At 40.0% G+C, this 72,089-nt stretch overlaps 1 protein-coding gene and 1 long non-coding RNA gene across 2 annotated transcripts; one reads left to right on the forward strand and one right to left on the reverse strand.

Annotated features, from left to right (window-relative positions):
- Positions 1 to 22,861: 22,861 nt before the first annotated feature.
- Positions 22,862 to 47,135, forward strand: STEAP4 (STEAP4 metalloreductase). Its single transcript, XM_073238877.1, has 5 exons — positions 22,862 to 22,993; positions 39,795 to 40,252; positions 40,869 to 41,396; positions 42,643 to 42,807; positions 44,171 to 47,135. Exons 2-5 carry the CDS (start codon positions 39,797 to 39,799, stop codon positions 44,423 to 44,425), a joined length of 1,404 nt encoding a protein of 467 aa, XP_073094978.1. The 5' UTR covers positions 22,862 to 22,993; positions 39,795 to 39,796; the 3' UTR covers positions 44,426 to 47,135.
- On the reverse strand, positions 25,611 to 39,926 carry LOC140849922 (uncharacterized). The gene is made up of 3 exons (XR_012132323.1): positions 39,788 to 39,926; positions 34,860 to 34,924; positions 25,611 to 30,017 (listed from the first exon to the last, which is right to left on the reverse strand). It is a non-coding gene; the product is annotated as an uncharacterized lncRNA (long non-coding RNA).
- Positions 47,136 to 72,089: the final 24,954 nt, after the last annotated feature.

Here is a 72,089-nt window from a genome sequence, read left to right on the forward strand (position 1 = left end):
AAGACATGTAGGAGTTTCCAGAATAGGGAAGGTGGGAGGAGTAAGTACATATCCACATTTTCGATAATATGAAGATTCATTTATTATAAAATAAAATATTTCTGGTGCATATACACAAAAGGTTTGTGCTAGATCCATGAAAGTCATAAAAAATAATCTAATTCCTTGTTTTAATAAATTTATAACATAGGAGAGGAAATAGCCACAACTGAATATTGCAAGTCTATGTGTTTTTTAAAATGCTCTGAGACTTGTAGCATATGCCCGTTAGATGATCTAAAACCTTCTTAGAATAAATCCAAAGAATTCTGGGGAACTGATGCCTATTCTGCTTCTATAACCCTGAGCTCAGGAATGTGGTTAGATCAGCTAAACCAACCTCAAGAGTCTGAGGGCAATGGATGAGAACCAAATGTACTGGCCTCGATCATATTTTGCACCATATAATACTGAAATTGATGACTTTTTACCAGACCAAGTGAGGGAGTATCAGCACACATGCAGACTAGACAATTTTCAGCCCTTATGCAAAACACCGGGCATGAAAGGGGATGACTCGTGCTTCCAGAAAGACTTGCAATCTGCACCCACAATCATGTAAGCCCTGGTTAGATGAGGGCCCAGGAAGCTCACCTCTTTGCATGTCTGCTGCTACTGATCTTACCACCCACACCTATCCTAACTGCACTTTGCACCACATCTTCATATAGGAAAACATGTTTGATTATCTCAAAGTGATCTGTGTCTTGTCTTTCTGTCAATCCAAGTCTGCTAATGAAGTTTTCCAATATGACAATTAGGCAAGAGCTGAAAAATTATATATGAGTTCAGAAAGAGGCTACTTTTGATTGGAAAGTCAGAGAGTTCTTGGAGGAAGTGGCATTGAAATTATGATTAATTAAATCTACCATCAAGCAATCAAGAATTCAGTCAGACTCACCCCCTTACTGATTGATACATTCACTCATTAGAGAAGTTAATATAATCAAAAATATTAGTCTAGTCTTGCTGGCCTTGAGACTTCCTGCCTTTTCCAAGGACTAACTTTACAATTACGCTTATAAAGAGAAAAATCTTAATTCCTCCACTCCAGTTTCTTTCAGCTCTCTTAATGACACTAACCAAGCATGTCAACAATAACAATCAACAACTATTGCATAGTTCTTTACCATTTTTATAGTGTTTTTTAAGATTATTGTCTCATTTGATTCCTCCAGTAACCCTGTGAAATATTAGTTAAATTTAGTGACTTTCCCCAGGACACATGGCTAGTAAGTAGACAAGCCAACTTTTCTCTGTTATCTCACCATTGAGTCCCAGTTCTAACTGAACCCACTTGGGGAACTCCTCAGCCCATGAATTACTAACCTCCTCTCCCTTCTCTGAAGATTGCCTTCCCCTTATCGTTGTAAGTATACCCAGCCACAGTAGCCCTGTTAAGCCACATACATCTCCACGAAGGGTCCAATTAATGGGGCCTCAAGTATTCACTGAACCAAGTCAGGAAGTCATATCTATAAAGGAACACTTTGGGAATTGATACCAATATAAGGAGGATTTGTCTCTCCATGTGCCAGGAAATAAAGCATACAAATATAAGAGCTTTGAGGGGCCACATTCCACTCTGAGAACAAATGTGAGAGAAGAGTCTGCAAAGAGAGGGAAGAAATAGAAACATAAAGAGAATCAGGGAACAGGCACAAAAACAGCACCCAGTGGCTTTGCCATCCTATCCCAATCCTTCTGTGCGCTACCTATACTCTTAGCCCTCTATCCACTTCCTTTAATCGAGCTTGAATTGTTTTCCATTACTTAAAACCAGGGTCTTCATAGTGATATTGCATAATCTGTGTGAGCCCAGTTAATATTATTTCATCCAGTAGGATACAGCTGCCAAAAGAAAGAAAGAGAAGGAAGAGAAAGAAAGAGGATGGAAAGAAGGCAGAAAGGAAGGAGAAAGAGAGAAGGGAGGAAGAGGAAGGAAACAAAAGGGGAGGAAAGGGAAAGGAAGCAGGGAGGGAGGAGGGAAAAAAGGAAGGAGGTTGCTTTCCAACTGCTCTGCCTACCGATCTGCTCCACCTACCGTTCCACTCCGCCTACTGATCTGCTCCACCAGAGGAAAGGGAGCAAATTCATGGCCTGGGTTTCAAAGATGTGGGTATATGTTTAGTACAGCAACAATGGATTTGGGAGGAAACAAATTTTTTTTCAGACTTAACAGCACTTTGGGAAAATGAACCAGGTAAGTGGGTTTTGGAGTGGGGAATGGGGACAGAGGGGAGTAGAAAAGAACTGAGAGTGAGCCTTAACAAAGAAAAGACCATACAGATAGAAAGGAAACAATGGTATGAAAAGTGTTGAGAGGCAGACTGGATGCCACACAGCGACCAGCTGGCTGTGTAGGATCACCGGCGAGAGGAGGAGTCAAAGACAGCCATCCCTGGGCTAGGGCCCGGCGCACGCAGGAGCGGGTGACTGGGAACAGCTCCGTATCAGCAGGAGCACTGGCATAAGGCGACGGAGCTCCTGCAAACCTGAGGCACCTGCCCGGCTTTGGCGGAAATGTCTACCAGCCCAGGAGGAAAATTAGAATGTTACTTATTGCCATTTATCTATGCCTTTGAGAGGAAAGGTGCTAAATAATCCAGTTTTCTGAAGAAGCAAATGATTTAGTGCTCTTAGTCCTTATGGAAGGGTTCTTAAAATTGTCTGTGCCATAGACTTCCAAGACCTCTTTGGCAGTCCATGGGCTCCTTCACAGAGTAAAATTTGTAAATGCATAACATAAAATAGGTCCACAAAAGCAAGGAGACTTAATTGTAATTGAAAAGCAGTTATAATATAGCTATCAAAATATTGAAAAAATTGTTGTGATATGGCAGTGTGCAACTTCTTTATTAATATTTTAAATAACAACACTGATAATGGAGCTGATAACCACTAAATTCCAAAATAGTAATTAACATGAGCAACATTTCAAAAAACTATAATGTGTCTGGAACTACAAAAATATCAATAATTTCTACTATGACAGAATCACAGGTACATATTGTTAGGCTGGAGGAAGGAAAAACAACAGAGAGATGCCGTAGGGAGAGAACAGACCAGACCCCAAGGTCTGTGCCTTATATGGAAAGGGAACAGCTCTTTCTGAATTCCATCCTTCTGATGTGCCAACTAAGACCCGGATGTCAGCCTCCTTCCCTCTTGGAAGGTAAAAAGTTTCTAGTTGTCTATTATGTCACCTTTAGCTAATCATACCTCTCCATGCCCCCTAGGATAGCTTGCCCACTCCTCCCCCTCCTAACCCCTTATAAGCCCCCACCTCCCTGACCAGGTGTGACTTCCCTGGCCTGTAATACCCAGACCGCGGAACATCACCTGGGAGTGGCACTCAAATAAAGTACCTGGCCCTTTGTTGCCTCTCTTCACCTGCTTATTTCGGCTAAAATTTATCTTACATTTGGTACTGCAATCCTGGGAAGGAGCATGAGCGTGGGACCCTGACTGGCCACTGGAGGCCCTGCCCCCTCCTTCCCCGACCCAGGACCTCAGCCTGCTCTCTGCTGCATGGACTATTTTCCAGTGAGTCCCTCAGTTTCCCCCAGTCTGTTTCCCTCCCTAACTCCATTTCACCTGGTCCATTAGAAATCATATGTATGTCCAGGTGGGACATTCGGGCCACCCTCTGCAGGCATCCGGCCTGCCCCTGGCCCTGCGGTATGGGAGACATCCCTACCCCAGGCCCCAGGACATCTGCGGGCATCCAGCCCTCCCCTGGCCTGCGGTATGGGAGACGCCCCTACCCCAGGCACCAGGATGTCTGTGGGCATCAAGCCCACCCCTGGCCCTGCGGTGGGGGAGACGTCCCTCACCCAGCCTCCCAGGATGTCTCCCCTGACTTGGCACGCTTGGGACACTGGGCGCTCCTCTCAGCGGGATTAGTTGGGATATGGCGCAGACATGGAGAACCAGCCCTCAAAAGCAGAGGCTCAGACCCCACTGTGGTGTCTCATTTCTAATTTGGCTACCCTATATTTGTCCTGGAAATTTCACAAATAGAAGTTAGTCATTCTTTGCTCTGAGGCCGGGCCTCAGTGTCCCTTGGGCAATCAATCTCACTGGCCCCCTGAGGGAACTTTCAATTTTAGCCTCCTCACCACCTTGATTAATTATTGCCACTGGAGCAGAGAGTAGAGTGAATCCCATATGTGTAGGCTTTTTGGACTTTGCACTCCCATCCAGACCTTTATGTTAAATGTTCAATGACTCAGGTTCTCCTGGCCCGATCTCCAGTTAAAGATTGTCAGCCTCTTACTCTGCTCAGTCCTTCTTCCTTTTCAGATCCACCCGAAGACCTCAGTCACCCACCTCCCTCAGCTCGCAATCCCCTCCCCCTCTCTCCACCACCATCTTTAAGTCCTTTGTCCTCCCCCGTGTCACCGCCATCTTAAAGTCCTACATTCTCAGCCATGCCATTGTCCTGCTCTCCCGGTGGCTGCACCACCCCCTCCCCCTCTCCTTCCACCTTCACCGCCCTCTTCCCCCCACCAGAACATGCTCCTCCCACCCTCTGGTTCCAGAAGCCACAGACAGGAAGCTGAGGAGAGGGAAGGCAATTGGATATCAGTGACTCAAGTCTTTATATCGGTTTGTCTGTCTGTGTATATGTTTTTGTGTGGGGGGTGTTGCTGACTGTAGTCACTGTATCTCAGTTTGTATGTTTGTGTGTCTAGGTGTATGGATGAAAAATATTTTCCTACCTCCGGACGGTATTAATAAAAATTGACTTAATATCATAGATAAGTTTTCACAAATGCCTAAGGTGCCTAACTGGTTTTCTTGGTTTCACTGGAGATGGCTGGTTAAATAAATAAGTATGCTTTGGTTATGTAACTGTATTCCTATTATGTTAATGTGTGTGCACAATTTAATTAGTAGTTTAAAACCTATACATGCTGAAGTTACTATACAAGAAGATATGTCAAAGAAATAATCAATATTCCCATGTTTCCTTCCGCCTGCTACTTCTATAGCTTTTCTTCTTCCTTCCTAATTACAACCCTTAAATAGAATTCATGCCTCATATCGAATTTACCGTGTATCACAATTCTTCCAAGTGGTAAAGATACCTCAAGACAAATGCTGGGCATAGAAACCACAGGGCATAAATATGCAAAGAAGTAAAAAACTAACCTTTTCAAACATAAGGCTTCTCTCTCACTTACCAACTTTACATTTCCCTGTATGGCCCCGGAAGATGACTGGTTAGCCAGAGATGGGTAAGATTCCTCAAGGGAGGAACAACCTAAGACAGGCACAGTCACAGGGGGGCCATCAGGTGAGGAATTGGGGATCAACAGAGGTGAGGCTTAGAACCTCCCCCTCCCCCATTCTGAGAGAAATCTTCTGCATCCGTGGATGTTTTATTGCCCTTGTCTAGCTTGGATTAACACATAGTCTACAGGCACACACCTGATCATCTACATTTGCTCTCTTCCAACACTAAACTATGTTTTCTACCTTTATCTTGCATCTACCTACCACTTCAGCATTTTATTAAAAATAATAATAATAAAGAGAGAAATGTGGTATCCACATATAAATCAAGTATAAAAATCAAACGAATATTCATATTTGAACTGACTGTTTATAGTTCATAATGCATGATCAAAACTGAAAGTTTCTGTGATGACTGACTGCCCTTGTACTATTCACCATGTAACTTATTCACTATGTAAGAATTTGTTCTCCATGTAAGAACTTGTTCGTTATGCTTCAGAAGATTGGAGACTGATGAAAATTAGGCTTGAGGTGGATTAATGATTATACATTGAGCATTGAGTCCCCTATACAGAATTTTATTGTTGTTAACAACCATTTGATCAAAAAAAATAGGAGAGATGCCCTCACAAAAAAAAAAAGAAATAAATTAAAAAATTTATTTAAAAACATGCGCTTGTGAAAATTGGGCACTCTAAAACTTCCAGAAAATCTGATAACAAATGTTAAGCATTAATGCTAATTTGGGTTTGGCTGAGACCCGCATGTTCTTGTGGTTATCAGCTGCCTAAGCTTACCTAAGGTCATTTAAGATGATGTTATCTGCTAAATCTTTTAAGAATAAACTGCTTAAAGGCTTGGCTTTATCTATATTCAGTAAAGGTCTTGTAAGTAATCTAGCATAGTTGTTACAAATGAGTGAACTAAATAAGTGTGGCAAGTGAACACCTTTTAATTGTGTGTTACAGTGTGTATACCTATCTACAGCCTAGAAATCTTTGTGGTAACCTAAAACCTTAAAGTTTTGCTAAGTTAAAAAGATATACTTTGTGCTTAGTGAGAGATTGTGTTGTAAAGCTCATAGTTAACAGAAATTATAAAATGTTCATAAATTTGTCAATCCAAAGAATGCTAGTGTAACATGCTAGTGTAACAGTTTATAATAGCCTATTTTTCAGTGTTCACTAAAAATTAAGGTACCTAATGGTTTTAAGTTCTAATTAAAACTACTTAAAGTAATACAGAAAACATTTCTGCATGCTAAAGAATGTGTCTTTTGATAAAAGAAAGTAACTTTATTCCAAAGTACAGCTGTTTATTTAGAAAGAGAAATCTAAATGTAAAAAAGTTGTAGAAAGTTTGTAGAAGAATTTAATATGGTCATGCTATATAAAATTAATGCAAATGAGTCTCGGTATAAAGTACTCAGCAAAATTAGAATTTTGTTTTCAGTTAAAAAGACAAAGTTTTCTTAACTGTTAGTCTGCTCTTAATATTGAAAAATTGCAAAAAGTTCTCTAATTGTTTTATCAAAGCAGTTTTTCATGCTTAAAGTCTCAGTGAGTTGTCAAAGTATTTAAGAAAATAACATCTTAATATTAAAAAGACTAAAAGCTAAGGTTCGCTAACAACTGTGTAACCTTCTTTATTTGCCTTTGAGGTATTTTGTTATCATTCTGGTTAAATAAATAAGTATTGCTTCATAGCAACCTATAATCCTATTTAAGCAAGTGCCTTAAAACTTTTAACAGCTTCCCAAAATCAAATTCAAAAAGGTGCTTTTACCTCTAGTTAACTCTGATATTTTCCAGAGGGCCCCTGGAACATGTCAGAAGAACTTTTTCTCATTGGAGAAAGTATTTGGCTAATTTAAGTTATTTATCTGGTATATAATTACCTGCTTAATTACCTAAAAAGCACTGTCAAAAAGAATAATGCTAAACTTTGTTACTAAATGTTTTGTGTTACAGAAATATCAGAATTTCCTTATGTCAACTGTCTTACAGTAAGCTCTCATCAAATCTTTAACCATTGTCATTTGTAAGTCTTTTATTATTTATAGCCACTGTTTTATTATTCTTAAGCTAGTAAAGAACTAGATTTCAGCAGAACAGGTATTAGTTACATAGGATTAAGTAAACTAAGGAAGATGATTTGGTGGCTTTTTGTTTCAAATGTTGATAAAGTGTTTTAAGCTTTTTCTCTTAAGCTGACAACAGTTTAGTAAATGACTGCCTTTATAAGCAGAATTGAAACTTTATCTTTCTCTCTACCTGATCCCTCCAGAATTTAAAAACTCTCTGTGACTATTTTTTTATTTCATGGCAGTATGTTTATTTGCACAAGTTCAATAAGAATCTGATTTCCTTGTAAGAGGACCAATTAAAAACACTGGTTATATTACCAAGGCTTTGACTGGAATGTCATACCTGAGAGAAACATGTGTAAACTCAGATATGAACAGACAGCTTTAAGGAACTAAGATTGACTTTATAAAGCCAACAAAACCCCTTAAAAGAACTGGCCTAGTACCTTGCTTACAGAGTTCCCAGCAGCCTTACCAGGTGAGTAAGGAAGGTTACTGCCTGGCAGGTACAGGAACCTCAAGAATGTCTTGGGAACCTCAGAGAAGAGAGGAATTCACCCAAATCTACAGGTACTGCAGGCACAACCTGATGGCAAGTCTGGCTTGGCTTTCTAGCCTCAAGAAGCTTTTAAAAGTCCAATCTGAAATTCCTTATAAAAAAGTTCCAGCAAAGCATATTTAAAAGAGCCTATGTAATCAATTGCTCTTCTTACAGCATTTATGCAAATAATCAAGCCAACTGTTGTCCCGGCCCGCGGGACGAACGTAGAGTGTAGCCGGGGACGCCTGCAGAAATGAAACAAGCAAGGTACACAAAGAACGACCAGCAAGACAGGATGTCTGATCAAGCTGGCACAGTTTATTGTTTGCAGGCTCAATTTATACAGGTTAGCATGTAAGGGGTGGGTCAGGAGATAATTGGACCTTAGGTGGCGCCGGCGGGAACGTGTAGAGGGGTGATTGGGCCTTGGTTGGCGCCGGCGGGAGCAGAGGACCCAGAAGAGAAGCAGGGAGTTTGCCATTTTGTGGGTGGGGGACCTTTGGTCTCCAGCAAACTGTTAATTATTTTCTTAATCTGGCTACTTCTAATAAAAATGAGGGTGATTTTAGAGAAAAGTATTGTTTCAATAATGCAGTCTTATCTATACTAAATCCCAATACTAGCCACTGAGATGTAAACTCGATCCAGAACTCCAGTTCCCCAAAATAGCCTGGCTAATGCCCCTACTGGGCCCCTTAATAACAGTTTGTAGTTTACTCTTAGTTGCCCCTTGTGTCCCCAGGTTCCTCCAACAGTGGCTAACCCAGATGACCCAGGTTGCCACCAACCAGATGTTACTTCAGCGTTACACACCTCTTCCCACTGAACCCCCTCCTTCAGTCTAATACCAATCTCAAACCCCCACAACACCCCTTGTCATCCAAAAGTAGCCAGATCGAGTCATCGCCCATTATGACCAAAAGGCTGGAATGTTAGGCTGGAGGAAGGAAAAACAAGGACATGCAAACAGAACAGAGAGATGCCATAGGGGGAGAACAGACCAGACCCCAAGGTCTGTGCCTTACATGGAAAGGAGACAGCTCTTCCTGAATTCCATCCTTCTGATGTGCCAACTAAGACCTGGATGTCAGTCTCCTCCCTCTTGGAAGGAAAAAAGTTTCTAGTTGTCTATTATGTCACCTTTAGCTAATCATACCTCTCCATGCCCCCTAGGATAGCTTGCCCACTCCTCCCCCTCCTAATCCCTTATAAGCCCCCACCTCCCTGACCGGGTGTGACTTCCCTGGCCTGTAATAGTGGCACTCAAATAAACTACCTGGCCCTTTGTTGCTTCTCTTTGCCTGCTTATTTTGGCTAAAATTTATCTTACACATATTAATACAATGTAGACTCTCATTCCACAGTTTGGAGCCTATGTTTATAACTGAAAGAAGTTCTAGGTATCAGTTTAAGCTTAATAAAAATAAAGAATTTTTGCTGTAAACCTCAATTCACAGACACCAGGCTAAGAATCCCTGGTTGTCCCTTTTATAAACAGTACAAACGTAATTGGCGCTCACCAACTGTGATTATTAACTATATAAAAGCACAAGCTTTTACCTTGTGGAACTTTCAAGACTTCTCTGAGTGATCAGAGAGCACAGACCTAGAACTGCGACTGCAGCTGGCATGGGAAAGATTAAAACCCATGGTTACAGAGAATCTCTGAACACTCTGAGAAGCAACACCCTAGAAATTCCATTTACAACTAAACTGGTTCCCAGAAAGGCCCTGAAGGATGAATGTAGAGGGGTTCATTCATTTATTCCAGTCCAACATGATTTTCTCTCTGTGTCCTGAAAACCCTTAATGCACAAATGACAATCTTAAGTGTCTATAATCATGTTGCTCAATCTGTTTCCTCTGCAACATTTTAACTAAATTCCACCAGAAGAAAGGTCTTGATTCACCAAAATTCTAAGTTGGGCATTGTTCATTAAAATATTAATAAAAACATGATAATTGGAATTTCATAACATGCATGAAATACTTAAAAAGCAAAACTACAGAAGTACAGATTTCTTTTAGTTTAGTTGTTTGGTTGATTCTTGTTGGTATCAGTTGTCTTTGTTGTAGAGGCTGGGAGAAATAGCCCTAAACCAGGTATGACAGCCAAAGTGGGGATTTGATGAGCTAACCATAGAGGAAACAATGCTCAGTAATAGATGAGGTTCTTTGTGCCATTACTCAAGCCTGAGTTTATAATATGCCCACCTAAAACCAAGTGCATTTGTTCCCTAGGGATGCCATAACCAATGACCACAAACTAAGGGCTTAAACAACAGAAATTAATCTCTCACAGTCCTGGAGGCCACAAGTCCAAAGTCAAGATATCAGCAGGCTTGGTTACTTCTGGAGGCTCTGAAGGAGAATCTGTTCCATGCCTTTCTCCTAGCTTCTGACAGCTGCCAGTAACTATGGCATTCCTTCACCTGGGACTGCCTGACTCCAACATCTGTTTCTGTCTGTGCTGTCTCCCTGTGCCTCTGTGTCTCCAATCTCTTTCTCTTTTCTCTTATAAAGAAGCTGGCTATTGGATTTAGAGCCCACACTATATCCAGGATGATCCCGTCTCAAGATCCTTCACTAACTACATCTGCAAACACCCTATTTCCAAATACAGCCACATTCACAGGCACTGGGGGTGGGGACTGGGATATATCTTTTGGCGGGACACAATTCAACCTACTACACCAAAAAACTCTAGCTATGGTGACTTTTGGTAAAAGATGATCAGAGGTAACTCAAAGTACAAAGCACTTTTTTTTTACAGAAAGTGTTAGTTGATGCTTCCATATTTGAAACAATTGCACATGATAAATTCCCAAAACGGCAGATCTGTGCAATAAACGCAGGTAGCTACAGAACTGAAATATAGTTGGTGTAGACTGTCCAGTTGAAACAGAAAATTAAGATACTTTAGGGACTTACCTTTGGGAAATTATTCACACAAACCAGAACTCACAGCAATTATCTGTGAAATGAGCTGTACCCAGTTCAGCCCTGGAGGGTGTGGGCTGGTGTAGGACACAAAAACCGGATGAAGACAAGTGTCCCCTTAGTCACTGCAGCTTAAGGGCATTCCCAGTCCTTCAGTGCAACAGGCTAAGTATCACCCAACCCATGCTGGAACTATGATTGGATTGTTTTAAGACATGCTGTACATAAACTACCTCTTTGTGGGTTTTAAAAAATTTATACTTTATCTAGTCATATGTAGCCAACTCCACTAAACTAATGTTTACATCAAGTCTTAAAATAGTGGGAAAAAAAGACCCTTAGTGTAGTATGAAGAAAAATTGGGATCTGAGCTGGGTACATGAACTGACACTTGCAGTCATATTGTTCAGAGTGGAAACTGCCTGATCCCAAATATGGATACTCTTATTTGAATCCAACACCCTCTACATAGCCAAAGATTTTGAAAGCCAAGTGCCAATGTACGGAAATTTGACCTTAAGCCACATATCCAACTTCATAAACATTTTCCGTGTCTTCAAAATATAAATCTAAAAAGTTAGAAGTATGCAGGCAAAGGAGTAAATATTTTATCAATTTGTTCACTTTATTTTATGATATTATAGAGTTTTTTATAGATGGGTAGTCCTTCTTAGACTAAATATATCAATCCTGTCTTTCCAGAAAGTACGCTGTCTTGTTCTTCTGCAGTATCTCCCACAATGCCTAGCACAGTTCCTGGGGCATAGAGAATCCATGAGTAATGGTAACTACAAGATGTCCTAATAGTTCATACTAAATGGCTGTTCCTTTTTATGGAAATGACCACCTTCAAATGTGATGATCTCAAGGGATTCATGTTGGATAAGCACTGCTCACTATTTTTCCCAATGAAGCAACAAGGAAACCTGATATTGGGAAGCATCTAATTTTGTAGGTACACTCTGTGCTTCAGTTTCCTCATTTCTAGAATGAAAATCATAACTGCACCTGCTTCACAGGATTGTTGTGAAGTTTAAATAAGTTAATAATTTAGAAAGGGGCTAGAAGAGTGTCTGACACATAGAAAATTCTATATAAACACGTTAGTTACTAGTGATGTTTGTATTATTATTCACCAGCCTTCCAAAAATAGGTTTGTTTGAAGAAATAAATACTGTAACACATTTTTGATTCAGCACTGCTGGGAAACAGTGTCTTCCAAACTACTGAAGTTACTACCTTTAATTAGTCAATCAGTCAATCCATCAGTCTTTGTTGAGCACTTATGTTTGCCAGGCACTGTCCTCTGGTAATACAGCAATACAGTACTGAAAAGACAGTCCCTGCCTTCAATAAGCTTACACTCCGGTGGGAAAGGAAATATGTAATCACATCAATAAAAAATTTGATACTTGTAGATAACATGTACCATGAAGAAAATAAATCATGTAGTATGGCATACAGTGCCTGCCTGGAAGGTGGTGGATAGGAGAGCTAAATTGAGCTAAGAAGGTCATTAAAGGTGACATGAAGGGAAGTTGGGCTGAGACCCGAATAATGAGGCAGTCTCTTGAGGACCTGAAAATGGACCTTTCCTAGCAGAAGCAATAGCAACTACAATGTACAAACATCCTGCAATTGGAACAAATGTTCAAGGCCAGTGCATTAGGTGATTTCATGAATGCTGTCAGATTCGATCCAGTGGAGAGAAGTAAACTGATGACTGGGAAAAAGTAAGAGCATAGGAAAAGGGAAGTCTATGAAGGCAGCACAGGTTGGGATCCCAAGTATAACTGGAGAGAATGTTGGGGCAGACACTTGGCAGAGCATGTGAGTATGAATAGGGTGGGCTTTTAGAATCAGTGGAAAGAAAATTCCATAGTGGTGAGATCATAACATGTGAGTGGGCAAAGAGAGCAGAAGTTTAGGGAGTCATTTCAGAGTATTCAAAATTAAATATGCTTGGCAGGTATAAGTGTAGCGTGCATTTGTCATGTGCACTCATGGTTTTGAAATTACTCTGACCAGCACAATTGTTTGATTTTCTCCAGCAACATTTAGCTGCTTTGAGTAACGGTACAAAGTAAGCAGTTGGTTGGGTAAAACCCGGGTTGAGCTCGCGCTAGACAAGGAAAACAGACAAAGAAATGGCCAAGTTAATCAGGCCATTGCAAGAAAATGGCCGTAGTAAGGTAGGAAATCTCAGTTGGGAAAGAATGGAGGCGAGAGCTGTAATGATCATAAAATTCAACTGACAAGGGCAAGGGTTTGGAGGTTCTTGATGAAGTTGGAAACCAGCAAGAATGGGATAAACAGGAATAAATAGGGTTAAGTGGGCTGAGGGATAAGAGATACTGAACAGAAAACAAGATATTTGAAATGAAAATGTGGCATTTGTCAGTTATGAAAAGGTAGATGTGGGTATTTAAGGAGGAGGGTGGGTATCAAAAACTGACTTGGTTACAACCATTTTGAATAGAAATGTCATTAAACTGGTTTTTACATCATTCATTGTATCATTGAAGTACATTAACCATAATTTTTTCTTATCAAAATAAGATTATCAATAAAGGATTATATTATGGCATCTATGCTAATTCCTTCAGCATTTCCTGATTGGTTTGCTCCTACAATAAATTATCCTAGATGATTGTATTTAGAGTCCTAAAGTCTGCTTTGTAGAGTTTCCTTGTCTCTTTCTTTTTGCTTTTTCAGGTATAGTAGCCTGAAAAACAGACTTAGAATTAATTAAAATGTTCCTGGGTGAGGGTCTTAAAGGCACTAAAGTTGAAGTCCATGAACTTGACTGAATCAGGTTGGGTTTATTAGGTGTCCTTTATGTGGCTTCCTTCCCTCTAGTCAAATGAGGCTTTATACTTTGAAGAAGAAGAAGGACACCAGGACTGACAGATGTCAATCCCTGCCAAGAATAATACTAAAAGGCTTTTATTTCTAGCAAGGGATTTTTATGAATTTGATAAATTTCTTTCTTCTACTTAAATTTCTTGTGTCTGATTTAAATATTGTCTTGCTTATGAATGCTTTTCTTGGGGGATAGCCATTAACTTATGAATGGCCCTGGATTTAAGTTCATAGTGAAAATAGTTCTGATCTAGGCTTTTAAGTAATTCATATTTGAATGACATAAAAAAATTATAACCTTTCTCCCATTGCCTCCACATATTCTTCCCCTCAAGGCCTTTCTTATATTTAAGATCTATTATGTAATCACTGCTTTAAATTTTAAAAATGCAAGAAAGCACAGATTACAAATATTCCCAAATAGTCACTAGCCCAACCAAATCAGATATTTATCTGAAGGGGACCAGTAGAAAACCATTTATTTTGTTTTTCTCCACTTCTTTTTAACAATTAAAATATTTTTTACTAACACCCATCGAAAGCATATGACCACATCTCTTTTTCCTGCAATTATTATCTAAAAACATAGCTGACAGTTTGGAGGAATCAACCACTCTGAGTTGCTCCTCGGCAGTCTCATAGCATGAAAAGGGAAGTCTCCACTCCCTTTTGATAATGAATGCTGGACATCCTTCCCCAGCCTGTTCACAGCTGCTAACTGCTGGGGCTTGGTAAGCAATCTCTCACTACAGAGACACTTTCAGAGAAAAGGCTCAGGAACTCTATAATATTTTCACAAAATACTATTACAGACATAGGAGATACAGAGTTGGGAAAGAAGTAATTAAATGGAAAGGTTATAGATGAAAAAGGAGTCTGAAAAAAAGCAGAGTCCTGGGAATAGCAAGAGATAAAGTAGCCAGAGGCATTTGGCCTTTTCTGAACAATTTTAACACAAAAATGTTTGGCAATAAGCAGAGGTGATTACTTGAGCATTCTGCTTTAGCTGGAGAAGCACAGGTTTAATCTCACCAATACATTTTTTATGTGAATGGTTGCAAAGATCTTCAATTTTTATGAATCTCTTTTATGGATTTCTATCATTTTCCCTTTAAAGCATTCATTTGCTCATTCATTCGACAATATCGACTGAAACCCTGTTGTGTATCAATCAACATTCTAGGTGTTACATATGTAACAGAGCACAAATTACACAAACATTCTTTGTCCTCATAGCGCTGGCATTCCAGGGAAAAGACAAGCAATAAACATAATAAATTATTCAATTACAGTGTGTTAGAAAGTAATGAGGCCTATGGAAATAAAGCCTAGCAAGGGAAGCAAGTGAAGGGAACCAGGTGCGTATGTGTATAATTTTAAATGGGACTGCCTTGATTGCTCTATCTGAATGATCTCTAAATTACATTGTTAAGTGAAAAAAGCAAGATGTAGAAGAATGTGCCTAGTTGGCTGCTACTTGTATTTTTTTAAGAATAAGTATATATGCTTTTATATGCATACCCTGTCTATGAAAAAAACCAAATAAATTATCAACATGGAACTCAAAGTCTGGGGGGAAACACTTTTTAATGTACCCCTTTTGTATTACACCTGGACATCGATATCTCAAATATTTGAATTAATTCTTTAAAATGGAGCTTTACAAAGCCTAAAATAATCTATATTGGTGAAACCAATTGTTTAGCAAATAACTTGTGAATATAAATCATCTATACTTGGTATTTCCCTAATAGCATGACAGAGAAAGTTTTATAGTTATCTTTAAGGTAATCCCAAGGAAGAAAAAAAAATGCTTAGCAAATAATTGATCTTTACAGTCAAAAATACGAAAAATCAGAAAATAGTAGCCTACTATTTTCATCATTTTTCCTTTTCTTTCTATGATCTTCTTTATATTCACCTCATTGCTAATTCTCTTTGAAGGTGAATAGGACAATCGATTAAGCTAAATTCACCTTCTTTTTCTACCCTTTAGTATGTGAGTATATGAGAATCCAACTAACCTTCCTTTATTGGCAGTGTGCACACATTAGCTGTATTGTAATTGCCTTTCCCAATACTTCCAGTACTAACAGTAAACACCACCCGCTGTTGAACCATAGCCTCCCAGCAGCCTGATAATCAATGTATCTACCAGGAGGTTAGGTGAAGCCAAGAAGGCTTCTCTTCAGTTTTTGAACTACCAAAGTGACATATCTGTTAATTTACTTAAAAATTTACTATTTGTCAAAACAGATGTATCAAAAAATTAGCTTGACCTAAATGTTTCTCTATTTCTTCAAACTATTTTGAACATTGTGTTCTTTGACAAAATCATAGCTTACTGACCTCCTCCCAGGTTGGCAGATGTAGGTGGCTTGGACCACGTCCAGATGTCTCTTGGGGATGGTCAGTTCATAGCCTGGCCAAAATTAACATAGACTTTGTGACCCAGAGAGTCAGAGGCCCAGATAAAAAGGACAGGGATTCCTTGCCCATTTCCAGTTCCCAGAAATAGTTGCCCCTTATCTCCAGTCAGTGGCTCTTGAAAATATTAATAACACATCTCACACATTCAGTTCTTCCACTTCTCTTGAATTTCTAGATATAGTCAGGTTCTTTAGAGCATATCTTTTTTTTAAATTGAAGTATAGCTGATATACAATATTACATTAGTTTCAGGTGTACAACATAGTGATTCAACAGTAATATATATACAAAATAGTCACCATGTGAAGTGTAGTTACTGTCTGTCACCATACAAAGTTACTACATATTATTGACTATATTCCCTATGCCATATTTTCATTCCCATGACTTATCATATTACTGAAGTTTGTACCTCTCTATGGCACAAAGTTTGTGCCTCTCTGTGGGTAAATCTGGTAAATCACTTTGATTAGGCCAAACTGCCCTGATGGCAGCTGTCAGCCATTCCAGAAGTGTCTGATTCCCTGAGGCATGCCAGGCACTTTGCAACAGCTACTGGAGGGAAGGGTGAGTCATTAGGGAACCCAGCCTACTCATCTCAGTACCCGACATAACAATGCTTTCCACCCCCAAATCCCAGAGACATAAGCCATGTAGGCAGAGGTTCCGATGGCTTCTGCCTATACCAAAAATACCTAGCTGAAACCAAAATCAGCCAAAGGGAGAAATAAAGTTTAAAACACATTTATTGCCTACAAACAGCGGTCTGGGGTTATCGGCATCTCTCTCTCTCTCTCCTGTTATAGCAGAAACTAGAGAGCCTCCCCTCAGCCTCTCAGGTCCAGATAAGTCCTCGGTAGCCCAGTTAATTACCCATTGATATGGAGATGGACTATTTCTCTCCACCCCTTAGAAATGCCTGTTGATATGGAGCTGTACTAAAGCCAGGTGAGAGATTCTGGAAATACTGCAATTTTACCCACACTTCCCTATGACAACCATGAGTTTGTTCCCTGTATTTATGATTCTATTTCTGTTTTGTTTATTTGTTCATTTTATTTTCTTAGATTCCACATATAAGTGAAATCATATGGTATTTGTCTTTCTTTGTCTGACTTACTGGGTATGTCTCATCTTCAAATTCTCTGTTGTTTTTTCTGACATCATCACCTAGCCCAGGATCCAGTACAGTCAGTGTCTGGCATATTTTCCCATCAGTACTTTTTTTGGGCACAGGTGGGTGGTGAACTCCTGTTTGGTTTTGCTTCTTCCTGCTCTGTGTTGGCAGGAATCCTAGACATTGGTTAAAACCAGGGCAATGTCATGAGTTTCTTTATTATATCCTTTGCAGTTTCATAGTTCAGGGGGGTGGGGGTGGTTCCATTAGCCCCCTTCCCAGTAGAGTAGGAAAGAAGTAGACGAAGAAGTTTGCTAGGATAAGAAATTGAATTTCCAAGTCTACCAAGAAGTAGCTGAGAAACTTCAGCCACAGAGATCAACTTTTTTAACCAAGCCCCAAATCCACTACAAGAAAACTTAGAAGTTTTTCTCCAAACAACAAATGTCATCCTCATTCTGACTGCAGTGTGATGAAGTCACCTTTGGAGTATGATCAGAGACGGAGGACCAAGAGGTGCCCTTCTTATCCTAACCAATTCCATTTTATCAGGCAAGACCACATAAATAACAGACACCCAGTTATTGACTCATGTAACTAAAAAGCCCATGGGACAGAGCCTTCTTCCAGAATAGAGTTCCAACAATTTGGAAATCTGCCTCTTCCCACCTCTTTTCTCTCCTTTCCCTTGAGGTAGCTTCTTGCTCTTGCTTCACAATGACCCAGGTTTACCTTCTAGCAGCTCAGAAACCCTCTGTAAAGAGTATGCTTCTTTCTGGGTTGTTCCAGGAAAGATTTCTATTGGCCCAGCTTAGGTCACATGTTATCATGGAACCAAAGACTGCGGACAAGGCTATGAACTCTGATTGGTCTGGCCTAATGGGTCTATTCCTGAGGCCCCAGCAGAGCTGTCAATTCCACTGAGACCACAAGGACTGAGATTGGGCAAGGGTATTTTCCAAAAAAAATGGAGATACGACTAGCAGAAAGGAAGATGGATTCAGCAAGACTATGACAAGAGGTGATCAGTGAAACAAGGGGGCAAATTTTGGGGAGACACTCATTTTCTGGTCCAAGCATGGTTGGTTTTGAAAGTGAGCCCTTTCTCACATTTTGTGAAAAGGAAAATTGATGAAGGCTCCTTACCCACCTAACCCTACTCTGGCCCCAGATTCTGGGCAAGCAAAAGACAAAATATTCATCATTCCCATATTCAAAAATATCTCCCAGAGTGCCCGAAATCCCCACCATTAGACATTCATTTCTTTGGGTTAGGTAGACATTTCCTGGAGTCCTTCAGTTTGGTGTGACTTGATTTGGTTTTTTCAAAAAGAGCTGGATGGCAAATCTTTAAGTCATTAAGAGTTCCCCATATACACGCTAATAATACACCATCAAGTCAGTCACCTTCAAGGCTGACACATGTTGAAAACCGCACCTGACTGGGTGTGATGCATTTTAAGAAGAAGCCTCAGGGTAAAAGGGAGGAGCAGCCAGGACCTGAGACTGTCCAGAAGAGGGCTTCTGAGAAGATAAATGACATAGAAAAGGAGATATAAGATGTTAAAGGCACATTTTTATTCAGTCATTTAAAAACATTTTATGAACAATTTAATGAACACTGGCTCCAAGCCCACTTCATCAATTTCCCTAAGTTCTGCCATGTGGAGAAATTGATGAAGCAAGCTGTCAACTGAGGCAGTTGCAGGTAAGACTCAGGGTCCATAAATATGGAAATCTCTGAGCAGAAATCTTGGGTGGTATACAACAGCTGGGAAGGCTTACCTGGAGTTCTAATAAAAGGCTCTGGGGAGAGGGATGAATCCTGCCAATGGCAAATTATTGGATACCTGGATTGCTGGCAACTTCACAAGCTTGATTTTTCCCTTACAGCAAGGGTTTAAGGAAAGACTAGGAGAGTTATGAATTGTGTGTCCCTCCTAGGACCAAGGGAAAAAGCAATCTTTAAACCACAAGATAAATAAGTCAAGTACCTCTTAGGTTTAATACTAATAAAGATATTCTTTTTCTATTCTTCATATTCCAATAATTTAATCTTCCCTTTCTGGGACTCTAGTTGCCTTTGGCAAAGAAAAGAGGTTACATTACTGAAAAATAACTGCCTCTCATAAAAATTTTTGTCTAACCAATAATGATAAGTATATAAAGTAATTATTCTGTTATTGATTGGACACTACATCTAGGAATATAATTGTCCATATGTCAACTCATAATGGATCCAAACACTACCCAGAAACCAAAGTGATTAGTCCATAGACCTCAGCTGTCTGCTTCTGGCCGCAGATATGTCACCATAGTGTAAATTGTGGATGGCTAGATGCCAGCAATCTGGGAATCTTAATAACTCTCTCCCCTATTTAAGGAGCAGCCTTCTGCATAAAATGGCTTCTTATAGGATGTGCAGAGAGAGAGAGAAAGTGTAATGGCTAGAAAGTCAGGTGCCCTCAGAATCTATATTTTTACAGCAATATTTGCTTTATATTCATCCTATTGACAGCTAACAAATCAGCAAGCTGGTTAAAAATATTAGTTTCAATGTGCTAAGAATCAAGTTTCTTTGCCCACAAGGCTTAAAACCAGATGTTAGATCAGGGTAAGTCACCAAATCTGTGCTGACCAACCATGAGGTCTCCTAGGGACACAGCAAGAAGGAAGCCTTCTTTCATAGTTACACAGTTTTCTCTCACCCTGTCAGTCTTCAAACTGGGGCAACTGGAGCAATAAAATCAGTGAATGCCTTTTTAAGTTCTTCCATGCCCAAAGAATACTATCAGATGAACTTTCTGCAAAAGGCAATATGGTAAGTGGCAGATTTATTAATGAGTGTAACAAATATTGAGTACCTGTTATATGCAAAGCACTATATTGGTGTGGTGAAGTTCAGGCTGAAAAGAATAGAGTGTCAAACCTCAGAACTTGCAGTCCAGGACAGGAGATAGATACACAATAATAATTCTCTTAGAGGCAGATTGTCCCAACTGCTGTAATAGAGGCATAAACTACACTGTATGGAGGAAGAAAAAAATTAATTGCAACTAGCAGGTCAGTGATGACTTCTTGCAATACATGGTAAAGTAAGGCAAGGACATGGGACAAGCATCATGATTAACTTTTCCTGCCTATGATGAAAAATGCCAAAATAAAAATAGTATAGTAAGAACAGGAGGGACTCCATCTTAAGGCTAAGATTCTGTTTTAAAAAATCAGGAAGTTTGGAGGTAAGATTCCTAACATATTCTTTGATAATCAGACAATAACCCACCCTATCTTAGGGAAGGACAAGCAGTCCTAAATAATATGTCCCCACTACTTGAGGGAAACGATTATCCTAGACAAGAACAGGATCAATAAATTCCTTGTGTTAAGTTTATCTTACAGAATTATCTAGAGGACTGACAGTGGGTAATGACATAATGTCTAACTAGAGAGAGACATCATAAGACCACTACTCAAACCTATGCCAAACCACCCCCTCCACCCTTTGCCCCATTCTTGAAAGCCTTAAAAGACAGAATCCTAAACCCTTAAATGCATCTCCTCTCTGAGGTTGCCTGCACTTGCCTTTCTTCAAGTGTGTACTTTTTAAATGAAGCCTTCTCACTACTAAACTTACTGTGTTTTATCTCTGCACTCTTCCAGCGGTATATGTCTTTGTTACTTTGTTATTTCATTCTATTTTCCAGACATAAGCACAAGTCTTCACTTTGTCTCTGGTCTACTCCAGATAAATAGAGAGGGGCTACTGAGAGCTCTGATTAGGGCTTTTAAGTTCCGTCACCTGGGTGACCTGGGCAGAACTGCAGCTGTATGATCATGCTCTTTAGTTGCCTGCCCACAAATCTCCTTTGCTCTTGGGAAGTTCTCAGAACATAATCTCACTCCATCCAATGCTCCACAGCTCCCCCAAATCCCGGGGTGGTAGGGGCTTAGTCCCAAAGCTGAGCAGATTCAGGCAGAGTTGGATATTTAGGAGTTGACAAGGGATTTGCCCTATGCTAAGCAGTTCAATGCCCTTCCCCTTCCTTTCCCAGTGCCCCTTCCTGCAAGGCACTGCCAATCCCTGCTATTCTCACTTCAGTGAATTCCTTCCTTACCTACTATACTCATCTGACTTGTTTGAGAATTCTTTCTCATTCAGAGTCAAGAACCCTCTGCCATCCCAGTTAAAGTTTCTCCTAGTGCTTCACCTAGTGCACAGCGAGAGACTTCCCTAGACACAACCGCCCAGCAACAGTGGGGTCTGAGCTGACTCCACAAGATGCTGTGGGCAGAGCTGCAATCCAGGCAAAGTGGTGTTGGCTTAAAAGTCTGGGAACAGGCCTTCTTTGTGGCTGAAATGTGGACCCTGGCAAGCATGCCATGGAACGTAAGACCAGATGGCTGAGTGAGAGACAGATAGGGAGGACTCTGGACTCTATAGACTATGGAATCTGAGAGTGCAGGGGTGCTTTGCCTCCACCCCTCGAGGTTCCTCTAGTTGGCCCAAGAATCAAATCAACATGAGGCAGATTAATAGGAGAAAATAAAATGGGGAAGCCATAGACCTGGATTCCCAAGACAGTCAGGGACAATGAGGTATATATGTCATCCTGAACCAAGTAGGAGGGAGCAGGAGTCTGAGACTTCAAATGAAAAGGGGAGCAATTCCCAGGAACATGCAAAGAGTAAATGTTTGGTAAGCGAATGATTGATGGGCCACATATTAACAATGGATGGGAGGGGTACTGGCACAGAGAGGAATTTTAAGACAGCCTCCCTGTCTACCATACCTAGTTTACATTGTAATACTGTTATCTAAATATTCCTGGACCAGGTTCTCTATCTAAATTCTTTTTATGCAGGTAGAGGGTGGGAGGTCAGAGTTTCTTTCTGAGTCTTTTGGGCCTTGATTTTTCTCAATTCCGAAATAATCTGCATGTCAAAGTGGCACCTCTATGGGCAGCCTGCCCTTGGTCCCTATACCCTATGTAAGTCATTGTGATTAGTTTTATTTTACACCACCGTAGTTGTGGCTTTTAGGCTCCTCCTATAAAGACGTATCAGTCCAATTGATAGATATTATTATGCAGTTATGTAGGCACAGATATATATCAACAATCAAGGATCTTCCTCCTCATCCCTTTCATTTGGCTTGTGTCCATTGAACGGTTTAGCCTACCTAAATTAAAACCCCTGTACTCAAGATTATCCAAGGTATGAGTCCCATAAGCACCCAAGGTTTCCCAGCAGAGGGGAAAGACGCCACCTTTTATATCAGACGGCAACAGGAAACATGCCTAGAAGGCTACACCTGTTGGGGTTTTCTCAGCTACTCAGAAAGGCCCCTCTGGGTCCTTCAGAAAAGGGGTCCTCCTCAGCCCCTCGAGCCTCAATCTGCCTGGGATGCACAGATCCCTACAGCTCCGGGGAAATCCCTTAAAAACCCCCGGAGGCCGGAGATGAGCGGCAGCAGCGGCACAGCAGCCAGGAAGTTCTGGTTCTTCCAGCTGCCCCGGGTTCCCTGCTTGAACTCTTCCTGGAAGCGCTTTCCTCACCGCTTCTCTTGCGAAATCTAGCGGTCCCTCCCTCCGCTCTCGGGCTTCTTATACCCGGGAGAGCAGTGGCCCGCAGCCCAGAGCCGGAGCGCGAAGAAGCCTCGCCGCCCCTGCCCGGCCCGCGCGCCCCGCTGCAGCTGCGCTAGACCGTAGCCGCCTGGGAGGCACCTCGCCGGCAGGTGGGTCACGCTGCTGGCTTTTGCCTCGTCCCTTCCGCCACGCGGCCCCCGTCCCCTACCTGCTTCAACCCGCCTGGAGCCCCTGCTCCCAGGACCTCATCGCCCAACTCCGCTCGCCCTCGGAAGGGACTCCCTGGCAAAGTCCCCACGGTCCCCGTGGCCTCCTCCGGAGCCACCTAGAGGTGGCGCGCGATTACTTGAGCAGTTCAGCACGCTTCTAGCTTCCCGTTTTATAGCTCATCTCTGCCCCAGGATGCAAAGAAGCCTAAAGGAGGACTTGAGGGTTTGAACTCTTCTCTGAATTTTCTGGATAATAGCAATCTGGCGGCGCCCAACAGAAGGGAACCTGATAAAACGTGATTTTGGCAGTCTCCTTAGTGTCAGGTCTTGACCACAAGCTGAAATTTGCCCTGAGATGCGCAACCATCACTGATCTCGATTTAAATTTCCTTGACTAGTTTACTGATTGCTTTTACAGAGAAATATTGTTTGAAATGTAATGTATAGTGAAGAGTAAATAAAGTCTCGGTTCCCTGTGTGTCCAGAAGCAGCTAGAAGGTAGTTTATTCTCTGGATGGTAATTTGGGAACTTTCTTTAAAAGATGCCTGGTGTACTGGAAAGTGAACTGGTTTTCACTCTAGGGAGGGTGGTGTTGGAGAATTCTGTTCCTACTTCTAACTAGAAGCTCAACACCTTGGTCTCAGTCTCCACATATGTAAATAAAATGCTACTGGACCAGATAATCCACAGAGTCCAAATCTAACAGGTGAAAATCCATGCTTGCAGAAATATATTGGAAATCTCATTAATGTTATAAGTATAGCCAAGTAATTACTTTCTTCCTGATAATGCAGGTTTCATTTTTATATGGAAACTACCCAGCTGTGGAGAGAGTCTTCCCACAAGAGTATATGAGACTCTACCACATGTATCATTCAGAGAATACTCTCGGCTTTCAAAACTGTTCTTCAGCCTTGCTATGTGAGAATGTCCTAGTCCCTATAAATATCAATCATATAAATGTCACTCACATGAAAGAACATTTTTTCTGATACAGTAGGTGTAATTTTATAAAATGGCACATTTATTTGAGGCAGTAACTTTTTTGAGATATGGCCTTTCACAAGGCCCTGAGTTTTTCAGAATGCTGTGATTTACTATGGTATGAAACTCACCTGCATGTATGCTACCTGCATGGCAAACACTGTCAACCCAGAAAACAGGATGAAGCACTCCCTATTTATCAGGCTTCAAGGTTTTAAAGTAAATGGTACATGTGTATAGAGAAATTGGGTCATAGTACTTTCTCCCTTCAGCAAAGTTTATAGTTCTGCTGAAGTTTACATTGCAACTTGAGGTTCGGAAGTCAGTGTATAACAAGGCCTGACCCCTACCTTGAGAACAGTTTTCAGACTTCTTCTTGCTTCAGTTTGCTAACTATTGTTAGAAGTAACCAAATGAATGTTTATAAGACGGTTAATAAGCCAAACACCCTGGGCCTTGAGCCTTGTTCTGAACACTTTTAAGAAAAATAGATTCATTTGTCATGGAGTCTCAAAATAGAAGAAACCCTGAGAAGTCACTCTGAATTTCTCTGTCTCCTGAAGGATCACTACTACATCTATCATTACAGTATTAAAAGGATATAGATTCTCCTTGTAAAGTCTCTGGTGTAGTTGTTGATTCTGCTGGCATGCTCAGAAACACCATGCAGTTTCATGATCCTCAGCAACCAGTTCTCTTTATAAGCCATTTGGATCTTTTGTCTATTGCTATTTAAAAACAATTTCCTTTTAAAATCTTAAGAAGGCTAATAAGCCTCTGGCAAAAAAAAAAAAAAAAAAAAAAAGCACAATTGCCCTTCAGTCTTGAAAACTTGCCAGGGTAACCATGTAGCTAGTTTTCTCTGGATTGTCCTCCAAGGAAAAAGTCATTTTTTAAGTGTCAGCATCCACATCCTACCTACAATCCCTACTTTAAGAATCTAGGACAGGCTGCAGATAATGGAATTTCCTGGGTAGGATTTTTTTATTTTTAAGTTGTAGGTAGGCCAGAAATAATAGAAATAAGATTGACAAAGACAAGGCCTCTGAAGTCACCTGTTCTTTGTACATCCAAAGAGAATGGGTCACTAATTAGGAAAACTTTCTGAGCAGTTCCACATTATATGGAACTCAGGACAGTTTGAATGGCTTTTAGGTCAAATCTAAAATGATTTGAATTTACACTTATTCTTTTGTTGAGAAGAAGTCAGTCCTGGAAGGAATAAAACTAAATAAATAACTACAGGATAATTAAAACATACTTGGTCTATAATACATAAACAATTTGTTCTCCCAAAATCATCAAGGAAAAAAGAACAAAGAATACTTGCCCTGTTTGAAGATGATCTTTGAGAAATATGTCATCACAAAAAGAATGCAATATTTACTAAAAGAAGTATTTTCACCCTGATTAACTAAGCAGGACATCTAATCTAAGTGCTTTCCACAATGTTCTAGAAGAGTTCATTCAGCCACACGTGGAGAGGTCTTACCATATGGTACTTTGTCAATTGCATGTTTCCAAAAACTTATTTTGAAAGAAATATGTTTCTTTTAAATATAGATTATTGATCAGTCCTAATATCGGGCTGAAGTAAAGTTCAACTGTCATTCTTAAAAGGAAGGAAAACACTTGCAAGAGGCGATTTTGAAAAACTACAAACAATAATTCTGAATGAAAAGAAAGCTAAGAGGTAACTTAATAGAACTATACTGCACATCTCTCAGAGTGTTATTAGAATACAATCGACAGAGTCTTTTTTGCCTCAGCTCCAGACAGTAAAAGGAAAAAATGGCATTACCAGCAGAGGCAGGGGCTCCTTTCAGGTCTTCAGGGGAGATGGCACCAACACCAGGAGGGTGGGAGTCGGAGGGGTGGACAACTAATAATTCATGCTGATCACGCACGTTTCTTCCGTACCTGCTGTTTTCACAGAGTGTGGACATAGCGTTGAGCCCAAGTTAAATGGTGGCTGAAGCAATTTTTCACTGACTTTGGAAAACTTTCTTGTCCTGTTCCTCAGGCAGATTAGTGCCCCTTTTCTGGCATGGGATCTACTCTGCATTCCTCTGCTCCCATCCTCACAGATTGTATTGTAGCAGTTTTATTATGTGTCTGCATCCTCCCTGATACTGTGGTCCCATGAGGGCAAGTTCTGAAGGAAAGAAGGAAAAGGAAAGCCTAATTTACGACCTCAGCCCTCTCACATAGCACAGTGCCTGGCACAGAGAGGCATTTCAGAAAAATCTATTGAAAACATGGAATCCTACTAAGACATTGTTGATGACTGATGATTATTTTCACAAGATGCTGACCATTGTGGGCATAATCAGTTATGAGCATGGATGCCCCCTGCACTATACTAGTTAATAGGGTCAAAGTGTCCAGATTTCAGCTAATCATTTGGAGAGAAGTATGAGATTGTTTTGTACTGTATAGTCCATAAAAAAAACTGAAAATTATTATAACTATTTTTTAAAAGAGGAAGAGATGGCAGGAACTGCAATGTTTCTTCTCATTAACCTTAATTTTAGTAACCCTATATGTTGCTATACTGGCTAAGTTTCATAATAAATTTATAATTATAATACTTTGGAATCTAATTTATGTTAAAGAGTAATTTATTTTAAAGAGTTATATAATGTAATTCAGGCATTTAACTGAGGTCATAAAAATCAGAATATTGAATCTTTAAAGGTTTTAATTAGTTTAACTTATACAAAACATTTTAGCCCTTCTTTAATACTTGAAGGCATGGCATGAGACACTGTTAGGGTCCAGGCTTCCGAGGCTTCTCCAGAGAACAAACTACACAGGCATAGAGATGTAAATTCAAGCAAAGTCTTTATTCAGCCAGCTAGCTGGGGTCCAAGTCAGCCCGATGCAGCGGGTCTCAACAAGGACCCCGAGCACTCAGAGCCAAGGGTTTATATAGCAATTTCAAAGCACTTAACTCATAGCAATTTTCTATAACTATACATTATTCTTGCAAGACATATATCCTGGGGTTAAGCAAGGGCAGGGTAAGACTACTACTCAATGGTTAGGGAGGTTCTGCACGATAAGCTTGGTATGTAAGATTAACTGACCAAGGTTAGCTGACCAAGGGTCACAGCTGCCCACCACCCGGTGCTCATGATTAACTTGTTTTTCAAGGCCTTACCCAGGCCCAGGGTTTTTTTTGTTGTTTTTTTTTTTTTTCCTCTGAGTCACACTCTCAGAAAATGGTTTCTAGGTTTCTAAGATGGCTATGCTTATGCTAATTTACTAATCTTACTAATGCTTAGATTCTACATTTCCCCACTTTCCTTTGACCATTCCAATCATGGAATGTTTGTTTCTTCCTGCTGTGTGAGTGAATGATACTGCAGTCTCAGCATTAGCACCTGAACAGCACTCACTCTTTCCCTAACAAAGGTTATTAGCCGGTTTAAGATACAGGGACCTAAAGTGAGAAGCAGTATAAAAATAAGCAAGGGCCCTGCCAGGGTGGATATCAGGGTTGTAAACCATGGGGATTTAGTAAACTAGGATTCAAATAGCCCTTGGCTGGCCTCTAGCTCTCTCTTCCTTTGATCTGGTCTCTCTCTAAGTTTAGACATTGAATCTCTTACTATTCCGGAATGGTCTGCTGTTAAGGTTTAGCTAAGTTTTATTAGTTCTTTTTCCTGACTCTTAATGCTCTCTGCACTCCTTTACAACACAAAGCGTATTGAAAAGTTCAAAAGAACTAAGTTATATCAAATGATTTTTATGCCAAAAAACTGAACACACTTCCAGTTATTTCTTCTCTAGTATCCATGTACTAAAATGATTTTTTCATTCTATATCCAGTTGCCCCGACATAGGGGGGTAAGATATAAGAGGAGGCTGAAGCGAAAGCAATTAGCAGATTGGTAAATGGTTCAGTGCAGTTAATAATGAAAGTGTGCCAGTTGCTCCTGGTTTTCCTTGACTGAGATCCCAAATTGTGCTTTTTTGAAGCATCTCTGGGAAAAAGATACGTGTTTGAGGAAGATGGTACACAAAGAGATCCTGTATCTGTCCTCCCTGCAGGAACCAAGAGTCTAGAGAAAACAGATTGAAAGCTCACTTTGTGTTGACTCCATGTGTTGAGTGGAGAGGGTCTTGGCCCTTTGCTGTTGTAGGAGAGAGTCCCATGGGTTCTGTTTTCACTAAGAAACTAAGAGCCTCTGGGAAGGGAAGTCTGTGAGTTAAGAGATTAAGGCCTAAAATGCAGTCAGGACTTAATGGAAACATGTGTCATCCCATCCCAGGTATATTTTCCCATTTCTGTGGTCCCATGCCAGAGTCCTGGGGTGAAAGAGGTGTAAGGCAGGGAAAGCACAAATGGGGTGCTGTTAAACAGCTCTCAGAGAAAAAATAAAAAGGATGGGGGATGTGGGAGTACAAAACCTCCTACCATGGCTGATTTCAAGCTCTCAACTGGCCATATGGCCTCCAGCCACACCAGTTGAAGAGCTGAGATTAAAAGCTGAGGAATTATAAAAAGAAGCTGTTGATCAAAAAATACTTATCAACAAGCATAGTTCTCAAGATTTTATGTTCAAGTATAACACAAGGATGGGGAGGGGAGTTTCACACGCACTTATCCCTGAGATAAGACAGGGAGCAGCCTCAAGGCCAGATTATGCCCTGCAGCTCAAACTGACCTGGTTTTGGCAAACCTTAGAGGCACTGTGGCCCTTGGGAGTCCTTACCTCCAAGAGCCAGATTAGAAATAGAAGAAAAAGAAGATGAGGGAGCCTATATTCATAAAAATGTGTGAACCACCCCCCAGGATATTTCTAAAATGGTAAGGAGACACTTTGAAGCAGAACGGAGTTTTCCCCATCAGAAGGGATCAGGAGTGGGATCAGATACACAGCAACCTCCTCTATCTCCAAAATGATTGGGGCAGTTCATATTTAGATAATTCTCAGTGGTCTCAATGTGAAGATAAATGACTATTCATAGGAAACTGATGTAAACAAACTTAATTCAAATTGAAATGGTCAGATCACTTTCTAAATATCTCTGACAATGGTAGCCCTAGAAAAGCAAAACCTACTGACTGAAACTAAATACTGAGTGGGTTGCTGCAATCACCAAATTATCCAACAGAGAAATGCTCGCGTAGTATGTACAATCTGCGGGAAGGAAGACATTTCCTCTACCCCTCAAGGTTCTTCTAGCTGGCCTGAGAATCAAATTGACATAAGATAGTTTAATAGGAGATAAAAAACGAAGTTTAATTACATATGTTCAGGGAAGCCATAGACATGGTTTCCCAAGACACGGACAATGAAGTGTATATGTCATCCTGAACCGAGAAGGGGGTGTGGGATCTGAGACTTCAAAGGAAAAGGGGAGCAATTCACAGGAACATGAAAAGAGTAAATGTTTCATAAACAAATGATGGGCCACACAGAAACAGTGGGGGGTGGGGAGAGTGCATGGCATGGATGAATTTTAACAAACTATATCCCTCCCTCTCTACCATACCTAGTTTACATTATAATATTGTTATCTAAGGTGATAACTCTCTTTCTGAACTCTTTTTCTGCAGTTGTGGGGGTTAGAGGTCAAAATTTCTGAGACTTTTGTGTGGCTTTCAGCTCAAAACAATCTGCATGTCACAATGGCACATCTTGGGGCAGCTGCCCTTGGTCCCTACAAATGGCCCCCCCACTCAGTGAGAGGTTTTTTTTCTGATGGTGGAAATCCAGGTCCTGGTCCTGACGCTGAATCTTTGGTGAACCACAGATTTGTAAGAACCTGTTCAGATTTAGAATGTGAACAGAGGTCACGGTAAATTAACTCAGACATGAATGAATCCCTGACCTTGTTGTCAGGAGCCTCAGGCTTTAATCAAATGAATAACCAGCCTAGTCAATGCATAATGAACCTACATGATGACACTCCTAGCTGGGGTATCATTAGACAGTCTTCATTTGTCTTGACAGATGCAGCTGGGATCTAAATAGGAAAACATGTATTAGTAAGACTTTTAATTAAACTAGAATTTTTCACCAATGAACTGAAATTAAAAATAAACAATTTCCTCTTACAATTATTTAATTATACAATTAAAATAGATAATAGAGTTCTGCATTACCTTGCTCTCTGGTAATTCTTTGGGTAGTAGTAAAATGTTGCAAACAGAATACTTGCAGTTGCAGCTCATGCTAATTCTGGTCATTAACAGTTCATGTGGAAGTATTTATCCACATAGATCATTACTGTAAAGTTTATGTTTAGTTACACTCTTGTGACTTGTTCATACTGTCCAAGATTACTGTTTTCTTTGTGTCATTCTATTAGCTAGCATAAAAACTGATCATCAGTAAATTTGTTGCTGTAAGATATACAACATTTTCTCACAAAACAAGAAATTAATCAGTTTTTCAGCAACCCACCTGCAATGGTTTCTTTATTTACATTAACTGCTTTAAATGATAGATTTCCATTAATCTGTGGCTATTACTAACAGAGCTACTTCTAACTGCAAGGCTAAAATAAGAAATATCGTATTTTCAAATAACATTTGTAGACTGAAGATTGAATTGTCAAAAAGACAACAGTAGAGCAGTTGCGTTGGTGGTATAGTGGTGAGCATAGCTGCCTTCCAAAAAGACAACAGTAGAAAAATCCATTGATTATGGGCACATTAAATTTTTAGTAAACTGTAATCAGTGGTCATTTTAAGGTCTTCTAGTTTTGTACAATAATATATACCTGTCAGTAAAAGAATATGCGCTTAAGTGTGAACATGCTTGCTTTCTCTAAAGAGCTTTGATCTCACTAAATACAAAAGAGCAAGATGAATAAATTGGGTGAGTTCATGTGTTAGTGTAAGGTTTTTAAATTTTTGAAAATATTTTTTGCTTTCTAGTTGTCCCTGGGATATATTGAAACAAATGCCCTGAACCACAACAAGACTGGCACAGGGGCAAAACTCCCTTCTTTAGGAAAGGAAATGTTTTGTTGATGGGCTTCAGTTTATTAAAAATATGTTATCATGTCATTTAGGGCTTTCAAGTTGAAATTCAGAGGGAATAGAACAGAAGAAAGAACTTAAAAATCTGTTGGCAGGCATCAAGTTAAAATAAAAAAATCTTGTCCCATCTTATAAACTTTACAACTGTTGTTTGTATTCTAACTCCCTGGAGAGGCGCCAAGCCAGGTCGCTGAGTTTGTGTGGTAGACCAGTGGAGGGGTGGGGTATCTAGTGGGGATACTATACCCACCAGAGGAATTCAAAATCTTGTGTGAACAATCATTTTAGAATTCAAAGCTGAATTCTCAGATGGAGAAAGGGGCAGAGTGTCTTTAATAATGATTTCATCCAAATGATGAGATTTTGTATGGTGCTATGTGAGGGTTGCTGCTAAACCATCCCAGAGTAGATTTGTGGATGGATTTAATCGAACTAACTTTGTGGCTTATGAAAGAGAGTTCTTCAGGATTTCCTTGAGGGAGTTGCCAAGCAAAGCCTGCCTGCAGTCTGACTCCTGGTCTCCAGGCTGGCTCCCCTTCACTCTTTCCTTGAGGGGCCTGAACACTCCTTCTTGCCCCTGGTTTTCATAACCATAGGAATTCTGGCCTTCCAGACCCAGCCCATCATTACTTAGGGGAAAAAATTATGAAGTGCACTACGTTTCTGCAACCCCCTGTATAACCTCATCAATACCACGTGCTCCCTCTGGCCTTCCCCTCCCCACTGTCCCTCTCCAAAAAAGATATTCTGATCTTTTTCTATTTCCAGTGCCTCTCAGACCTGGGTGCTGCTTAGACTTGATTGTTTTGTGGGGTTGGTTTGGTATTTTTAAACACAGATGTCTGGACTTTACCTTAGACTAAGTGATTCAGAATCTCAGTGGTGCCCTAGCATTTAATAGCTGCCCACCTGATTTTAATGTGCGACCAGGGACGAGAATCCATGTAGCAGGTCACTAACCGAAAGCTAACAGGCAATGGTACACAATTTGGCTCTACAGTAGAATCATCTGGGGGAGCTTTAAAAAAACAAAACAATGCCTAGGCTCTACCCCAGAGCAATTGATTCAGACTCTGCAAGAGTCTGGCCATCAGTATTTTGTGAAAGCTTTGCATGTGATTCTAATATACACCAGGGTTTTGAAAAGCACCGGTTTCTCACATAATCCTTTGGAGAGTGAGCCATAGTGATTCTAAGAAACTGCTTTGATGATAGATTGAAAGACTGTAAAGAGTGCCAGGGAGATGTCTGTCTGTCTGTACCTCACATGTGCCCTTGCCTTCCATTCCCCTGCAAACTAAACCTGTCTTTGGCTACTTTCGGATTTATTATGGCTCCCTGCATACCATTTTACTCAAAACTGTGTGTTGTGATGATGATGGTTTAGTTGTTTTTACTATTACCTCCAAACCTTTCTTATGTGAAACATCTCTTACATTTTTAATTTGTATCAGTATGTAAAACTGTATGAGCTAGGAAACAAGTAAGACTTTAATAATGTGTGTAACTAAGTTCAAATCTCTACATAAAATAAGTTACCTTAATTTGTATTTTCAGTGGATTTCTCAGAATAAAAGATATACAAGGCCTATCTTTTTCCTTTCAGGCCTATCTGCACCAGAGAGAGAGAGAGGGAGACTTTCTTTCCTTTTTCTTTAACAATTGGTCCTATATCCATAAGTTTTTATATATTTTCCTCTTCATTCTTTGAAAACATCAGGGGAAACAAATGGTCCATTTCCCAAGAGAGAAGCAAGAAGGTGTTCACCTTTTAGAAAGAGCATGGTGGGATTGTGGAACCTTGGTATTTTTACTAAGAGGAATGGTGAATAGCATCTATACCAAAGCATACAGAGGAGACAGAGGTCAATTTGCTCCTGACTGCTAATACAAGTAGGACTGCAACATTTTATTTCGATGTATTCTCCATATGAGGCATATATGGAAATATATTGCTAGGATGGAAAGAAGTTCGTATCCATTTATCAGATCTATGTGCACTGCTATTATGCTTTAGTATGAATTAATATTTTAATACAGCCTATGACTGTCTCCTAAACAAAATAAATAGGTTGCATTGTATTTCTGGAATATATTAAAAATCATTGATTTGTGAAGTATGAGCATTTAAAAATAGAACTTTCATAGATATGGACAAGATTATCCTAAAACTTAGATTGAAAGGCAAAGGAAATAGAATATCTAAAACAATTTGGAAAATAAGGTGAGAATAATCAGTCTACCCAACTTTAAGACTCACTATATTACTATAGTTATCAAAACCACATGGAATTGGCAGACGGCAGACACATAGCTCAATGGAACAAAATGGAGAATCCAGAAATAGACCCACATATGTGTAGACAACCAATTTTTGACAGAGGTACAAAAGCAATTCAATGAAAGAAGGATGGTCTTTTTAACATAAAATAGGAAAGTAATTAGATATTCATAGGCCAAAAATTATAATAATAATAATGAACTTTGGCTTAAACCTCACACTTTATACAAACATGAAGTCAAAATGGGTAATAGATTTAAATGTAAAATTAAAACTATAAAACTTTGAGGAGAAAATATTCAGGACCTACGATTTGGTGAAAAGTTCTTAGACATGACATCAAAAGCACAATCCATAAAAGAAAAAGCCAATAAACTGTATTTCCTTAAAATTAAAAACTTTTTCTCTGTAAATGACCCTGTTCGGACAATGAAAAAATAGCTACAGAGAAAAATTTGAAAACTACATATCTGACAAAGGACTCACATCTAGAGTATATAAAAAGTCAAGAGTTGAAAAACAACTCAATTAGAAAATGGCAGAACACAGAGACTTTCACCAATCAGGACTTACAGATAGTAAATAAACCAATGAAGTCCATACCAAGGACTACCACTCAGCAATAAAAAGGAGGGAACTATTGATAAAGGCACCAACTTGGCTGGATCTCAAGGGCATTATGCTAAGTGGAAAAAAGTCAATATGTAAAGGTTACATTTTGAGTGATTTCATTTATGTAACAGTGGCACAGTGACAAATGTATAGAGTTAGAGAACAAATTAATGGTTCCCAGCAGTTAGGGGAGGCTGACAGGGGCTAAGTATGACTATAAAAGGATTGTGCTTCGGAATAGTTCTGTATCCTGGTTGGTGGAAACACGAATCTACACATGGGATAAAATGACACAGAACTACACACATGCATTGTACTGTCAGTTTTCCAGTTTTGACACTACTATAGCTATATAACAAAATCTAAGCATTGGTGGAAATGGTGAAGGATGCACAGGACCCTCTCGTACTATCTTTACAACTTTCTGTGAATCTGTAGTTATTCCAAATAAAAAGACTTTTTGTTGAGAGCTTGATCTGTTAAGTGTAAATATTTAAAATATGCAGTTTTTGTAATCTCGTTTTGGACATTTCCATGTTTTTAATATGCTAGAATCTTCTTAAGCTGGAAGTGACCTGGGCTTCTCTGATTTCTGACCTCTGGGAGGGCAGAGAAGTTGAAATGCACTAGCTACTATGACCTTCACATCTTCCTGAGATGCCTAGTTGGGAACATCCCAGAAAAATGTTGCCACAGGTCCCCCAGGCCTCACGTGGGATCTGCAGACAGTGGGATATGAAGGGCAAGATTCTACGTGACCCATACCTGATCTCCCTGTTACGCACCCCAACACCCCACACTCACGCACATGCATGCTCACAAGCTCCTCAATGGTGGCTGCCTTCCCAGTCATCTTTGCCACCTTTGAATCTGCATCACTAATTGCCAATCTCTAATCTATTTAAACATCCTTGTGGGATCATTTTACCTGTCTTGGCCCTCAACATAAGGAGCTTCTCTGGGAAATGCTTCCATCAAGAGGCAAAACCGGTCCTGGAAAATTTCCAAACCAGGAGATTCTCTTGTTAAGTTTGCTGTTACATACCTGAGGCTTGTAAAGAACTGAAGGAAGCAAAGGAGATCACTACATTATGTAATAACTATTTTAATCCATCTTTCCTTTAATAACTCTACTTCCTGTTTACCACCTTTCTTATTTTCTTTATTCCTTCCATCCTACAGCTAAGAGTAAAATAGGACTAGGAAACTTTTTTTAAGTCTTTGTACAAGAAACCTTAACACCTCCATGAATCCATGTTTACACATGGGAGCTATTTCGAGTTACAAATTGTCTGAAATTGTTCCTTCTTTACATAGTAGTTACTGTAAAATGAACCCTCAGCTTGAGTTCCCTTGTGGTTTAGAGTATGCATACATGTTATTTTTATGAATTCTTATTATTAGGATACTTTTCCAAGAGTTTAAAATTCTTCCAAAGAGTTACTATTTTTTACATGTTATTTCATCATCCCAGTTATAGTAATCTTAGCTCTGATCATTTTTTTCCCAAAGAGAAATAATAATAAAAATATCATATCTGGGTTGATTTGCAAGCAGAACCTATGACAAAGGCTTGTGTGCAGATAGTTTATTAGGGAAGTGATTCCAAGGAACCAGGAGTAAGGGTCCTGGGGCATAGCCGGGGAACGTGGGAAAGTCAGGACAAGAGCGTGTTAAGTTGGCCCCTGCTGTAGATGAGCGGTTCTGTATTCCACTAGGCCTTTCTAAGGAGTCCCCTACAATGTGTCAGAAGTGTGCCAGCTGATGAAAAGGGCAGCACTTATCCATGGATCCTGTCCCCACTGGTCTCTGGTGGCCCCATGGGTTGTCCACATCTGAGTGCTCAGCAGGCATAGGTATTGGAGAAGCCCCAGGACAAGAACTGGAATACAAGTCACGGGACTCCAAAGTGAGTCTGTTAGGTAGTGGAGGCTGAGCGGAGCTCAATTACTGCCCAAGGACTGGAAATAGAACCAGGAGGATTTGAAGAAAAGCTCCAGATGCGGCCAGCATAATTACCAACCTTAGAACTTCTATAACTTGATAAGGAATAACTGCACTCAATGGAATAACTGTATTTTTTCTATTAAGAGACCCAGTGATATTTTAATATCTCCTTACTGTTTTTGTATCTTCAATTTGCCTAGTGATGTCGCTAAAGGTTTAAGAGTGAAAATAAATTTTAATGGTTGGGTAACAGCCCAAGTATGCTACACTGGATGGTCAAGCTGCATTTTTAAGAGGAAGATATTAAAATAAAATGTGAAAGAATTACAAATGAGAGAAATTCACATGAGTTGTTTTGACATTGATAATTCATATGCTCTAAAGCCATTTCATATAGGGTTTTACTTGTAAGAAATAAGTGAGGAAAGCAGAAGCTTCTTAAGAATTATTAAATGTATTTCAGATAGAATTTATGTATTTCCAATAGTCACAGTTATAAAACATATCAACCTTTCATTTACAGAAGTTTAAGTTTGCATTAATTAGATAATTGATTAATTAGATTAATTAATAGCCAATTGATTACTTACTACATCACAAGAACCATTTTTAGATACATTAATTCATCTGATCCTCACATTGCCTGTAAAGTAGGTACTATCAGTCTCTCATTTTAAAGTAAAGAAACTGAGACACAAACAGTCTGAGTCACCCTGCCCATGGTCACACTGCTAGTGAGAGCTGGAGCAAAAAATAGTACTGTATAGTCAATATCTTCATTTAAAAAATAAGTTTATGGCAGATTAGGATAAATGAATGTAGTGGCCAAATGGTCAAAACAGAGTGGAACCACTCTCTCTTTGCAATGATTAAGATAATCCAGGTGAGAACATGTCAATTAAGAATTATCCATCTCATCCCAGGACACCATGAGGGGATAGCCAGACTGACACTCTTTCAACACACAGAGTATTTCTACAAAGTAGGATAGGCATCATTCATCAGTTTGAGAGTGTGTATAGGTAACAACAAGCTGTTAATTGATTAGCAACTAACCTACGTAATGCAAGTCGCTAAACTAGTTTGCATTTGTAGGTGGTATTAAGAATTTTTCAAAGGCACAGTTGTGTTCCCGTATGATAGAGCCTGATCATCTCCACATCTTCCATATGTGGTCATGCCCTGCTCTGACACAGGACAGGGTATCAGTCATCAGCTAGTTAAAGAAACGATTCAGTGTGATTATTCAGACTTTATAATGTGATTATTCAGACTTTATACTAGAAATATAGGAAAGTCTTGCATTCCTTGTCCCTTTGTTCCATGACTTCTGAACATCCACAAAGCTCTGAATGGTCTGCTCATGATATAGGTGCACGCCTTCCAATTAACTAGGTAAAAATCCAACTTTTCTATAGGCTAAAATGGAAAGGGGAAATTTCTGAAATCCCATATTAAAAAGGTACAAGCTTCCTATGCTCTACAATCTGCATGAAATCCACCATGCAGGAATTGAAGAGTGATTATGTTGATTTGAAATTCCATATTGAATGCACTGATTTTAACTTTAAACCCATCTGGGTAAAAGAAATGATGTCCTTACAGCATCCTCCCCCACTTCTCTCCTCTTCTTTCTCTTCCCCAGTGGTTACGCTTTAATCATTCCTCTTCCTTTTCACTGTGTGTCTCACATTGTTCCTGGCATGAAATAAACCTCTGTGCATCAACTCCTCCATTCACCCTTCTGGTATCACTCAACAGTGTTTACCAAGAAGTATCTAGTCCATGGAAGTCAGTGCTTTTCTTAGCAGTGAGGATACCTCACTGAACAGAGATTAACAACACCAACAGAAATTAAATGCTAAGTGTTTGGAAGAAAAGAATTTTTGAGAAAAATTCAGTACTGAAAGAAGAAATAATATCCTCCAAAAGTATAGATATAACCCAGATTAGCTCATTAGATAATAGAAACTTAGAGAACATTTGGTTTACTTTTAGTTTAAATTTCACCAACTTTTAACAAGTATCTCAGCTACATGGTTTATAATATCTCAGTTTAGTTTTAAGTTGAATTTCTTTTATTTTGGGTCAGGTTAAGAATCTTTTACCATGTTGAAATATACACTCCCTTAGGATAAACTGTCAGCTCATAACCTTTGTCCAATTTTCTAATAGGCAATTGTTTTTTTTTTATTGGCTTGTATGAGTTAAAAATATGTTTTCAGTTTGGTTACCTTCTGACTTTGCTTACAATGGTCTTTGCTTTGTAGGTAGTACTTACCTCTGTGTAATCACATTTATCCCTTTTTTCTTTAAGAGTGTCAGGGATTTGTGGTATAGGAAAGGGCCTTTCCCCCTCTAAGGCTATAAAAGAATTCTCCATAGCTTCTTCTAGTTCTGATAAAGTCCCATTTCAAGTTTTTTAAATCTTTAATATATTTTCAACTTACTTTGTGGTGAAGTGCAAGGCATAGGTTCCATTTTTTCTTCCAATTGGCTATTTAGCCGTCCCAATGCTAACTACTCAATAAACCGTCATTTTCTCATCAACTTAAGATGTCATCTTTATCATGTGTGTTAGGTCCATTTCTGTATTTTTTTAATTCTATTCCACTGTTCTGGGATAGTGCCATATTATTTCATTATTTCAGCCTTATACTTTAGTATTTAATAATGACTAGCCCCCCATTTAATACCCCACCTTTCAGAATTTATACATTAAATTAGGGAAAACTGACATGTTTATAAACTTGAGCCTTCCCATCCAGGAACATACTGTACATTTTCATTTATATATATATCTTCTTCTCTGAAGCTTAGGGGAATTTAAAATTTTTCTTCTTGTACTTCTTGTACATATCTTATCATATTGTTACGTTTATTCCTAACTTTCTCTATTTTTTTCTCTATTTTGTATTTTCTCTATTTTGTTGCAGCCATAAGTAGGCAGCCCTTTCTTCTATAAAATCTTCAAGCTAGTTTGTTACCAGACAAGATATTGAATTGTTTTTATAGGATGGAACTTTTTTAGTTGACTTTCTTGAGTTTTCCAAGACTATAATTTGATCATCTGCAACCCCTTTTGAAGATCTATACCTCTGTATTTCTTTCTCTGGTCCAGTTGTGTTAGCTAGAATTTCCAAACAACAATAACTAAAGTGGTCATAGCAGGTATATTTGTCTGGTTTATGACTCTGTTGGGAATATTTCTAGTAATTCTCTTTTAAACATGATACTAGATTTGAGGTTGAAAGATATACATTGTATGCTGAGGAAATATCCTCTGTTCCTTTTTTATTATTAATCAAGAATAAACACAAATTTTAACATGTCTACTTAGCATACATAAATATGACTCAATTTTTCTCCTTAAATATTTTTGTATGGTAAGTTATGTTAATACAGTTTCTAAAACTGAAGTTACCAAACTTATCTTTGCATTCCTAGAAGAATCCCCATCGATCAACAGGTAATTTCTCTTAACAAGCTGCTGGATTCTGTTTGCTAATGTTTTATTGGGGATTTTTATATTACTAAATGTAAGTGAATTGGTCTATATTTTCTCATTAGTGCATTCTTTGTTAGATTTTGCTCTGAGAACTTTTAGAACCATAAGTGTGCAATAAATGCAACATCACAGAAACACATCCCATAGTTAAAACTGTTTTGGTTTTTCATTGCATCTTTTTACCCAACAGAAGAGGTTTTTCACAATGATTTTGTTAAATATGATACATATGAGAATACATATGATCGTTTTCACTCCTTCCAAATTCTGTGAGGAGTAGGCTTGAGATAATTCATTAGAAGATTGGAACAATGTGAGTAGATCACTATTTCTTGGATATAATTCTCATTACTTTTCCCATGCCCGGACATTCATATTTTGTTGGTTATTTGTGTTATTACCTTTCAGTTATGGAGAAAACTTCTACAGATGCACTTCCTCTTACTGTGAATTCTTTAGAAAAGCAAGAGGCCATATGTATTTTTGGAACTGGAGATTTTGGAAGATCACTGGGACTTAAAATGCTCCAATGTGGTTATCCCATTGTTTATGGAAGTCGAAAGCCCTGGATGTCCAGTCTGTTGCCCAATGGTGCAGAGGTCTTGAGCTATTATGAAGCAGCCCAGAAATCTGACATCATAATCATAGCAATCCACAGGGAGCATTATGATTTTCTCACCAAACTAACTGAGGTTCTCAGTGGGAAAATACTGGTTGACGTCAGCAACAACCTCAAAATCAATCAGTATCCAGAATCAAATGCAGAGTACCTTGCTCAGTTGGTGCCGGGAGCCCGGGTAGTGAAAGCATTTAACACTGTCTCAGCCTGGGCTCTCCAGTCTGGAGCACTGGATGCAAGTCGGCAGGTAAGATTAAACGATGAATTTACACGCAGTCTTTAAAAAGTGAATGCCTTACTGTGCACTTACCTCAGAGATTCTAAAATTTAAGACCGACTGAACATTTCATTCTAATATGCACCATGAATAATTTTCTTGGGTTTGACCAGATAGGATAGTCAGTTGTGATTTCTATCCTGTCAGCGCCTTTAGTTTTTAGTTTGATGGAACCCAGTGGTCTCAGTCTCTGACTTCTTGTCAGTGTGAGGGAAAAACACAGGTAAATTGTTGTTGGTTATCCATTCCACTCCCATTACCTTGTATGAAACCGGTTCCATTTATTCACTGAGATTAGAAGCAATCCATTAGTATGAGGTACCCATGAGTACCGAAGGAAGATTGAGGCCGTTCACACCGTGGAGAACCAAGTGTCATATCAGTGTGTTGTGCCTAAACCGCTCTTTACTTAAAACCCTAGTTCTTAACTGTCCAGCATAGATGAGCAAGTTTAAATACCATGTTGATCCTACATCCTTGTTTGAAAAGCAGTTCACTGCTGCATGTCATTGTTCTGCACAGTGCTAATACAGACCTTCAAAATAATCATTAAAGAATAAATCCAAAATCAATTACGTTTAACCAGGTGTTTGTCTGCGGAAATGACAGCAAAGCCAAGGAGAGAGTGATGGACATTGTTCGTACTCTTGGGCTAACTCCGCTGGATCGAGGATCCCTCCTGGCAGCCAATGAAATTGAAAACTACCCCCTGCAACTATTTCCAATGTGGAGGTTTCCCTTATATTTGTCTGCTGTTCTGTGTGTATTCCTCTTTTTCTACTGTGTTATAAGAGACGTAATTTATCCTTATGTTTATGAAAAGAAAGACAGCACATTTCGCATGGCTATTTCCATTCCAAATCATATCTTTCCAATAACAGCACTTACACTGTTGGCCTTGGTTTACCTGCCCGGTGTTACTGCCGCCATTCTGCAGTTGTACCGAGGCACGAAATACCGCCGATTCCCAGACTGGCTTGACCATTGGATGCTTTGCAGAAAGCAGCTTGGCTTGGTAGCACTGGGATTTGCCTTCCTCCACGTGCTCTACACACTTGTGATTCCCATTCGTTATTACGTACGATGGAGGTTGGGAAACATAACCGTTACCCAGGTAAGTCTCTACTCATTTGTATTATCCTAGTCTTTAAACCAAAGAAGAATCTTCCATTTCACAAGTATAGAAAGTCACTTCTAACCATCTTTATTTTTTAAAGAAACTAGAATTAGACACCTCATGTCTGTTTTTAGTTGTTGTTGTTTTTTTTTAATGACTTCAGTTGAGATCTCATACAACTAATGAGAATGAAAGTTAGGTTTCCAGTTTCGCTTGGGTCCAGACCCCCATATTCCCAGGATTTCACTGAGTTACTGACAAACTGACAGATTTGGGCGCTCAGGAAATTTAATGATACCTACTTGAATTCCTTTGGGAGGCAATCAACAAATGTAAACCAATGTGTTGTCAAGCTTCTATTTGTATGTATGCTACTTCCTTTTAGAAGTCAGAATCAACCACCTTATAAGTAAAGGGGCTGTTGAAATGTGTCACAGAAATGTAAACAAATTCACAAAAGGGTGCTTATAACTCCATTAATGTTTGAGTTGTCCTTAATAACTAGAAAAACAAACAATTCTGAGTAAATGCCATGTACTGTTTTCTGCCTAGTCGAAAAATTCAGAGAGAATAAGCTTAGGGAATTTTAAAGCAGTCCCAGAGGAAGTCCTATTCATTAGTCTAGTTTGGAAATACCTGGTGTTGGTCAATCTTACGCAGTCTCAAAGTTCATCAGTCAGTAACTCATTTAAGGTGACTGTGAATTTCTCTACAGTACTTCCCTAGCAAATATATGGGAGGTTCTTGGTTAAGAGTCACATTATAGGGGTTTGATTTCCTCAGTCTGTGGTGTGACAGGCTTGACGTGATATTACAGCATAACAAACATGAAAGAATCCAGACTTTGTGTGTGTAAATAATCAGCATGTAAAGTAGAAAAACAGAATGCCAATGTGATCGTTTAAAAACAAGTTTTGCTTGGGAATGATAAGCCATCTGGTGAAGGTTTAAGTAAATGTTTACTTTGTTTTAGGATTTATAAGGTCAATAAAACTCCTTATACAACTCCTGGAGTCAACTATTATAATAAGGTCCCAGCAGAACTAAATACTTTTTCTACCAAAAAAATATAATTTCTAAGTGTATTTTTCTCTACAGTTATTTTTTGAGTGATTATTAAGAAGCATACAATTTGACTTAAGCAAATAAACCACGTAGAGGTATTTTTCAGTCCCCTTAAAAGTTTGGGCAGTTTGTTTAAAAAAAAAAGTAATTTAAAAAAATTACTTATAATTTTTCTTAGGCAAGGTCCAAGAAAGAAAACCCATTTAGTACCACTACTGCCTGGATGAATGATGCATATATAGCTTTGGGAATCCTTGGGTTTTTCCTGTTTGTACTCTTGGGAATCACTTCCTTGCCATCGGTTAGCAACACGGTCAACTGGAGAGAGTTCCGATTTATCCAGGTAAGGACTTCGAGATTTAACCTACTTCATCTCGCAAAATCAATCTAGTTTTACAAATATCCTCATTTTTCTCTCATACCATGCATACATGTCCACTATACTCCACCACTTACCTAGCAGTCTCATAAAAATAACAACTAAAACAAGTTCAAATTTAGAAAGGGCTAAGCTCTAGCACCAAAAGGAAGATTCTATAGTGGTTTGATTTCCTGCAGGGCATCCTTGCCAGGACCCTGACTACTTCCATAGCCGAGGACAAGGTGAAAAGCACCGACGACTATTATACTTCACGTGGGGAGATGCATGAGGAGCAAGGGGAAGGGACACCCACAGACAAAATTACTCCTTCTGAAAATGAACCTTAGAATATGGACACAGTGATAAGGAAAGGCATATATTGAAATAAAGTCTAAAACCTTTGAAGCAAAATATGCTAGACTGCCATCATACCAGACTCAGTGCTGGTCTGTACAGGAAAAACCTGTTTTTTCCACATGTCAACCACCAGACACCTCATTAAAGGCAGTTAGTAACTACTCTTATAAACCAGTGGTCTTCCAAAGGTGGCACCCGGATGAACAGGACCAGCCTTACCTGGGATCTTACTAGATACACAAATCCCCAGGCCCCACCAAACCTAATGAATCAGACAGTTTGGAGCTGTGGGCCAGCAGTTTGTTTTAACAAGCCCTCCAGATGGTTCCCGTGCCTGCTCATTGAAAATCAGTATAATAGAATAGACCATTGGTAATTGAAACTAGATTTGAATTTTTATAGAGCTATTTGAATTTCAAAATTCTTGCAGTTTCTGTAAGAGACCAAATGCGGTCAATATTTTCTCTTGTTAACACCTTTATTCAAGACAGTAAGACAGAAATAAACATTAGCTGTAGAATTTAGGTCAAAACAAACAAAAGTGAAGTTTGCTTATTGTTCTTTATTGCAATAGAATTAGCTAGCATCTGCTTTTAGTCCGTAACATAGACTGATGTAGTATTTTTTGAAGACATACTGTATCTTACTCATCCGTGGCCTCCAGAAAAGGTATCAAAGGAAAGAGGTTTACCATTGGGGAACACGCCAGGGTACATTACTGTAACTCTAGAGAACTTACTCCTGGGAAACTTTCCCAGCCAGCCAGGTTAAGATGAAACCATCATGTCACTTACAAGCACGGTGTTCATAAAATGAAATATTTATCGTCCTGAAGGAGGGTTAATGCTTTCTTCAGTACTTTGCAGTCTTCTAAATATTATAGGCTTCAAAGATCTGTGGTTGTTTATAAATATCTTTCACTGACTTAGAGTGTTTCATTTAAAATGTAAATAGGATTAATATACATATTTTTGTTTCTTGCCTATAGTCCAAACTGGGTTATTTGACCCTGATTTTATGCACAGCCCACACCCTGGTGTATGGCGGGAAGAAATTCCTCAATCCCTTGAACCTCAAGTGGCACCTGCCTTCAGCCTACGTGTTAGCGCTCATCATCCCTTGCACTGTGCTGGTGATCAAGTTGATCCTCATCCTGCCCTGTATAGACAAAACCCTTACACGGATCCGCCAGGGCTGGGAAAGGAACTCAAAATCAGCATTGAATGGAAAAACAGATATTTAAGGTGAAATTCAATTCACTCCGACTTCTGAACTATACATTATTAGATGTTTAGAGATGAATAAATAGGATCAGTTAAGAAAACATTTTTCTCCCATTGTCACCTGAAGTTTGTGAATGCAAAAGGAAATGTTGTCTAACTTGAGAAATTGACAGATTGGAAGAAAACTCCTTTTTATGTCAGGTTAGTGATGAATCAGTGCAGGCGCCTGCCTCTCCTTTTCCCGGAGGCAGCATAGTTGAGGTGGCTTAGTGGTTTCACACTGAGAAGCTTCTTTATTGTGGACAACATGCATGACCTAACGTCTTGCAAAAGCCAGAGGAAGTACACGCAACTTCCTTCTCTGGCTCGAGGACTAAGTAGAATGAAAGAGAAAAATAGTAAGGTGTTTGCCACTGAAACAACCTTATTAGGTGTGTCTATAGAATGGGCCAAATGAAGTAAAAGGAATGAGATCTTTTTTGTTCTTTGGTTTTCGGGAAGTGAAGGTGATCATAAATATTGCCATAGTGAATTTGGTAACTGAATGTGCTCTTTGATTTTGCTTTTACCAATATGGATGTGTACTGTGGGGAACTGTTTTATAACACAACAAAAATACCACAATAGATTTGAAATAACCATGAGTTGGATATATTCAAATCTGTACAGTTGTCATAAGATCTTTCCTGTACAATGAACAGACATAGGAAAGATTGAGTTCAAACTGACAGATATTCACCTGGGTTTTCTCAATGTACAATAAGCAGGGAAGGGGTGATAAAAGTTCTTTCTGAAAAAGCTCAAATAAGCCAGAATTCTAGTTAACAAGCTAAATAAATTTTGTAAATTTATTATTGCACTATATTAGGTTTGGTATTATTTAGGTATTGTGGTATACTTTGTAAATAGCATATTCCAAATATTATTCAATATTATTCACCAATAAAGTGAATTTGAGTATAAAAAAGTTGCTTTTACACTTTGTCATAGCTTATTATAATTTCAAGTGGTGAAATTAAATAAGCAATGAAAATGTAAGTTTGATGCACAGATGAGAGAGAATTATGGTAAGTCTTAGGGCAGAGAGGTGTGAACAGTACTTATAATCTGCGACTTGGTTCTCTCTCAAATCCTTGCTGGAATACACAACAGTTGTGTCTGTTTTCTGTGCTGACACTGCCATTTCTAAGACGACCTCCTGCAGGATCAGCCTTCCTGGCTCATGAGTGGAGCTGAAAGAAGCCTTATGCATGATCTTCCCACATACCAAAATAACCAAAAGGCTTTGGGTTTGACATTTTTCTGCCTGCTCTGCAAAGGCCATTTCTTTTTTTTTTTACTTTGATCATCATATATTCTAGATGACATTATACACAATGATTAAAATATATTAAAACATTACCCACAATCCAGGATACTTTTTTATAAAACTTTCTGAAACTAGTAATGTATCTATGCTGGATATTCTATTTAAATCCTTTTTCACTTCGTGTATCAGTGGCTTTGCTCTCTGGTTCACCTGGTGAACTGGGTTTGTTCACCTGGTGTATGTATTTAATTAGTGGCTGCATGTTATTACATCAAATGAGCATTTATTTAGTCGCTACGCTAATTAACCACAGAGGTTATATCCATTTTTTTACTAAAGTAAGTAAAAGTTCAGAGATTATCTTAGCATTTATAACATTTTTCCATGTTTTAAATTATTTCCTTAGAATACTTGCCAAGAATTGGGCTTCCAAAATTAAAGAACTTCTAACAACATTTGATATAAATTATTTCTCAAGTGACCTTGTCAATATCATTGTTACTGGATGAGGGTGTTGCTTTCATCATACTCTGATAGGTTTTGCTTTTCAAGATATACAGAACCTGTGCACCATTCATTTATCCTTGATCCACTCAAGTAAGGATACAAAAACTCTGAAAGAGGAGCAGAGCTGTGGAGTGTGGTGCTGACCCTAGAGGTCAGTGGGAAAGGCAAGGAAAGTGTCACTATCACCCACTCTCCCTCAGGCAAAACAGTGAAGGGTTGTAGGGTTGGAACGTGCTCTTTGGCTAAAGAATTGGCTGATTAGATTAAGGACCATCTAGGGTGATCTAGATAAGAGAGCCTTTGGGGTCAACCAGGTTTTTTTGTAAAAGATGGTAGGATTTACTGGGTCACAGTTCATCGCTAAAAATAGGAAGTGCTACTTCTAGGTAAAAAAAAAAAAAATACTTACCTAGAGTAAAAAGGCCCCACTTTTATAACTCAGTAAAAATACCTTATCTGGGTATTTAATTAAAAGCCATCATGAAGCCAGGCAGGTCAAGAGCGCCCCCTGGTGGTTTTGGCATAACAGTGCATTGCAGGCTGAACTACAGCCTCAACTACAAGGGTTTTCTTGCTGACCAGATAAGCCAAATTCCTCCCTTGATGCCTCCCAACACTCTTCCCTCCCCAAACCATCAAACAAGTTTGGCCATCTACAGATGACTCCTCCGGGTTATTTCAGGTGGAAAGAATGAGTTTGGAATGGATGGAAATAGGTGCATTGTGTAACTGTATTCCTATTAACGGGTCCAAACTGTTCTACATAAAGTTAGATTGAACTTCACTGCTGGTGTGTTTCTTATATTCTAAGAAGACTTTTATTAAACTCATAGACCTTTTATTTTTGTATGTTTTCCCCATGTTAATGGATGACAGCTTTTGTATATATGTACTCATTAAACATTTTAAAAATATTTTCCAGCTTTAATTCTGGTATTGACTCATCATCATACCAAAGGTAATGATTGAAAGGTTGTTAATCACAGTAGCTCCACCATCTGGAGCTAAAAATACATCCCTTCAGGGATAAGAAAAAGGAGAGGCAGGACATGGGCTTAAAAGCACAGTTTGCAGCTTAATGCAATCTATGCTTGAGCTCAGCTGGGTGGTAACTCCCAATATCCGCATGTCTGAGTCTAACCTCAGAGAAGGGAGAGCATCAGCTGGCCAAACAGGGAGGTATACTATCCCACACTAGACTTTTGTGAAAACTAGGGGAAAAAAAGGCTTTTTCCTTCCTCCAGGTGGGTGCCAGCCAGCCAGACAGGGAAAATGACATTGACTGGGCAGATGTCGGGCTGGACTTCACCCTGCAGGAGCAACCATTCAACAATGCCTTACACAACTAGACAGCTGCAGCCCTGATGGGTGTTATCGTTTTTTCAAAAGAAAAAACACAGTGACAAATAGAAGGCCAAAACCTGGAGTAAACTAGAAGCAAATAGAAAAACCCCTACTCAAAAGTGACTTCAATTAGAAATGGCATTATAGGTTTTCATGTGTTATGCACTCAGGGACACAAAAGAACCATGATAGTGGTGAAGGTATACAATCAGTTTTACCTCTGGGAGCTCAAAAGATTCCAGACCTTTTACCAAAATCAAGGCAGAATGGCAGGCAAGGTGCTTCACGCTGAGCCTGCAGTTCTCATTCTCCATCACCACAGCACAATGTACATGCTCACACCAAAAATAACCCTACATGATCCTACTCCAGTTTTCTGTAATAAATAAGGGTTACAATGTAGAAAAATCATCCACACTTACAAAGATTTGTTCATTAGAATTTAGGGAAAGAGAATAAATCACTCCTATGCATTACCTTTCCTCAAGCTCAAGGCAAAAATCCTTAGAGTTCGGGGCCAAGACGTTTGACATGAGAGGCTCCTGACCTGGCCTCCCCGCATGGGCCCAGACACTCCAAATACACAGCTATACGAGGAGCAATTCCTTCTGCAGCCCCTGAACTCCCAGGTAGAGGAAGTAAGAAAAGGCCCAGATAAAGGAGAAGAAAGATCAAGGGGGAAGAAAAAGGAACTGGGGTTAGAGCAGAGGCATGTGGGAGAGCAGGATAGAGCACCCCTGCCCCTAACCCAACAGAACAAAAGTACCCAGTTCCACGCGTCCTACAACAGGGGAATCTTGCAAAGATTTTCTTAATGTTTGTTGTATAATACTTTGAGCAAAGCCTGTGCTAAACACTTCACATGCATTATCTTACTTAATCTTCATAACAATTCTCTAAAGCACTCTTACCCCATTTTTCAGAAGAAACTGAGCCTTAAAAACATTGAGTGCCTTAACTAGTAAGAGGCAGAACTGGGTTTTGAATCAAACAGTCTTGACTCCGGGGACATTCCCTTTCAACACCACACTATCACGTAAGACACTCACGTTGTCCTCCAAAGTGTCCCTTGAATCCATATATTAGGCTGGACAAAGTCAACTACTGGCAATTCTTTGTGTGTGTGTGTATGTGTGTGTGTGTGTGTGTGTGTGTGTGTGTGTGTGTGTGTGTGCCTAATCTTTTTTTTGGTATCATTAATCTACAATTACATGAAGAACATTATGTTTACTAGGCTCCCCCCTTCACTAAGTCCCCCCCACAAACCCCATTACAGTCACTGTCCATCAGCGTAATAAGATGCTGTAGAATTACTAGTTGTCTTCTCTGTGTTGCACAGCTACTAGCAATTCTTTTAGAAACATTTTTTGAAAGGAAGCCCATTCACAGTTTAAATACTCCCGATTGCCAATCCTTAACACTCCACATTTGCCTTTCATTCTTGTAATGCACCCTGTAAGGTTGTAGTGATGTGTGATCTGTGGTTTCAGCATTGATGTCAACTCTCTTGCAACTGTCATTTTAATCTTCCCACTCCAGTTTCACCACAAGCTTTCCTAAGCATCAAGGGGAGCTTTGTTCAAGTGGAGGTAGGCAAAATCCCAATCTGAGGACTCAAAGAGTAGCTAGGGAGAGTACAGTTCTTCTCCAGGAGATGAAAGACAAATGTTTTCTTTCTCCCTGGTTTCACCTTGGTGCTCTGTGTACTGACTGAATTTATTTGTTCTTTAGATCCAGTGACTTCACCCAGGAAATCTCATAACACTTTCCATTTAGTATTAGCACTAGTTGAAAAACCTTAGTGTTTAAGAGAAACTCCAGTGCCATTACCTATAGTTGTCAGTTTCTCAGTTTTGTCATTAGGAAGGGCTGCTAGGATGGAACTTACAGCACATCAAAAACTATTAGAACAGAAGCAACTAGAATTAAACTTTTCCCTGATTTTTAGAGAGTCAGCAGGCTTTGAAGGAACACAGCCAGTGTGTTTTAGTTTCATTTTTACTAATCCTTTCTTTCAAAGAAAAAGAAATAACTAGAGAGGGCAAATAAAATAGAAAACCTAGGCAAAGAGGAAAGACCACTTCAAAAAAAAGGAAATAAAAAAAATGACTGAGTTACTGTCCAAATTTCATTACGGCAGAGTAGTAGGATCTGTTAAAATAGAAGAGATTTGTCACAAATGCAGGGATTTAACTCAAAAGCTGGCCAGGCAAGCAGGCTTCAATTAACTCTTCCCATGAGAAGCATGTTGACTGCCACCAACAGGGACTCTTCTATTTTTAGGCACTCTGGGCAATTAGAAAATTCTCTCATATGTCTAACCAAAATTTTCCTAGTTGTACTTCCACCCTTGGCTCTTAGTGCCTTCATTTAAAGTAGTACCTCTACCTATCCAAGGTAAAGGCCATTTTGTTTTATTTTGTTTTTCAATTAACCACAGACCATGTGAGTGTGTGTGTGTGTGTGTGTGTGTGTGTGTGTGTGTGTGTGTGTGTGTGTGAAGTAACAAATACTTAAATATTGTGGCAATATCAAATTGTCATAAAAGTTTCTAAAATTTTAAGCTCACTTTCTGATTTATCAGACTGGTGGTAGCGGGCCACACACCAGGGCCGTCTGTAGGCCACACGTAGGGGAGCCCTCAGGATAGGCCTCACACCCTGGCTTGGCTGGGGTTCCTCCTAACCTCCCCCTGCTCCAGGTGAGGATTTTCATGCAAATAGTTTATTCTGGAAACGAAATCATGAACAGAGTGGGAAAGTAGAGCAGGGAAGGAATAAAGTATGGGTTTTCAAGCCAGTTACCACTGTGAGCCCAACTCCACTGGGAGACTCTGGGAGGCAGCGTCAGTTATTCTCATCCACAGGAAAGGAAGATGGGGTTTTATGCACCAAATCCTTGTTTGGTGTTGGATGAAATCGGCTTCTAGGGCATTAGCTCTCCCCTCTTCTGACTTCCCTTGTATGCTCACCACATACGCCACCACAACCAGGGAAAAAGCTTGCAGGCAGTGGCACAGGTGCTCACACGCACAGCTTTCAGATTGTAGAGGTGAATGCTGACAGGATGAGGATGCATCATGAAAACAGCTACACCGTTCAGTACAAGATTTTTACAAAGGGTGTGAATAGAATGCACGGGGGAAAATGCCTCTTCATTATATGTAAAGATACACTACTTCATAAAGACATCCACGAAAACTGAAACTACAATGAAATGCTATTTCTCATCTAACAGATGGGCAAAAATCCAAAGTTTGAGCACATGGTCTGTGGGTGAGGCTGTGGAGACATGCATTCTTGTACACTGCTCTTGGATGTGCAGACTGGGAAAACCCTGTCCGGGGCAATTAGGCAGTGTCTTTCAAGACTGAAAATGCATACCTAAGTTTTGATACAGGGGCTCCACTCCTACGAAGGTATTTCATAGATATGCCTGCAAGCATTTGAGATGGAAAATAGGCATTGCCATTCATTTTTTTTGTTTTGGTTTTTGTGAACATCAGTGCTGTGAAAACAGAATGTGGACAGGAACTCAGCATTCATCATGGGACTGGTTAAGTGAATTGTGAGGCTCTCACAGAATGGAATTGTATGTAGCTGTTTAAAACAAATAAGGCACCTTCTTTATAACTACTCAGAAAGATCTCCAAAATATATTTATGGGGAAATTGGGGTTCCTATGGCCAGTTTTTGGTGATGTAACTGGCCTGTTGTTAGGCTACTGCTTCCACACCCGTAGGCAATAAGCTATTATTGTGCTATACAGAGAGCTGGGCCCAGTGCTCTGAGCAGAGGAAGAGACACTGGTGCTCGACCTACCACCAGAGAACAAGCCAGGTAATAAACCCTTTCACCCCAAAGAAACATTCTACTATCTATTCTTTGGTCACACTGAATCCATAGCAAACTTGCCGGGGACTGAAATCCATTGGCAAGACAAATGGCAAAAGTCGGCAGTGTTCATTGCTGACCAAGGAAAAAGACAGGCTGCCCTTATGGGAGGGGTGCTTCAGCGGGCAGCCCCTGTGAATGGGGCGACAGTGGATTGTCCCCCAATGGGTATGTCATCTGAGGTGGCTTGCCTCCTAGAGGACTGGGCCCCACCCCAGGACTGGAGGCAAGTGGAGGTGACACCTGAGGCAGTAGGGGTGGCCCTTGGTATAGTAAGGAGGCCTTTTGAGAGACAGAGTGCCCAGGAGGCAGCAGGAACTGTGGGTTGGTTGCTTCTCACACTATTAAAAGAGTCAACAAAAGAGAAGGACATGCTCCTGAAAAAGACCCAAGAAATAGCACAAGAATGCAAGCTGCAAACTACTGTGAATTCACTGAAGAAGGAGATGGCATTGATACAAGAGGAGGCAGCATGAGAGCACCAGCAGCAAGGTGCCATTGAAGAGGTCAAAGATTCCTTACACAATGAGACAGTAGTGCTGCCTGGTGCTCTGAAGAAGGAAAAGGCCATCAAGGAAAAAGATGAACTCCTGAAGGAAGTAAAGGCAGAGGTGGTATGAGAACACTAGCTGCAAAGCATTGAGATAAAGGTAAGAGAGCTGCTGAAGACTGAGCTAGCATTGCTGTGAGGCACAGTAGAAAAGGTAAAGGTTGTAGCAGAGGAGGGGAGAGAAAGGTGCCATCAGGCCTGGGAATAGAGGAGCTGGGGAAGGATGAAGGAGTGGTGCTGGAGGCACTGACCCCTCCTCTATTGAATACACACCCAGTGGTTGTAAAGAAAATAAAGACCCAGCAGTAGAGAGTTCCCCAAGGAGAAGCACAGCCCCCTCCCCAGGTCATGGAGCACTCTAGACTCTGCACCTTTACTCAGGCTGAGCTGGTGGATTTGGGCTCCCAGTTTCGGCAGAAGCTCTCAGAGTCAATATCAGCTTGGCTCCTGTGTCTGTGGGACTTAGGGATGGATGGAATTGTTCTGTCGGGATCAGAGATGGGAAAGCTGTCTTCCCTGACAGTGCTTCCTGCCTTGAGGCAGCGATTACAAAGTGCACATCAGACCCCAGGGAGTCACTCCCTCCTCGATTAGGTTATGGCTACACTTTGTGCTGTGTGGCCCAATCAGGGTGATCTACCATCCTCTCCTGCTAGATGGCAGATGTCTGTGGAGCTCCAACAGGTGTTATGAGAGCTAGGCATGAGAAATGCCATCTGTAGTCCATAGAATTATGGCCCAGATGAAGAGCCTTTCACTACTGGGATGAGAAATATTGTGCTTCAAAACAGCTCCCAAATCCCACTTTGGGTGGCCATTCTTTCCCCTTATGTAGGGCAGCCCATAAGCAACGTGACACATACAGTAGCAGACTTAGGAGAGGCTGAAGCAATGAGAACATGAAAAGAAATAAGGTCTGCTACTCACAAGAAGAATTTAAAGGGCCCCATGAAGGTGACAGGGATCCAGATGTGGGTTGATTTAATATGGGCAGGAGCAGATGGAAGGAAATTTGATGGGAAGTCAAACAGGATCTTACTAGAGCTATGGCAACAGCTGAAACCAGAGCAGCAGTTCCAGCCATTAAGACCAAAGAGGCAGAGGTCAGAACAGAGCCACAAGTCTGGCCTGTGTGTTTGCAAGACTTCCTTCTGGAGAGCAAGCCAACATCACTCGAGCCCACACAGGAAGATGAGTGGGGAACACGGTTTGACTGAGGGGAAGGTCAAGGTACCTGCCCTGAGGGACTGAGGGGGTGGGGATCAAAGGCCACATGTTGAAATAGCTATCCATTGGTCCCCAGTGAACATACAACATGTCCTGGCTCTGGTGGACACAGGGGCTGAATGTTCACTGATTTCATGGTAACCTTGAGGGGTTCTCTGGGACCCCCACTATCATAGATGGATACAGTGCTATCAGAGTGAAACAAGCCCAAATCCCTTTGGGAATAGGGCGTCTATCCCAAAAGAGTATGCTGTGTATATGTCTCCTATCCCTGAGTATATTTTGGGGATTGATATCCTGCAGGGTCTATGGTTGCAGACCACTGCAGGTGAGTTCAGACTGAGAGTATGTGTGGTGAAGGCAGTTCTAAGGGGACATGCTCGGCACCCGCACATAGCTTTGCCTGTGCCTTGGTGGGTGACTAATACCGAACAACACAAACTGCCTAGAGGGCATAAAGAGAAACTCTCCAGGAACTGGAAAAGGTGGGTATTATAAAGTCCACCCATAGTCCTTTCAATTCCCCCGTGTGACCAGTAAAAAAACCAGATGGCTCCTGGCAAATGACTGTGGATTACAGAGAACTGAATACAGTGATACCCCCTATGCTTGCTGCTGTCCCCTCTATTGCAGGCCTGATGGACACCTTCAGCCATGAACTAAGAACATATCATGATGTGGTACATCTTGCTAATGCCTTCTTTTCCACTGACATTGAGCAGGAAAGTCAGGAACAGTTTGCCTTCACATAGGAAGGATGGCAATGGACTTTCACCATCCTTCCACAGGGATACCTCCACAGCCCCACCATCTGTCATGGACTTGTAGCCCAGGACTTGGCTACATGGGAAAAAATGCCAATGGTGTGGCTGTAGCATTATATTGATGATGTCAAGATCACATCCAATTTTCTTTCAGATCTAAAAGGTGCAGCACCTAGACTGCTGCAACATCTACAGGAGAAAGGATGGGCTGTGAACAGTATCAAGGTTCAGGGACCTGGTTTGTCTGTCAAATTCTTGGGGGTTGTCTGGCCAGGTAAGACCAAATTTATACCAGAAGCAGTTATAGCTAAAGTCCAGGCCTTATCCTACCCCTACAACTATAGCATTGCTACAGGAGTTTGGGGGTCTTCTAGGCTACTGGAGAGTATTTATCCTGCACTTGGCACAAATTCTGAAGCCCTTATACTAATTGATATGAAAGGGTATCAGGTGGGACTGGGATGAGACATGTGCATCTGCCTTTACTACAGCAAAATGGGCAGTCAAGGCTGTGCAGGCCTTGAGTGTGATAGACCCATCAAGGCCTGTGAGCTGGACGTTCATGTCACTGAAGGTTATGGCTGGGGTCTCTGGCAGCAGCTTGAATGAACTCGCCAACCTGTTGGATTCTGGTCACAACTCTGGAAAGGGGCAGAGGTACGATACACTTTGATAGAAAAACAACTGGCTGCCTTGCTGGCTACAGAACCCATCACTGGAATGGCCCCGATAAAGGTAATAACCATCTATCCCATCTTGAGGTTAGTACGAAACTGGACCCAAAAGCCAAGCAGTGGTGTGGCACAAATGCCCACACTGGCCAAGTGGGGTGCTTACCTACAGTAGTATAGTGCCCTCTCTAGTAGCCCTTCGAGTGAAGAACTCCAACGCTTACTGGGGCAGGTGACATATACTAGTGAAAAGCAGGAAGAACTTGCTTTTGAACCATTAGTAGCAGAGAGTCCCTATCGGAGGGAAGAGCCCCTATACCTGAAGATGCATGGTACACAGATGGCTCCAACTGTAGGCAGCCCCCAAAATGGAGGGCCATAGCTTTCCATCCTAAGACTGAGAGAATATGGATGGAAGATGGTGAGGGGAAGAGCAGCCAATGGGCAGAGTTGTGGGCTGTGTGGCTTGTAATCAGTCAGGCGCCCTCCCCTATAGTTGTCTGCACTGACAGCTGGGCTGTCTATTGGGATTTTTCCCTGTGGCTACCAACCTGGTACCATGCCAACTGGCTGGTTGGTCACTGACCCCTTATGGGGCAAGAATTATGGCAAGACTTATGGGTCTGTGGTCAGACTAAAATAATTACAGTATACCATGTGACAGGTCATTTGCCACTGGCATCTCCAGGAAATGATGAAGCAGATAAACTGGCCCAGATACATTGGTTAGAAGGAAAGCCTGCCTCTGATGTAGCCCAATGGTTATATCAGCATTTGTTGCATATGGGGCAAAAGACAATGTGAGCTGTAGCCCGTCGGTGGGGCTTGCCTTTGACCTCTGAAGAAGTTAGTAGAGCCTGGCATGAGTGTGTCATGTGCTCTAAAAGGAATTTACACCAAGTTCCACAGCAACATAGAACAATAGCTAAGGGGCCTATACCCCTCTTCAGGTGGAAGATAGACTATATTGGGCCTCTACCTGTGTCAGAAGGATTTTGGTATGCCATGACTTGTTTGGACACAGCTACTGGACTTCTGGTTGCTTTTCCTACCCATTGTGCAGACCAGCAGATGACCAAAAGAGGCCTGGAGCATCTCTTTGCCACCTATAGCTGACCATAGGTAATTAAGAGTGATCAGGGCACCCATTTTACTGGACATACACTGCAAGAATGGGTATAATAGGTGGGAATTAAATGGAAGTTTCATGTGCCATACAGTCCTACTGCAGCAGCCATGATAGAGAGGCACAATGGCTTGTTAAAATCCAGACTAAAGTCAGATACCAATAGTCTGCAGGGATGGTCAGTCCGCTTAAGGACTGTGTTATGGCCTTTGAATGAGAGACCCCAAAAGGGAGCCCTGAGCCCCGCAGACATGTTAACACATATGGCTGCCTCCCCTATACAACTACAGGTACAACCCAAGGAAGAATCCCTGAAGCCAAGGTTTGGCCACCAGAATAATATCTTGCTGCCAGCACCAACTGCACTCAACACCAGAGACTCCATTGAGTGGACATGGCCTAGGTCCTTTTGACATATGGACCAATGATGGCTGACTTTCCTGGCACCTTGGGGAGAAGGCCTGGAAGCTGGCCTCCTGTGTATTCCTGGAATAACAACAGAGTGGCCCCCAAAGGTCACAGTAGTATATCTTGAATGGCCAGATGGTAGGAGTATTTTACCAGGGAGTTTTGTTTTATCATTATGGCCAGTGCATGTACCTTCATAGCACTATATAGACCCTTCAGTAACCCCCATCGGGAGAGGAGCAAAAGTATGGTAGACTAGACCTGGACAGGACCCCCTTCCTGCTACAGTCCTATCACAGGACCACTCTCTTGCATGCATCCTACCTGATGGAGAAGATTTGCATATGTTGGTGTCATTAAAACATGTGTCTTATCACCCCTAAGGTCTTTGTGGATTGGGAACCTCCTCTGGCTTTAGGATTATTATAATTTTTGTTACCTGTATCAAAATCTTGTATCTTAATTTTTGTGATTATTTCTAAGTTGTTTTAGCCTCTGTTGCCATTGTGGAATCTGGTTACAGTGCTCCAGCTTTCTTGCACAGGGACCAGTGAGGAAGATTGGAAGTGTGTAGATTGTAAGGCGAGAATCCTGGAGGGGTGGAGTGTGAGGAAGTTGGTGTTCCTACAGCCAGGATCCTCACTGAACTTAAACCACCTGATGATGAAACTGGCCTGTTGCTAGTCTACTGCTTCCATACCCATAGACAATAAGCTATTATTGCGCTATATAGGGAGCTCGGCCCAGTGCTCCAGGAGGAGGTAGAGATGCTAGTGCTCAACCTACCACCGGGAGAACAAGCCGGGTAATAAACCCTTTCACCCCAAGAACATCCTACTGTTATTTCTTTGGTCACACTGAATCCATAGTGGACTTGCCAGGGCCTGAAACCCATTGGCAAGACAATATTATTAATTTAAAAAAAAATTAAGGGACCAAATAATATGTATAGCTTCATTCCCTTTGGATATGTGTGTTTGCTTTTAATTCCCTAAAGAAACACTAGAAGGATTCAAAAGAAAATAATAAAAAGTCAGACCTCAGCAGGACAGGAAACAAAGTAATAGAAATAGGAGTAAAAACACTGTTATCTTTTATACCTTTTTTATTTTTAACCATATGAATAGTCTTTCTTACTCTTAACAATAAATTTAATTTAAAAAGCAAGTGTTTGCATATCCCTACCTATGTCTTCTCTTGTTGAGGCTAAACCTCTCCAGCTCATTCAGTCCTACCTCTTAAGTAATAATTTTCAAATCTTTCATCATCCTGCTTCTTCTTCTTTGGATTGCTGGAAAACATTTCAATGTCCCTTTTAAAAACATAGTTCCCTGAAAACAGCAGCAGAATTACAGAACCCAAAAATGGACTAACAGGTACCAAAGGGAAAGGAACTGGGGAGGATGGGTGGGCAGGGAGGGATAAGGGGGGGAAGAATAAGGGGGGTATTAAGATTAGCATGCATGGGGGGAGGGAGAAAGGGGAGGGTGGGCTGCACAACACAGAGAGGACAAGTAGTGACTCTACAACATTTTGCTAAGCTGAGGGACAGTAACCATAATGTGGTTGTTAGGGGGGACCTGATATAGGGGAGAGCATAGTAAACATAGTATTCTTCATGTAAGTGTAGATTAAAAATTTAAAAAAAAAAAAAAAGAAAGAAAGAAAGAAAAGGGGGATTACTCCTTAACAGGATAAAACTATTGGTAAATCAAAGATCAACGCATGCTTTAAATATCCTTAATGTTGATCACTTAAAGGGTGTCAGATGATCAGCTATGGAGGTACTCTTTTCTGATAATATTCCTTTCTCTTAATTAAAAAAAAAAAAAAAAAAAAGCAGTTACTGTGTGCTGACCTCCAATGAGTTCTGCACAGTGGTATAGAGGGCATGTCAAAGTGTGGGCAAAGGGTCTGTTTGTTTCTACACAGAAGATCAAGGCCTAGCTTGGATACCCAGAAAATGAACTAAGATACGATATGAGGAGGAGCTTCCGGCATCAGCACTCTCTGGAGGACTTGTGCCGGGGGATGATCATCAAAAAGCCTCCACAGGGATCCGGACGATGCTGCGGTTGTGGCTGCATCCAGCCCACCGTCTCCTGGACTTGCCATAGGAATGAGGAGGGAGATGTCTAGGCTGGCATGTGCATACAGTGAGACAACGAATTTGACCGGATCTGTACTGTTGGAACTCAACCAGGAGTTGGGAGGGGTGCAAGTTGTAGCACTCCAAAATCTCATGACTATAGACTATCTATGGTTAAAAGAACATATGGGATGTGAACAGATCCCAGAAATGGGCTGCTTTAATTTGTCTGATGGTTCAAGTACAGTTGGACAATATCCATCATATCATAGATAAATTTTCACAAATGCCTAGGGTGCCTAAATGGTTTTCTTGGCTTCACTGGAGATGGATGGTAATTATAGATTTGCTTTGTTTATGTCACCGTATTCCTATTATGTTAATATGTGTGTGCAAATTAGTTAGTAGTTTAAAACCTATACATACTTAAGGTACTATACAAGAAGATATGTCAAAGAAATAATCAATCCTCCCATGTTTCCTTCATATGCTACATCTATAGCTTTTCTTCTTCCTTCCTAATTACAACCCTTAAATAGAATTCGTGCCTCATATCGAATTTACCGAGTATCATAATTCCTCCAGGGGTAAAGATACCTCGAGACAAGTGCTGGGCATAGAAGCCACAGGGCATAAATCTGCAAAGAAGTAAAAAGCTAACCTTTGCAAACAATATGGCTTCTCTCTCACTTACCAACTTTACATTTCCCTGTATGGCCCCGGAAGATGACTGGTTAGCCAGAGACGGGTAAGATTCCTCAAGGGAGGAACAACCTAAGACAGGCACAGTCGCAGGGGGGCCATCAGGTGAGAATTTGGGGATCAACAGAGGTGAGGCTCAGAACCTCACCCCCCCTGCTTTGAGAGAAATCTTCTGCATCTGTGGATGTCTTGCTGCCCTTGTCTAGCCTGGATTAATACTTAGTCCATAGGCACACACCTGATCATCTGATCATCTACATTTGCCTTCTTACAGCACTAAACTATGTTTTCTACCTTTATCTTGCATCTACCTACCACTTCAGCATTTATTAAAAATAAAAATAATAATAATAATAGGAGAAATGTGGGATCAACATATAAATCAAGTACAAAAATCAAACGAATATTCATATTTGACCTGATTGTTTATAGGTCATATTGCATGATCAAAACCGAAAGTTTCTGTGATGAATGCCCTTGTACTGTTCACCATGTAAGAATTTATTCACTATGTAAGAATTCGTTCACCATGTAAGAACTTGTTCGTTATGCTTCAGAAGATTGGAGACTGACGAGAATTAGGCTTGAGATGGATTAATGATTGTACATTGAGCGTTGACCCCCCTATACTGAATTTTATTGTTGTTAACAACCATTTGATCAATAAATATGAGAGATGCCCTCTCAAAAAAATAAATAAATAAATAAATAAATAAATGATTAGGCTGGTGTTATGGGGTTTTTGGAGGAGAACATAGAAATAAAGTATCATTTTTTTCATATCACAAAAAAAAAAAACAAAAACATAGTTCCCTGAACCAAAAGGAGAACTCCAGACGACGTGCAGTTTGGTTAGAGTAAAATATAATTGTTGCTTCCCTTATTCTGGATTTTATGTCGCTATTAGTGTAGTCCTGTTTTCATTCATCTCCTTTTTTTTTAATAGTCACATAATATCAGGGTCACTTCAAATAATATGCCTAAATTCTTTTGAAGAAAAGTATAAAGTCCAGTCTCCACAATCTGCCTCCAGCCCACCCCTGCCCCCTTCCACCACTAATACTACCCATTTTACACTGATTGTCATAAACATTTTTAAATTTGAGTGCAAAGCAAAATCATATAAGCACTCTGTACTATCTTCAAAAGAATTCTGTAAATCTACAATTCTTCTAAAATAAAAGACTTATTTTTAAAAAACCAACACACAGCCCTATTGTTTATAGAGTTTATCTTGTGGAAATGAACCTATCTTTCAAGTCTGGATAATTGTTTTAAATATTAATTGCATTGCCCAACATATGTTCTGTCCACACATTTCTTAAATATAGCTTCCCTGTCTTTTTGTTTTTGATAACAAATATAGAAACATTTTATCCATTTAACTACAATACTTCATAGACTAGATGAAGTCTAGAGATTACTGAACCTAATAAAGTCATTTCACACATGTGGAAATTGAAGCCCAAGGGGCTGAAGTAATTCCTGCAAAAGGTCACATAGCTACCTCGTAACAAAGCAGAATTAGACCACAGATGACCTGATTCCCAGGCTCGCAGTTTTTCTGGTCCTTTTGGAAGCAGATGATCACTTGAAAACAAATTGGTTGCTGATCAAAATCAAAGGAGTCAAAAGGACAGACTGATCAGAAACAGGTATATCCAGCTATCAATTTAGGACTTTTCAGTCAGTGATCAGTACTTTACCTTTTAAAAATGACATATAAGACTAAAGGAACAGTGTTATCAAATCATGATTCAGAGGGCATATGATTATTAGATACTAAATAATGATAAGTGATATTCTACCTCCTTTCACATTCTTTAATTGAAATATTTAAATTTTTAATAGACATTTTATAACTATCCAACAAGAATTGTGTATTCTTCAACCCTGTTGGGATTTTTTTCCCCCATATAAAAACTTTGTCAAAACTGACTTAATATAAGACAACTTTACAATAAAAATAGTTTTTTAAAACTGGAATATATCAAGTAGGCATCAGTGGCAGCCATGGAGATGACCTAGATGTCCCTTTAGTAGAATCTGCTGCAAGGGAACAGAGCTGATCGACAGCCTCCAGCTGCCACACCTTGGAATGCACTGCCTCCTGCATTCAATCTACATTGCCTGGGAGCTGCTCCCAGCCAATGACTGTACAGAACAGAGGCACAGGAACCAAAGCTTTACTGCTTCACACAGGTTCCTCTAATGGGCAGCTTTGACTTGGGTATTTCTCATTGACCCAGCCAAGAAATTTTCACACCTGCACTGCAGTCTGAATCTCTCCTACCCAATCTTATCATGTTCACCTTTCACAGGTGTGTATCTGCATTATAATGTGAAGGCTCCTTTGCCCTTCATCTTTCAAGACATCTTCCCCAATGTATCTCTTACACTAACTTATGGCATCTGTTTCTTGGAGGATCAAACTGATAAAGCATCATTGCCAGGTAAGTTGCAAAATAAAGTTTTTTCATTAATAATATATCTAAATAATCATAACATTTATTGACTCTTTCCCCCAAATACACCCTTTGACAATTAGTTTCCCTAGTTATTATATATAAGGATAAGGTAAGCAGAAATAAGTGAAAATGCACTTATAGAATGTATAAGCAAGGAAAGAGCTATCTAGAGTTAGCATTACTTTCCCAAGTTCCCATAAAAAACAAGTTAACATGGGTTTCTAAATGTCTGAAGATATAAAATACCCTTAACACACACACACAAAAGAAAGAAAATTTCATGGAAAATTATGAAGCTGATGGTCTGAGAGAGGGGTGAAATGAGGGTGGGGTGTGTGTGAGGAAACTGGGCTTGAGCAATAAAAGTTGAAAATGGCCAAATCTGAGGCAAAGGTGTGGGTTTAACCACTCCTCCACCCAGAGACTGAAGTAGGCAAAGGAATGAGTGCCATGGAATGAAGCATCCCAAATACAGAGAACATCTAAGTTTTAGTAAGACACAATATTTTCACTAAGAACCTTCAGTCATTGTGGTGGTGAAGTGCTCTAAGAAACATCTTTAAGGCCAACTGAAGCAAAATGCCTAAATTGAGCTAACTCTCAACAGCAGTATCATGTACCCAGAGGAGCCAGAATAAAGATGTCAGCCCCCATGGGCACAGTACCAGACCCATCCCTATCTTCTAGCCCCAAACCATCCCTGGGTTCTGCTTTGATAAAAGGGTGAGGGAGAATAAGCCACAGTTACTTAAACTGAATCTGCTATTGGCTAATTGGGTGGTAGTGTCACAGGAAAGCTGTGTCTGGGGAGGTCTCTCCTGTGCACAAAGTGAAACTTCAACTTGGACAGGGGAGTGTTCTTGACTCTTAATGAGAAAGAATTGTCAAGCATGTTGGACCAGTGTAGGTAAAGAATGAATTCATTAAAGTGAGACTAGAAGAGAGCAAGGAATAACAGAGAAAGGAAAGAGAAGTTCATTGAACACCTGCTCAGCATAGGGAAGATCTCTTGCCAACTCTTAAAGTCCAGGGTACCCTGGAGTCCAGTGTCTGCCTGGATCTGCACAGAGTGAGGACTAAGCCCCTACCACCCTAGGATTTGGGGGAGCCACAGAGCACTGGATGGAGTGAGGTTATGTTCTGAGAACTTCCCAAAGGCAAAAAGAGGGGATTTTTAGGCAGGCTACTAAAGAGCATGATAGTACCCACAGTCCTGTCCAGGTCACCCGGGTGATGGGAACTTGCAAGCCCAAATCAGAGCTCTCAGTAGTCTCTCCCTGCTTATCCAGAGTAGGAGACAGAGAGTGAAGACCTGTACTCAAGTCTAGACAATTGAATGAAATAGAAAAGTAGCAAAGAAGCTTACCACTGGAAGAGTGTAGAGACAAAACACAGTAAGTGAGGATTTTTTATTTAAGGGAAAAAGTACACACTTGAAAAATGGGGAGTGTGGGCAACCTCAGAAGGGAGGTACCCTTAAGACTTAGGATTCTGTCTTTTAAGGCTTTCAAGAATGGGGCAAAGGGCAGGGGATGGGGAGGGTTGTTGGGTGTAGTCTCATGATGTCTCTCATCAGTGAGAGACATTACAGCCCTACCCACAGTCAGTCTCCTAGATAATTCTGCAAGATAAACTTAACACAAGGCATTCATTGATCTGGTTCCTCCCTAAGACAGTGGTTTTCCTCAAGCACTGAGAACATATTAGTTAGGACTTCATTCCCTGTCTTAAAATCAGGTGAGTTATTGTCTGATTGCCAAAGAATATATTAGGAATACTGCTTCCTGACTCCCTGATTTTTTAAATGGAATCTTAGCCTTAAGATGGAGTCCCTCTTGCTCTCACTATACTGTTTGTATCTAAGCATTTTTCATCACAGGCAGGTAGAGTTAGTTATGGTGCTTGGCCCGTGTCCCTGCCCTACCTCAGTAGCTCCACAAAGAGTTGCTCTGATTTAGAGAATTAAAGAATTATAGCATTCCTTATACCCAGGAGTTATGTGGCAAAAGTTATGGAAGGGTAGAAAATGAAAATTGACAGACACCAAGAAAGAATTGGGGGAAAAAATGAGAAATGAACTAAATTAAAAGGAACACACAAATAGATGCCATGAGTGCATAGCAAAGAAAATAAAGAATGGAAAGGGAAAAGTGAAGGAACTCAAACAAAGGTAAAGATTTTTTTTTAAGATGTAGGAGAAATAGAAATAGCCAGCAAACAAAGGAGATCCAGCGTCTGGGTAAAATTGCAGCATTTCCAGACTCTCTGCCTGGCCTTAGTGCATCTCCATATCAGTAGGTGTTTCCAGGGGGTGGAGAGAAGTAGCCATTTCCATATCAATGGGTGAGCACACCCGTGAGCAAGGGCTTATCTGGACTGGAGAGGTTGGGTGGAGCTCTTTCTTCCACTGAAGCCTGGTCCAGAGAGAGGCAGGATGACTGCTTGTAAGAAATAAACAGGTTTCTTCCACTTTATTTCTCCTTTTGACTGATTTCGGTTTCAAAGGTACTTAACTCCAGGAATTTTCCCCCCAGAGTTATAGCTGATTGTAGTCGGCAGGATCTCTGAACCCAAAATCTGTCTACATGGGTGCAACTCTTTGGTGGGCTGCCTCTACAGATGGTGGGGAGATGCCTGGAAACCCCTGGTGGATGGTGGGGAGACTCCAGTGGCTGTAGAGGGTGCAGTTTCACCTGGGAGCCCCCTATCTGTAGGGTTTCCAATTTGGGAGCCACTAGTGGGGAATTGGTCTAGAGTAAAGCACCTCCTAGAGGGGTGGGGCCTTCCCCAGAATTGGGGAAGGATGGAGAGACACTGGAAGGTGTGGAATTAGCCCTCTGTGAGATAGAAGACTGCTTAGAGGCCCTGAGTGGCCATGTAGCAGCTGGGATTGTAGTCTCTTTTCCTCGAGAGGATGGAAACTGTTATTAAGGAGAGAGAGGGGGTTATCAAGGAGAGAGAGAGACTTTGGCAGGAGAGAGACACACTTCAGCATCACTTGGAGGAGCTGGGAGATGACCTTGGGATGCCCTTAAGGAAGAGAAACAGTTATTGAGAAGACAGGTTGCACTAAGATGTGTTAGCAGTGAGGGAGGAAACAGGTGAAGAATCCATGTTGCAGGAAGCCATGGGGAAGGGGGAGGAAAGGGTGGTGCCTTCAGCCTGGGAAATGATAGAGGCAACTTGGGAGAGGATGAGGGGTGGGGCCAAGGGCTGATCTGCTGCTAAGGACACTGCCGGAGGCCTCTCCCTATTAAAGGCCTGCCCGGTTGTAATTAAGATAATAAAAATGCAACAACTGCAGGCTCCTCAGAGGGAGGAGCCACCCCCTCCCCAGGTTGTGCAGCACTCCATGTCTCCACCCCATACCCAGGATGAGCTGGTGGACACGAGTGTCTGGTACAGAAGCCATTGGAACCTCTGCTTACATGGCTTTTATGTCTTTGGGACAAGGGGATGGAAAACATTGTTATGTCAGGTTCTGAAATGGGTAGACTGGCTCCTGATGACTCACCCTTCCCTCCAGCAGTGGGTGCAAAGTGCCTGTCACACCTCAGGGAATCAGGTACTTCTGGATTGGCTGACAACAGCCATCAGGGCAGTTTGGCCTAATCAGGGTGATTTACCATACTTACCCACTAGCTGGAAAATATATGCAGAGCTCCAGCAGATGTTACGGAAGCTGGGCATGAAAAATATCATCTATAATATGGACCCCCAGAGCCCTGAAGAGGAGTTGTTCACTGTAGGAATGAGAAATCTTGTGCTGCATACAGCTCCCACATCTCTCTTTGGGTCCTTATGACTATTCTTGCTCCCCACATAGGGCAACCCGTAAGTGAGGCTACTTGTACTTTATCAGATCTGGGAGAAGTTCAAACAATAAGAGCCCAGAAGAGAGTACAGGCTACAACTGAAGGGAGAAGTACAAAGGGCCCTGTGAGGGTCTCAAGGACCCAGGTGTGGGTTGATTTGATAAAGGCCAGAGTAGTAAAAGAAAAACTTGATGGGCAGCCCAACCCAATAGGATCTTGTTAGATCTGTGACACCAATTAAAGCCAAAGCGGCAGTTCTAGCCACTGAGGTCTAGGACATGGAAATCAGAGTCAAAGCCCCATGTCCAGCCTGTATCCCTATAAGATTTCCTGGGGCACAGTACTCATGCTCTGCCTGGTCCTTCACCCCCACAGGATGATGTTTGGGCATCGCAGTTCAACTGGGGGAGGGGTCAAAGCCCCCACCTTGGGGGATGCGGTGGGGACCAGAGCCACATGTAGAATTAGCAATTCATTTGTCCTATATGAATGTACAACGTGTCTGGGCACTGGTGGATATGGGAGCTGAATGTTCTCTGATTTATGGCAACTCTGAGCATTTTCCTAGGACCCCTGCTATGATATACAGCTATGGAAGTAAGGCAATTAGAATGAAGAAAACCCAAATCCCATGGGAGACAGGGCATTTACCCCCAAAGGATTATACTGTTTACATCTCTCCCATCCCTGAATATATTTTTGGGGTAGATACCACCCACGGTCTGTGCTTACAGACCTCTGCAGGTGAGCTCATACTGAGGGTACATGTGGTAAAGGCAGTTCTAAGGGGACACACTCAGCACCCACCTATAACTTTGCCTGCACCTCGGTGAGTGACAAATACTAAGCAGTATAAATTGCCTGGGGAACACAAAGAAATTGGAGAAACTCTACAGGATTTGGAGAAGGTGGACATCATAAAGCACACTCATAGTCCTTTTAATTGCCCAGTGTGGCCAGTGAAAAAGCCAGATGGCTCCTGGCATATGACTGTGGACTATAAGGAATTGAATAAAGTCACACCACCTTTGCATGCTGCTGTCCCCTCTATAGTGGCCCTTATGGACACACTCAGTCATGAACTGGGGACATATCATTATGTTGTGGACCTTGCTAAGGCTTTCTTCTCTATCGACATAGCACAGGAAAGTCAAGAACAGTTTGCCTTCACATGGGAAGGCCGGCAGTGGACAGTCACTGTCCTTCCACAGGGATACCTCCACAGTCCCACCATTTGTCATGGACTTGTAGCCCAGGACTTGGTCACATGAAAGGAACCACAAATGGTGCAGTTGTAGCACTACATTGGTGATATTATGCTTACATCTGATTCTCTTGCAGATTTAGAAGGGGCAGTTCCTAGACTGCTGTGACATCTACAGGAGAAAGGATGGGCTGTGAACAGCACCAAGGTTCAGGGACTTGGTTTGTCTGTAAAATTCTTGGGGGTGGTCCAGTTAGGTAAAACTAAAGTTATTCCAGTAACAGTCATAGACAAGGTCCAGGCTTTCCCTACCCTTACCTCTGCGGCAACATTACAAGAGTTTTTGGGTCTTTGGGGTTATTGGAGAGTGTTTACCTACAGTGACAAAGTAGTATACAAATTACAAATGTTCTGAAAATGTGTAAAGAATATAAATAACAAAAACAGGAAGGTAAAGGAAAAAAGTACAAGGGAAGTAGAGCAGTTATTATCTTACTTCCCAGCTATATCTTTTAAGATACCTAATGAAAGAAAATGTGAACTAATGATATATCACTTGAAGTTAATACCAAAGATACTTGTTTAATTGTACATACGAGGATACAGATTAAAATTAAGATAAAACTATTAATATTTGTCTATTTAATATTAAGGATTAAAATTAAGACAAAAAATAAAATTGAATGGTGGGGGAGAGGAAGAGGAGTAGAAAGAAGGCAGGAACCACCTATACTAAGTAGTGATTCTCATAGGAAATCAGCAGATGGTATTGAAAGAAAGAGAAGACTGAGGGCATTAGTCTAAAAGTAGTAATTAGAATAAAAATAAAAAGTATTCTGAATTAGCATCAGATATTAAGACATGTCTTAAAGCCACTATAATTAAAACAGTATAGCATAGATAAACAAATAGAACAGAAAATACACTGTATAAATAGACTCAAGTGTGTATGGAAATATAGTATTTGATAAAGATGGCATCTCAAATTACTGAGGAAAAAGATGAACTATAATGAATTGTGTTAGGACAACTAGACATAAATAAGGAAAAATAAAATCAGGCCAGTATGCCACACCAGGATCAATGCAAAATAAATCAAAGTTTAAATGTAAAAACAAAAAACATACTAAAAGAAATAATGGGGAAATTGCCCTTTACCAGGAGCTGAGGAAAATCTTACTTTTTCAAAACCTAGAACCTATGAGATAAAATATTGATAAATCTAATTATGTTAATTTTCATTGAAATATTGACATGACAGGAAAACAACATAAACAAAATTAAAAGGTAAATGATAAACTGGGAAACTATGTGCCCTTAAATGGATATTCTTAATGTATTAAGAGTTCCTATGAATTGAAAGAAACACTGACAACCTGGTGGGAAGTGGCAAAATATATGAGCACATAGTTACAAAAGAAGAAATGAAAACAGCACATAACCATATGAAATATGCTCAAACTCATTCAGGAACTGCAGACAAAAATTACCATAAGCCACAGTTTCTCATATATCATATTGGCAAACATCCAAAAGTCTGACAACATATTCTTTTGGCAAGGTTTTGGAAACAGCTGATGAGAATACAAAATGGTACAAGTCCTAGGCAAAGGAACTTACATAATCTCTTTTGAAAAAATTACTAGCAATCTACCTGGCAATCTTATTTCTAGGAATCTACCTCCAAAATATTCTGGGTAAAAGCACAAAATTACCTATATGAAAAGTATGTTTTTCCAATGGCAAGATACAGAATGGTATGATAATGTTTGTATAAGAAAAGATTATTGATAAATGCACAATTTTGTTATATTTCCAAGAAGAAAAACTAGTAAAGATAATTGTCAAATAGATCAGTGGTTCTCAAGCCTTAGTGAAATCACCATCAGAGCCTGATTCCCAAAAGTTTCTGATTTAAAAGTTCTGAAATGGGTCCAAGAATTTGCATTTCTACCAAGTTTGCAAGTGATGCTGAAGCAGTTCTGGAGACCACACTTTGTCCCTCAAACTTAAAATAAATGGAAATAAGTGAACCTACCAATATATCAAAATAATGATATTATAATACAAAGAATAGATTTATTTCAAGTGACTTTTGAGTATTTCGAGTGTATATCTTAAGTGGAATAAATTATAATTACAAACAGAGCTTCAAATAAATCTTAATTCAGCATCCACTAGTAATAGTTGTATTATTAATTTAAAGCTAGTTTATGTAACAAATACACACATTTATGCATGAATAAAAATCAAATAGTGTCAATGTTGTTAAGAACCAAAATTATTGGTGTAAAAGAGTATAAGTTAAAGAAGTTAAATGAAAATTCTATGATGTTAAATTTGAATTGAGTATTGATATTGAATATCAGTATTATTGCATAATTTTTTCTTTCCAAAATATGTATTCCTAAGCTCTATAACTGCAAGGATTTAGAGGACAGTGACCACTCAAAATCAAGAGTGCCCTGAGTGCCCATATTTTGGTCTCTAAGTAGCATTTCCCACTAATAGGAACCAGAGCTCTATGGCAGAATTCTGATTACAGACTGTGGGAGAAAAAATGTGTTGCATGGGTTTGTGACAAGTTATGCCAAAAAGCAAGAAGCCATCAAAAGCTAATGGGACATGTCAGAAACAAATATAAACAACAAGGAGCAAATATAAAGGAAGAATCACATTGGCAAATATGAAAATAATTTTTAAAATAGTAACTGCTATTAATTAATTAAAATTCATTACTATAATTAGGATAATTCTAAATTAGAATTCCATCACTAAACACACACACACACACAGCATATTTAAAGCATTTCCTTACTTTGAAAATTGGCAGTAGAAAGAAAAGAATTAAGCTTTTATCCTGCTTTTTCTCTACTACAAAATAACTAAATAGTCCTTGTTCACGAAGGAAAGTTACCCACAGAAAAAAATCCAATTACTAAAAGTGAAAAGAAAGAAAATTAGAAAATTGCCATTTTGCCTAATGAAATGCCTTCAGCAGCTTTCATCAGATGAACTTGCTGGATGAAAAGTTGATATGTAATTGTATCATGCTACCTCCACAAAGTGTGATAACTAGACCCTAACACCTTGTGCTTTGTATAGAGCCCCCAAGTGCCACAAGCATTTCCCAATAGAGTCGAACTTGAATCTCATCAAGCCTTGAGTACTAATTCCAGTTAAAAGGAAATAAAAGATAGAGTAACAAGTTAAATGTTGTCAACAGGAAGCATGTAGACAAATCCAGAATATGAAATATTCTAAAAGGTATATTTTTAGAAACCCAATTTTTTCAATAAATCAACAAGTAGGAGAACTACTCTATATTAAGAGATTTAACCAAATGTGGAACTCTTATGAACAAATCAAATTTTAAAAGATATTTTTAAAACATTTGGAGAATTATAAATATTGAATGTATTAGACTATACCAAGAAATTTTTAATTTTATTAAGGAGTGATAATGCTTTCATTATTTTTTTAAGTCCATTTTTTTTAGAAGAACATGCATACATATGTCAGGGCAAAACAACATGTTTAGGATTTTTCTTTTAATTAATTTTTTTTAAGTATTTCAGCCATAAAGAAAAAGGAATTGATGAAATAACTGGAGCAAAATATTGATGATTACTGAATCTAGCATGTGGGTATTTATTATACTATCCTTTCTATTTCTATATATATTTAAAACTTCAAAAATGTTTTTTAAAGTGGGTAGGCCCAAATAACTCTTTCATGTTACTTTTACAGAAGCACAATGGAAGGATCTAGATTGCTGATAATTATTGCTTTTGAACCATTTAACAATTTAATCTAAGCCCCAGTGTAATAGAGAGTTTCCTAGAATACAAGTCCAGAAAAACCTGGGGCCAGGCCCTAACACCATTGTTTTGAATTTGGACAAGTCATTTAATCTTTCATGATCTGAAAGTTAAGAAATTAGACCAGATGACTTTTTATCTTTACCTCCAATCACTAAATGTAGTGAATTAGGTAACAGAATTAGGTACCAAAAAAAAGCATAAAAGAGCAGAATTAGGTAACAAAAAAAGCATAAAAGAGCAGCTTAACCAGAATCACTTCCTCGAGTTCCCATTTGTGAAATAAGTGATACAAATTTGAATGTCTCTAAGTAATGTCTCCTAGTTCTAAACATCCATGAAATGTAATAGCTGTAGTCATAGTCCAGACACATAGTTGAGTATTTATACCCAATTCTAGTAGCTGATGTTAGCATTAAGTTTCTGCAAGGCTGTTGTTTCTGTGCACTAGATAGGTGACATTCTTATTAATCAACAGGATAGAAAAACCCAGATCGATCAGCTGTTTTCCAGTTTCCTTAGCCTGGATCATAATCTATAGCCTGTATTAAAGAAAGAGCCTGTTGATAGAGAAGGAGCAAGTTAAGTGTCTTTAGTGCTCACTGCAACATTTCAAGAGACACCTAGTGCTGTAACCCCAGTTAAGTGTCCTTCAATACAGGTTCTCAGGGGAAAAAAGTTGTGATTAAGATAAGTTGCTACTGAGCTGGAGAGTATAGTGTATCAGTAATCTAAAGAGAAAATCAGAATTTAAAACAATCTGGGTAAATGATAGATATCTTAAAATATTACATTTGATGAGTAGTCACAGTAGATGGCAGGGGGGAGGGAAGCTGTTGGCTGTAACCAGATCCAATGAGAGAAAGTTATGGGAGAAACTTTTTGCTGTCCCCCAAAGATGAGAGTGTTCTTGGTAAGGGCTACTTCAGTCTGAAGATGGAAAGCATCATTCAAAAGTGAGCTCATTGTCACTGGAGACTGTTTCACTAGACATCAGTGTGCATTTTATACAGGGATTGCAAGCATTAGACATGGTATAATTTATAAAATCTGTAAGTTATAAAACAGTGGAGGTGAAGCTCAAAAAAGATATTCCATCAATTTTTTTGTACTTCAGCAAGAAATACAGTGAAGTAACCTACATTACTGGTAATTACTGTTTTCCATTCATTTGAGAAAATTCTTAACTCCAGTCAATGGAATGTATAATTGGAAATTAAAATTTGTTTATTCCGTATATGAAATAAGGAAAACAGTTATAAACATCTGCTAAACAAATTAATACTTGAGAACTCACAATGTGAAATTTAGGAAGGGAAATATATGTCATTCATTCAGCAAATAACTCCTGAAAGTCACCTATGTGCCGGAAATTGGTAAATTCCCTGTTTTCATGGAGCTTTTATTCTAGCAGGAGGAGATAGTTAATAAACATTTTTATATAATGTGTCAGATGATCATTATGCTGTATACCTGAAACTAATATAATGTTCTATATAATTTATATTTCAATAAAAAATGTGTCACATGTGAAGTTCTATGAAGAAAAGTCAACCAGATTAAGTCAACCAGGGGACGTTGCTATTTTAGAAAGGTTTCCATGGGCACATGTCTTAGAAGGTGACACTTGAGCAGAGGCCTGGAAGAACTGAGAGAGTGGACCCCGTGGAAAGCTGAAGAGAAGGGCCAGGGAGACAGAGGAGTGGATACAAAGGCCCCAGGGCAGGAGTGTGTTCAGTGCTCACGGAAGAACAAGGAAACAAGTGAGGCAGGAGCGGAATGTCTC

The sequence above is a fragment of the Manis javanica genome, chromosome 6 (genome assembly GCF_040802235.1).
Source record: "Manis javanica isolate MJ-LG chromosome 6, MJ_LKY, whole genome shotgun sequence".
Classification (NCBI taxonomy): Eukaryota; Metazoa; Chordata; class Mammalia; order Pholidota; family Manidae; genus Manis; species Manis javanica.

What these genes read in the sequence shown, in the direction of transcription:
- STEAP4 (XM_073238877.1), top strand. Translation starts at nt 39,797, where the DNA reads ATGGAGAAAACTTCTACAGATGCACTTCCTCTTACTGTGAATTCTTTA. An exon ending in CACTGGATGCAAGTCGGCAG is followed by an intron (nt 40,253 to 40,868) that starts GTAAGATTAAAC and finishes ACGTTTAACCAG; the next exon opens with GTGTTTGTCTGCGGAAATGA. An exon ending in GAGAGTTCCGATTTATCCAG is followed by an intron (nt 42,808 to 44,170) that starts GTAAGGACTTCG and finishes TCTTGCCTATAG; the next exon opens with TCCAAACTGGGTTATTTGAC.